Here is a 72,089-nt window from a genome sequence, read left to right as displayed (position 1 = left end):
CACACACCCGCCATTGCACCCCATGTCAAGCTCTATCTCTCCCTCTCCCTCTCACCCTCTCGCGCTAAATACATGCATTGCCTATCTAGCCCCCAACCTCTCATGCGCACGCACGCACGTTGTCTATCTAGGTCACTCCCTCGGGACTGTCTCACTCTTTCTTCCGCACGGCGGGCCACACTCGCTCAATCTCGCTCTCTTTATCTAAGTCTCATTTAACCTCATTTTCTTTCACACACAAATGATATATCTCCCTGTTCGGGCCTCGATCGACACACTCTACACTCTCTCACGCAGATTGTCTATCTATGGCAGTCCATCGAAGCCGCCCCCACTCTTTCGACCTCATGGCGGGCCACGCTCTCTCTCTCTCTCAATCTCTCTCTCTCTCTCTCTCTTTGTATGTCTCGATTGACCTCGCTCTTTCTCGGAAAAAAACGATATACCACCATGTTTGAGCCCAATTCGACTTATTCACATTGTATACTCTCTCACGCACATTGTCTATCTAGGTCACTCTCTCCAACCCGTCTCACTCTTTCGATCGCGCGACGACCCTATGTGATCGATTGACCTTGCTTCCTCCCACGCACAAAATATATCTACACGTCTGTGATTGGATCATCTCTCAAGCTCTATATTACAGCCCTCACCCTTGCCAAAAGCTCAATCGGACAATATCTCTCCAGAGCATATATATTTGTTCAATGAATGTCGGACCACACTCACTTTGTCTCTCTATCTATACGTCTCTCGATTGACCTTGCTTTCTCACGCCGTATCTTCCACACGTTGAAGCTACCTCTCCATCCCTCGCAAAGCCAGAGCTATTTACATTGCGAGGGGCACTGCAACCTTGGATTAATTTGTGTAGGAATTTATTCCGATCAGTTTAGATTATATTTTCATAGCATTCGGCCCACAACTACTCGAAACACCGTTGCAACCCCCACAACTCCCCTAGTTGATTTCCCTCTGGCTCGGTCATCGCTCTCTCGCACGTCCTTTCTCGCCTTCAACGTCGCACCATGGTATTATTGCAAAAAACTCTGTTGTTCTCTTTAATTATTATAAATAAGCTACAAAACTACACACCGATAGTCCACTTGGAATGGAACAAATTTGGACCCATGAATTAAAGTGCTACAAACTACATACCGAGGGGCCCACATGTCATGAAACAAATTTGGACCCATATACAAATTAAAAAATAAAGGACGAGGATCGAACAATGGACCAGGGCCTTCAAGCCGCACGTCAATAGGCAACATACGTAGAACATCAATGTTTGTTGTACCTCCCTTTGTTCACATAATGTTTTTATATTACCACAACCTATTTAATTGATAAAATGTAATATTATTTTTAGTACTATTCGCCTTCACTTACTGGTGGGTTCCATGTGTGCTCTCTCTCCTCCCCTTCTGCGTTTAGACGCACGGGCAAACATGAAGAACTCACGGGCGATGTTGCCGTTGACCATATCTGGACGCATTCATAACTTACGGCACCAGTTTCACGTGCTAGCAGCACTAGTCAGTGTGTACGTGCAATGCACTTTAATTTGGAAGTATATTAAGTGCATGCGGATATTAAGTAGGATATTATTTGCGTGTTATTCTGTGATTAACACTATTTTTGGCATGAAATTAACTGCACGCTAAACGGGTTGATCGCTCGACATTGAAGCAGTCTAGGTCGTTGGATGACAAGGAATACATGTGGCTTGATGATGTTTTATATTTAATTTGATACGGCTCTAGCAGAACATTCAATCGATCAAACCATAGATTTCGTTCAGTCTGACTCCAACTTTAAATTATACGACGATCGATCTAAAATAAACGGAAATGATAAATGTTCGGATTTTAAGCATGGCAATCCGAACATTTTTCATGGCAAATTTAGATTACGCGGCGGCGGGGGCGTCTTTCGGTGGGAAGCGGCTCCTCTACCGTGCTCTGTGTGTCGTCGGGCCACTGACCGACGGCGGCGGCGGCGCCTTGCGCCGTTGTTGGCGTACTCCTGGATGTAGGCCTAGCTTCAAGGAAGGTCAAAATGTTCTGGACTTCGGAGCGAATCAACTGGCGGGAGGAGGCGACTTGCGTTGGTGCAAGGAAGCGGTCAGACGGCGGCCATCCATGCCGCTGAGGGGGGCACTGGCACCCGCGCAGGGACAGGCGCTGTCAACGGCGCGGCGGAGACATTCGTGTGCACGGGCACGGCACGGGCGCGCACGTCAGTACACGCGCAGGCGCATGCGCTGGCAGGTGCACGGGCACCGGCACGGGCGTGCGCGTCAGTGCACGCGCAGGCGCATGTGCTGGCAGGTGCACGGGCGCGTGAAAGTCGGCGGGGACCTCGTGGAACCCTGTGGCATCAAGCTCAGAGACAATGTGTGGCTCCTAGCCCATCAATGCCACGGGGATGGGCGCTGGCGCAGTCGGGGCGACGGGAGCCAGAACGGGAGCGTTGACAGGCACGGTGTCTTCCCTCAAGGCCAGTTCAAGCTCGTCCCAAAGCGCCTTATGTTCTTGAGACTCTGGCTAGGTTTCTTCCTCAGGAAACTGGAAGACTAAGGGCAGACCATCGTGATGCAGCATGGCGTACGTTTAGGTCAGGCTGGTTGAGGGTAGACGACAGGAGAATCGGAGACCAAGAGAGAAGATTGTAGCGATACCGGGTAGTGCAGGGTTGATTTTAAACTGCGGCGCCGGTGACATTAAAAGTGGGAGCAGTTGGGACGAAGGTGGGCGGCGGAGCCTGGTCACAGGGCTCGCCTCCCGGTGAGCCAGCACAGTGGTCTGCTCGCACGCCTCCCTGTCAGCCGGCGTAGCGGTCTGCTCGCACGCCTCCCGTCGACTCACACGCTTGCTCGGACGGCACCTGCTAATGAGAAGCGGGACTCGTGGCGGCACGTAAATGCCCACGGTTTCAATAATGAAAGCGTTCGCCTTAACGTGACAGGTCTTTGTTCCAAAATACCTTGGCTCTTCATTTGTGCAACTTGTCATAAGCAGATTGTCTCAAATTGAAGAAAAAAATTACGAAGTAATATTTGTGCCATATCACGTGACCATGCTCAGTTTCAAGAATTTATGGTCACTTTTGGATTTTCTAAAATTTAAGATCCAGGATTCGAAACAATATCATAACCTACATCATGCAATAAATTTTCAAGCCATACATCTGTCCTGTTGTATTTCTTAAGAAAGGATTTGGTCAAACATTTTGCTTAGTTAGACTTCAGAAAAGTTATATATGCAGAGCAAAAGGATAATCCCTCCGTACCAGTGCATTGCCTGATATATTAACTCAAGTACTAGGCACGAACAAATGGGCTCAATTCTGTGCTCATCCTGGTGTAGTACTAGTAGTAGTACTAGGCAATGCAGTTGACGGGTGACCTTGGCTAGCGGCGACTGAGGGAATTGAACCGTGCTCGGCACGGTAGGTAACATTGTCTAGTTACTAAAGCATCCCTCCGTTGTTCATCAGTAGTCATTATGGACCGGGGACATGAGGGAATTTCCTAGGACTGGAATTTTGGCCGCCAGATATTTCGACTCGCAACGCGGAGGCTCGACTGGTTATGGTTGCCTAATGTGCGTACCACGCACGCAACTAGAAGGACACGAGCCCGGTTTTTTTATTTTTTATTTTTTTAGGATCAACACGAGCCAAGGTCTGGCTGGTACGCCGTTGGGTCCTACCGTTCGAGAATACAAAAGGAACCTTTTAAATTGCCAAACGAATCTATGTGTATTACAATGTCCGTATTTTCATTGCAAATACTAATCTCAACGTGGTAATTGATTTATGACGAGTTGTTGAATTAGAGTGAGTTTGTGATATAGTGATCTCAACGTGGATTTCACATTTCATGGTATCCCTGCTAAGTTTTTCAATGCAAATTCAAATTTAAAAGATGAACAATAAGGAGGTGAGAAAACTTTGTATGTATCAAGCATATGACCACACACACACACAGAGACACCCACACACAAACACAACAACAATCCAATAAGTATAGTGCATCTATTTTTCCAAACCATGCATGTATGACACAAATCAAAAATACTCATTATGTTCCTAAATATTAGTCTTTTGGAGATTTCAACAAGAGACTACATATGGAGCAAAATGAGTGAATCTACACTCTAAAATATGTCTATATACATCTGTATGTGCCAGTCCACTTGAAATTTCTAAAAAGACTAATATTTAGGAACGAAGGGAGTAAAATGTAAGACATGCATGGTCCTCAATTCAATATTTAAAGCGAACATGAAATTGTAACATGAATATTAAGTCTAGTACTACAGTACATGCAAATGTTGTGTTTAATTAGGCGGAGCTATGATAGTCGGGGGTCACCCCCTCGACCTTAGATAAAATTGTGAAGCTCTGTTTAGGGTTGTTTAGATTATATTTGTCCCTACCCTCCAAACCACCGATTGGTTGTGCACCCCCCACTGTCGGTGTCAAAACCGGCGGATCTCGGGTAGGGGGTCCCAAACTGTGTGTCTAAGGCGGATGGTAACAGGAGGCGGGGGACACAATGTTTACCCAGGTTCGGGCCCTCTCGATGGAGGTAATACCCTACTTCCTACTTGATTGATCTTGATGATATGAGTATTACAAGAGTTGATCTACCACGAGATCGTAGAGGCTAAACCCTAGAAGCTAGCCTATGATTATGATTGTTCTTGTCCTACGGACTAAACCCTCCGGTTTATATAGACACTGGAGGGGGCTAGGGTTACACAGAGTCGGTTACAAGGGAGGAGATCTACATATCCGAATTGCCAAGCTTTCCTTCCACGCAAAGGAGAGTCCCATCCGGACACGGGACAAAGTCATCAATCTTGTATCTTCATAGTCCAACAGTGCGGCCAAAGTATATAGTCCGGCAGTCCGAGGACCACCTAATCTAGGAGTCCCTCAGTAGCCCCTGAACCAGGGTTCAATGACGATGAGTCCGGCGCGCAGATTGTCTTTGGCATTGCAAGGCGGGTTCTTCCTCCGAATACTCCATAGAGGATTTTGAACACAAGGATCATGTCCGGCTCTGCAAAACAAATTCCACATACCACCGTAGAGAGTATAATATTTCCACAAATCTAATCTGCTGACAACGTGACATCACGCCGTGGTCCGGTCATTATTCGAACCGTTTTTCTCAACCAGCTACTGCACATATTGCGAGGCGGTTTTCTTCGCACGTCTTCTCGAAGTAGAGATCGTGTCCCCTTATCACGGGATTCTCATCAATACGGGTGTGGGTAACCCAACCGTGCCATTAATCACGGCGCTTGGGGAATAAGTGAGTTTACCAGGCAGGTGAGGAGGCACACAGTTTCCTCCGCCCTTATAAAGGGACAAGGACTTCTCTTTTTCACCCACGCCTTCTTCTTCCCTGCCTATCCATTCTCGCGCACTCAAGCTCTAGCGCCCAAGTTTGCATTTTCTCTGCAAAACCACTCCAAACATGTCCGGAGCGGGAGGCAAGTGGATGGTCTCCTCCGTTATGGAGGGGGACATTACGAAGCTCTGGGAAGCCGGATACCTAGCCGCAGATATCACGCACCGGTTCCCAGACGCGGGGCATATTGTCCCTACTCCAGAACCTCACGAGAGCGTCGTATTCCTTACCCACTTCGTCCGCGGACTGGGATTTTCCCTCCACCCATTCGTCCGCGGGCTCATGTTTTACTATGGGCTAGATTTCCATGATCTGGCCCCCAATTTCATCCTCAACATCTTGGCGTTTATCATCGTGTGCGAGGCCTTCCTTCGCATCAAGCCCCACTTCGGCCTATGGCTAAAGACCTTCAATGTGAAACCAAAGGTGGTGGTCGGACAGTAGGCAGAGTGCGGAGGCGCCATGGTGGGAAGAATGCCCAACGTCACCTGGCTCGAAGGCTCCTATGTGGAGACCGTGAAGGGGTGGCAATCGGGGTGGTTCTACATCACCGAGCCACGCGACACAAACTGGGTGGCGACCCCCGAATTCCGATCCGGCATCCCCATGCGGCTCACCTCCTGGAAAGAGAAGGGCCTATCCTGGGGTTGTGGAGCTGACCGGACTTCAAAAATGTGTCAAGAATATGATAAGCAAGAAAATCAAGCTTGTCAACGTGGTCCAGGTCATGCTCTTCCGCCGAATCCTCCCGTGCCAAAGACGGGCATTCAATATGTGGGAGTTTGACCCGGCCGAGCACCAGATGCTGCGAGAGCTTTTCGACACAACGCACAAGGACGTCTGGAAGGTGCTGTTCAAGGGCGCCGAGGTACCTCCTCCCCTTACCGAGGATCGCGGACTCAGCGCAAAGCGCCCTGCCAATCCGGTAAGTCTTTTATATCTCATAAGATGTTTCTTTCCCCCGTATAATCATGCGTGGGATCTAAGCCTCCACGCCATTTAACAGGACTGGGTAGCGACAGTGGAGCAGATCGATTGTCTAGCCCCCCTGCCCGAAGATCCAGCAGATGCTCTCCTAACGGAGATGCTGGTTCTAGCGCCTTATGAGGCGCCGGAGAAGAAGGCCAAGAAGAAGGCCACAGGGACCAGGAAAGGTCTCTGGCGCAAGGTTATATCGGACTCATCGTCTGAAAACTTAAGTACACGAAACACCTCATACATGCAGACACAACGCGCGGCTACTCGGCGCTCTCAGTCGGAGATGGTGACGATGTCCTTTCCCTTGCCGAGGGCAAGACTCAGCGGTGCAGGAGATTCAACCTCCACCTCCTCCCTAGCAGGCTCCAGGCGCGTAACACTGCGCTGAGGGGATGGCGCGGGAGCGACAGGCGGCAGTGCGGGTGCGGCAGGCGGTGCAGCTCTGACTGGAGTAGGAGCGATGACACGGTCGAACTCCTAAGTGGTAGGTAGACGGCGAGCAGTGGCCAAAATGGCCGGTGCATAAGATGCCGAGGACGAGACGAAAGTCAGAGGCGGTGCCATGTGGAGAAGCTCCTTCCTACAGGCAGGACCGCCCCGAACTAAGTCCATGCGGGCAGCCACAAGATCGTCCACGAGGTTGTCGAAAGACTCCTCCAGAGCCTTGAGATACACCACAACCATCTCAATGGCTTCATCTCGCTCTCCCCTATGGCAGGCGAATGCATAGTGACAAGTATATGGCACATGGCATGGGAGGTAGCGGTAGCGACGAGTCTTCGTCATAGGAAGAATGTCCCGAAGGCGAGCTATCGCCTCACGGGCAGCCATCTGCATGGCATGCCTCTCTGTAGGCATGGCCCTTCCCACAAAACGGAAGTGGGGAGACGCAGAACGTCCTCCCTTGAATTGCACCACGGCCTGGTGCATAGACACGTCGTCGCTGAGCTTGTGCTGCTAAATCGTGAACTCCGGACGAGTCGCTGGCCCGATCGCGAGCTTGGTGATGGAGACGAGGAGTTTGACAAACCCCTCGGGAACATTAGTGAACACCTGAGTCTCGCAGTTGCTGCCAGCCATCTACAAAAGTAGGCAAAAATTCTGAGTAGTCATGTCATAAATTTATGATGACCAACAGAAAATAGCTACATTTGCAAAATGCTGAAAAAAGCACTAAAAGACGCTAATAACCGATTAGCGATCGCACCTAGTGGCTTCCTAATGTCAGCCTGGCTCTGATACCAAGCTTGTCACGACCAGTTTTCCAATAAAAATATTTATTGAGAGACCGATCCCTTTTATGGACCAGTAAAGAAGAATTCCTTCTCACTGGTAGACAATATCTTGGTCACAGAAGAAAAATACCAGGATTACTGAATATAATACAAGGTTGAGCGGAGACTGCTCAACAATTTATTACAAGCGCGCCGATAAAACATAACGGCGGATAGGGTGGCATAACTACTAACTCACGATAAAAGCGGTGGTGGATATATCACATCGAAGTGGGTGATATGACTCCTGAGAACTAACAGCTCTTCGAGCGTCGGAGTGAGGCTCGAGGAGACTTATTGCGGGTGGCGGAAGCGTATATAATACAAGTGACCAAATCCAGTATCGCACGGGACTGACTGGGATTCCTCTAGGCGTCGGACTCACTATGAAACTCTTCATCCATGAGATCGCCTTCGTCAACATCTGGCCAACTCAACAAGCCAGGTGAGTACTATGAAAGTACTCGCAAGACAGTTCGGACATAAGATATAACAAATGTAAACATGATGCATATGAACAGATTAACAAGTGCACTCAGACATTGGGATAATAATGCGTGGGAAATAAAAGAGAAGTTGGGCGGTAGTCCTCCCGAAATCCCAAGTAAATACTGAGGGCCAAACGAGTGTCTGAATGACTCCTCGAGAGGAAAATACAAGAATAACAATGCCGCAGTCGGGCGTCAAGGCGACACCACATAAAGGGCTTATATTGAAAGTAAAAGACAAACATGCCACAGTCGGACGTCTGAGCGACATCACACAAAGGGCTTATATTGAAAGTAAAAAGACAAACATGCCACAGTCGGACGTCTGGGCGACATCACATAAAGGGCTTATATTGAAAGTAAAAGACAAACATGCCACGGTCGGACGTCTAAGCGACATCACATAAAGGGCTTATATTTCAAAATTTCATATCTCAGTAGCTCAAGAATTTAAATCATATTAAGCGAATAATCATGTATGAGATAAACAACAGGGGTTAGTCCATCCACAGGAATAACATTCAACCAAGTTTACCACTCAAGTTTGTTCACCGGGGAAAATACCACAAGAATTTGACGTAGATATGGATACACTGGTCACGGTCCTTGACCATGGATACGATGACTCGGAAGGATTTGACTCTGCAGAGTTTGTACTTTAACCACAGCCAACGGATTTCAGTAGTCACGGGGACTAGTTCCGTTTACGGTGTTTTGGAAGAAACACATCTAACCAGTACACACCCATTCAACATTCCGAAGCCAGGAATCACCCTCGGCAACGTTCAAGAAAAACCTTGAGACGAGGAGGCTACAACCTCGCGTAGCATGGGATCAAATTTATATACGCGCGCTCTAAGGGGTGCCCCCCTCTCGGTCCCAACCGGAAACACCCATGCCCCCTGACCGGATGACTGGCTTTAATCCAGGGCCATGGAACCCTCATCCCGGCCCCTCTATTTGGTGTGTACACGAAAGAGGTTAACAACTTACTAAACCGCATTCTGGCAGAAAACATGTGGTAGCACGAAAGGGGAAGAACGATAACGTGACTCCGTCCACGTTAACGTCGGAGTTTATGGGATGTCGTAAGGCTGGCATGCTACAACAGTACCACCTTACTGCCCTTCATGTCACCACATGACTAGGCCATCTCTCATCAGAGATCACAGTAACTTCGGAACACACGGGTAGTTGCCTTACATGCAACGAGATACTCACCGATGCTCATATGCCATGCACAAGCATTCAAGCAAACATGCAAAACACCTATCATATCAAAGGTTCAAACATGCTTGCCTGGTTCGGAGAAGTCGGAGTCTAGCCCGTCGAAGTTCGCGGCTCCGTCACCTATTCCGGAACCTACGGTATAGCGAAAACATATACTAACGTGAAAATCATCGCGTGCATAAAAGTTGTTCCATATTTTTTTCCAAATAAATACTATAAAAAACTAGACAAAAATATAAGACTGTCAGAAAAAGAATCACTCAAAAATCACCTTTTATTAAAAAGTTATAAGGGTTTTAGTCCAGGGACTAATCTGTGATGAAACAGAAAAGATCCAGGGACTTAACTGAGAAAACAGAAAACGGTTCGGAGGGAAACGCGCCAGCCCAAAGAGAAAATGTACTTGGCCGAAGGTGCCAACAGAAAATGGTTCGAGGGGGAAAGAGAATAGAGGCTGACAGGGGGGGTCCACATGTCAGGTTTGAAAACCTCGCCGGCGCCCGAAGACTGCCGTGGTCGCTGGCGTTGAACCACGGCGAGGCAGGGAGATCGGAGTGTACCAAGAGGATCAGCGTGTCCTTCCGCGTCGGTGGGTGGTGGACTTGGCCGTCGGAGAGCACCACGTCGACGGCAACACTTTCTCCGGCGGACGGCGGCTCGGGCGATGGTGGAGAACTCCGGTGGGGTGCTGCAAACTCCGAATTGAAGCGCGGGTCAAGAGAGTGGATGCATAAGGAAGCTACTGGCAAGAGCTGAGAGGTAGAGGTGCACGCATGGGAGCGAATCGAGCTGGATCCCGTGGCGGGTCACGGCGGCCGGAGTTGGGGAAGAAGGCTCCCTCGGGGCTCTTCCAGTGGCTAGGCGTGGTGTTGGAGGTGTGCAGAGGTGGTGTGGGTTCGAGTTGGAGCTTGGGGCCTCTATTTATAGGCGGTTCGAGGGGGTGGCCGTGAACGGGATCGCTCCGGCGAGCAATTACGGCGAGGCAATGGCTTGGCAGGGAGCTTAAGTGGCCAGGCAGCATCAGGGAGGTGTCCGGCGTCGTTCCCCCGCTAATCTTGGTCGGGCTTGGCGTAATGGCGCCGGTCCTCGACGGGGTGGCCGTACGGGCACGGCGGCGGCAGAGAGCGCGCTCCGCGCCTGGCAGTTCACGACGAGGGTGGTAGCGCGCACTGGGGAGTGGATGGCCACGCGGCGGCCTCCGGTGGCTTGGGCGGCGCTGGACGGCGCTGTCTGCGCTGCGCCTCTCTCTGGCGGCCGCAAAGCCGCCCCTGCCGTGGCTCACGGGGCGGCGCACCTCCTCCTGCTCGTCGCCGACGCCCGCAAGCCTCCAGGCGATCGTGCGGTGCAGAGGACAAGGAGGAAGCGCAGGGCGCACGGCGACACCGCGGCACTGGAGAGATCGACTACAGGTTCTGAAGAAAACGACAGTGCACTGAAACTGTTTTGTCTGAATTTTCTGAACATGTTAGCAACAGTGTCCAGCAGGTGTTCGATGAAATGATTTGGCAAGAAGAAAATTTTTCCTGGAGCTGGGACTTGGTGAGGTGACCTCTCAATGCACCCAGAGGCTGCCTGATTTTTCTCAGATTTTTAGGAGAAGAATTCAAATGAATTTCATCAAATTTGGCAAATCTGGTCCAAACTTGCAGCAAGAATAATTTGAAATATTTGAACTGAAGACCAGTGGATCTTCATGGATCTTGGTTGAGGGTTCAAAGGACTAGCTAGGGAAATTGGTTTGGGGACAAAAGTCAAAGCAGAAAGGGTAGTTCCTTTGTAAATCTCCAAGAGCTAGAATAGAAGGCAGAAATGATTTTTGATAAGAAATAAATGGAAATAATTATATGGAGAGGTTCAACTTGTTGGATTTGAAGTATATCATGATCCAAAGATGAGGAAAGGCTTTTGAGAGGTGGTTTCCACTTATGTCATGGCAAGAGGGATTTTTGAAAAGGGGAGAAGATCACCCAAAATGCCATAGGGCTATTTAAAGGAATTTCAAAAGAAATTTTTCCCAAGCGAAAAACATTTGGTTTTGAGTCCAAATAAGAAGGGAAAACCTCCAAGACCAAAATCAAGTCTTGGGTGAATCCAAAACAAAACACTAGTCATAAAAGAAAATATTTTGAGAGGGAGAGTTCTTTAGAAGAAAAATTTAAATCACCTCCCTCAAATCAAGTAAAAGTTTGAAAAAAACCAAATAAAATTTTGGGTGTCACAACACCTACCCCCTTAGGAAAAATCTCGTCCTCGAGATTTCAGTTGATCCTCAAATAGATATGGATACTCTGCCTGGAGAAAATCTTCCCTTTCCCATGTAGCTTCATCCTCGGTGTGGTTGCTCCACTGAACTTTGAAATTTTTTGTTGTTTTCTGACGGGTCCTTCTTTCAGACTCTTCCAAAATCTTTACTGGCCGCTCTCTGTAGGTGAGGTCTGGTTGCACATCAATGACTTCGTGAGATACATGCTTCTCCGGGTTACTTACACATTTTCTCAATTGTGAGACGTGGAACACGTCATGGACGTCTGACAGCTCCTTGGGTAGGTCTAGTTTGTAGGCCACTGTGCCTCTTCGTGCAACTATACAGAATGGTCCAATAAATCTCGGGGCTAGCTTCCCCTTAATTTTGAACCGTTGCAGGCCCCTCATAGGAGACACTCGTAGGTATACGAAATCACCGGGTTCAAAGCTGACCTCACGATGTTTTTGATCGTAGTAGCTCTTTTGTCGGCTTTGCGCTGTCTTGAGTCTGTCCCTGATCTGTTTAACTCTCTCCTCGGCCTCCTTGAGCATGTCTGGGCCGAAGATACGACTGTCACCTGTCTCTGACCAATTTAGCGGGGTACGACACCTCCGTCCGTACAATGCTTCAAATGGTGCCATTTGTAAGCTGGCTTGGTAACTGTTGTTGTAAGCAAACTCGGCATATGGCAAACTTTCTTCCCAACTGGATCCATAGGTGAGCACACAGGCTCTCAGCATGTCCTCTAGGATTTGGTTCACACGTTCCGTTTGTCCATCAGTTTGAGGGTGGCACGCTGTACTGAAAGCTAGTTGCGTGCCCAGAGCTTGTTACAGGTGCTCCCAAAATTTAGAGACAAATTGAGTGCCTCGGTCGGATATTATAGTCTTTGGGACTCCATGCAAACAAACTATACGTGAGAGATAAAGCTTGGCCAGCCTTTGTGTGGAGTAGGTCGTCTTCACGGGAATGAAATGTGCTACCTTAGTTAGCCTATCTGTGATGACCCATATGGCGTCATTTCCGCGTTGCGATCGAGGTAGTCCGACGATGAAGTCCATTCCAATTTCATCCCATTTCCACTCAGGTATCCTGTTTGGCTGGAGTAGCCCTGCTGGCTTTTGATGCTCGGCTTTAATGCGCTGACAGGAATCGCAACAAGCAATGAATGCTGCTATATCCCTTTTCATACCGTGCCACCAAAATCTTTCCTGAATGTCTTTGTACATTTTGGTTCCTCTAGGGTGGATCGAGTATGGAGCGGTGTGGCTCTCAGTTAGGATTTGTTGCTTGAGTTCCTCAATGTTAGGTACGCAAAGTCTGTCCCCGTACCATAATATTCCTTCATTGTCTGTGACGAAGTCTGAAGCTTTGCCAAGGCTCATCTTTCTCTTTATTCCTTCGATGCTGGGATGCCTTTGCTGAGCCTTCTTAATTTGTTCCATTACGGTGGGATGTATCTCCAGATTTGATACGGTGCCCTCCGAGACTAACACCATGTTCAGTCTAGCGAACTCCTGCTGAAACTCAGGCCTCAAGTTTTGTGGGCTGTCATTGCCCGGGCTGGGGTTCCGACTAAGGGCATCTGCCACTACATTTGCTTTCCCTGGATGGTAGTGAATGCCGACATCATAGTCCTTGACCAATTCCAACCAGCGTCGTTGGCGTAAATTTAGCTCTGGCTGTGTGAAAATATATTTAAGGCTCTTATCAACAGAAAGTGCCTCCACTCCTTGAGTGCATGGATGACCGCTGCTAGCTCCAAGTCATGAGTTGGATAATTCTCCTCATGCTTCCGTAGCTGCCTGGAAGCATACGCGACCACTTTGCCATCTTGCATCAGTACACATCCGAGGCCCTTCCGGGATGCGTCACAATACACTTCAAAACTCTTGTGTATGTCTAGCACAGTTAAGACCGGTGTGGTTGTTAGTTTCTTCTTGAGTTCTTGGAAGCTTTTCTCGCATGCTTCCGTCCATTCAAATTTCTTGTCTTTCTTGAGCAACTGTGTCATTGGTTTTGCCACAGTGGAGAATCCTTCAATAAACCTTTTGTAATATCCGGCCATTCCAAGGAAACTCCGCACATCTGTCACGTTGGCTGGTGGTTTCCAGTCAAGTATGGCTTTGACCTTTTCGGGGTCTACGGCCACGCCCTCTTGGGTTAATATATGGCCTAGGAAACCAACTTGCCTTAGCCAAAATTCACACTTGCTAAATTTGGCGTACAATTGATGTTTCCTTAATTCTCCCAAAACAATTCTGAGATGCTCAGCATGCTCTTCTGGTGTCCTTGAGTATACCAGAATATCGTCAATGAACACCACAACAAATTTGACCATAAATTTCATAAACACTTTGTTCATGAGGTGGACGAAATATGCGGGGGCGTTCGTTAGTCCAAAAGGCATCACTGTGAACTCATATAATCCGTATCTGGAGGTAAATGCTGTCTTAGGGATATCTTCTGTCCGTACTTTCAATTGATGATATCCGGATCTCAAATCAATTTTTGAGAACACCTTGGCTTGTGCGAGCTGGTCAAACAAATCATTTATCCGTGGCATCGGATATTTGTTTTTGATGGTGACCATATTGAGAGCTCGATAGTCTATACACAGTCTCAGTGTCCCATCCTTTTTCTTGGCGAATAATACTGGCGAACCCCATGGTGAGGAGCTGGCTCGAATAAATCCTTTGTCCAATAATTCCTTTATCTGCTTCTTCAACTCTACCAATTCTGAGGGTGCCATTCTATAAGGTTTCTTATAGACGGGAGCGGTGCCAGGTGCTAGTTCGATGCTGAATTCTATCTCTCGGTCTGGTGGCATGCCTGGTAGTTCTTCAGGGAATACGTCTGGAAACTCGCACACTACTGGAACTTTTCTTAGTTCTGAAATGTCCACTTTGTTCAGCTTTGGTTGCCGTGACCGTGGCCTTGCTTGAGCTGTAACCTTTATTGTCTTGCCGTGATGATGAGTGAGAATCACAGTCCGATTGAAACAGTCAATATATCTTTGTTGGTGGTCAACCAGTCCATCCCTAGGATGACATCCAGTCCTTTATCTTCCAACACGATGAGATTAGCTTGAAACTTTAATCCTTCGAACTCAATGATCACTCCTTGGCAGTAGCTCTGAGCGATCTTCTTATTTCCGGGGGACTTGATGATCATAGATTTTTCCAAGGGAAGTATCGGAAAACCATGTTGCAAAACAAAATTCTTCGAAACGAATGAATGGGAAGCTCGAGAATCAAACAAAACCGTGGCAGGTACTGTGTTGACAGGGAACGTACCGAGCACGATGTCTGGGGCATTCTGCGCTTCTTCCCTGGTCACATGGTTCAGGTGACCCTTCCTGTGGTTGTTGTTGGGATTGAAATTGTTGCGCTTGGGGGCTGGATTATTCCCACCATTGTTCGGCTTGGGGGCCAAGTTCCTTGGTTTTGGGCACTGTTTAGCATAGTGCCCTTCTTCACCACAAGCATAGCATGTGACCCCTGGACGGTACGTGAAGTCCTTGTCCCTGGAATGAAACTGTCTGGTTGGCCTTAGATCAGTAGTCGTGGATTTCCTTGCTTCAGTCCTCTGAACATCAGTCTTGCTTCGGTTGTTGCGAGCAAGTGTCGTCTTATCCCTCTTTCGCTTACGGATATCCTCCAGACTACGGCGCTCATTCTCCAAGGTAATGGCCTTGTCAACCAGAGTTTTAAAATCCGGGAAAGTGTGCACGACCAGTTGGCATCTTAATGCTGGCGCCAGGCCGTCCAAATTTTTTTCCATCCTCTTGTTCTCTGTCATGTGCTCGTCGTAGGCATAACGAGATAGCTGGGTAAACTGACCGTTGTATTCTGTCACTGACATGCCTCTTTGCTTGAGGTCATCAAATTCTCTCTTTTTGATTTTTATGATGCTCCTGGGGATGTGTGCCCCACGAAAGCCTTCCTTAAACTCTTCCCAGGTGATGTTGTGTTCACTGGGATGCATGTGTAGGAAGTTTTCCCACCATGCTGCAGTTGCTCCAGTAAGGTAGTGTGGTGCATAAAGCACCTTCTCATGATCTGAACACTGAGCAATAATCAGCTTCCTTTCGACGTCACGAAGCCAATCATCAGCTTCAAGTGGCCTATCGGTGTGAGCAAACGTTGAAGGGCGAGTCTTCTGTAATTCAGACAACCTGGAGTGTGGTTGATAGGGCTCACGGTGGTTTCCCATATTGATGACGTGATTCATCATCTCTTGGTGTTGCTGTTGGCTTTGCTCGAAAAGGCGGCATACTTGAGATAAGGCTGCTTCGCTGTCCTGTTGACTAGACTGTCCCTGAGTGAAGTTGTTGCTAGTTTGTGTCCCATAAACTTCTTCTGGTTGATTGGGCATGGAACGAGTCCACGGACGAGACATTTTCCACTCTGGGGTATTATTTAGCAAAACTCATGAGAAGAACTGTGTGGCACAAGGAAAATCTTGCAAAGGCAAAAATTTAAAAGACCTCAAGATTTTTCAAGGAAACATAAACGATTTCGCACGGAGGAGAACTGCTTAGCACATATCTTACACGCGAAATGCAAACATACGATACAACACTCAGGATGTGCGTGCACATTCCTGACATGTTATTTAGACTAGCACGCTCCTCCGGGATGCAGCGCATACAACTACTACAAACTTAAGTACACGAAACACCTCATACATGCAGACACAACGCGCGGCTACTCGGCGCTCTCAGTCGGAGATGGTGATGATGTCCTTTCCCTTGCCGAGGGCAAGACTCAGCGGTGCAGGAGATTCAACCTCCACCTCCTCCCTAGCAGGCTCCAGGCGCGTAACACTGCGCTGAGGGGATGGCGCGGGAGCGACAGGCGGTAGTGCGGGTGCGACAGGCGGTGCAGCTCTGACTGGAGTAGGAGCGATGACACGGTCGAACTCCTCAGTGGTAGGCAGACGGCGAGCAGTGGCCAAAATGGCCGGTGCATAAGATGCCGAGGACGAGACGAAAGTCAGAGGCGTGCCATGTGGAGAAGCTCCTTCCTGCAGGCAGGACCGCCCCGAACTAAGTCCATGCGGGCAGCCACAAGATCGTCCACGAGGTTGTCGAAAGAATCCTCCAGAGCCTTGAGATACTCCACAACCATCTCGATGGCTTCATCTCGCTCTCCCCTATGGCAGGCGAATGCATAGTGACAAGTATATGGCACATGGCATGGGAGGTAGCGGTAGCGACGAGTCTTCGTCATAGGAAGAATGTCCCGAAGGCGAGCTATCGCCTCACGGGCAGCCATCTGCATGGCATGCCTCTCTGTAGGCATGGCCCTTCCCACAAAAAGGAAGTGGCGAGAAGCAGAACGTCCTCCCTTGAATTGCACCACGGCCTGGTGCATAGACACGTCGTCGCTGAGCTTGTGCTGGTAAATCGTGAACTCCGGACGAGTCGCTGGCCCGATCGCGAGCTTGGTGATGGAGACGAGGAGTTTGACAAACCCCTCAGGCACATTAGTGAACACCCGAGTTTCGCAGTTGCTGCCAGCCATCTACAAAAGTAGGCAAAAATTCTGAGTAGTCATGTCATAAATTTATGATGACCAACAGAAAATAGCTACATTTGCAAAATGCTGAAAAATCACTAAAAGATGCTAATAACCGATTAGCGATCGCACCTAGTGGCTTCCTACAGTCAGCCTGGCTCTGATTCCAAGCTTGTCACGACCGGTTTTCCAATGAAAATATTTATTGAGAGACCGATCCCTTTTATGGACCAGTAAAGAAGAATTCCTTCTCACTGGTAGACAATATCTTGGTCACAGAAGAAAAATACCAGGAGTACTGAATATAATACAAGGTTGAGCGGAGACTGCTCAACAATTTATTACAAGCGCGCCGATAAAACATAACGGCAGATACGGTGGCATAACTACTAACTCACGATAAAAGCGGTGGTGGATATATCACAGCGAAGTGGGTGATATGACTCCTGAGAACTAACAGCTCTTCGAGCGTCGGAGTGAGGCTCGAGGAGACTTATTGCGGGTGGCGGAAGCGTATATAATACAAGTGACCAAATCCAGGATCGCACGGGACTGGCTGGGATTCCTCTAGGCGTCAGACTCACTATCAAGCTCTTCATCCATGAGATCGCCTTCGTCAACATCTGGCCAAATCAACAAGCCAGGTGAGTACTATGAAAGTACTCGCAAGACAGTTCGGACATAAGATATAACAAATGTAAACATGATGCATATGAACAGATTAACAAGTGCACTCAGACATAGGGATAATAATGCGTGGGAAATAAAAGAGAAGTCGGCGGTAGTCCTCCCGAAATCCCAAGTAAATACTGAGGGCCAAACGAGTGTCTGAACGACTCCTCGAGAGGAAAATACAAGAATAACAATGCCGCAGTCGGGCGTCAAGGCGACACCACATAAATGGCTTATATTGAAAGTAAAAGACAAACATGCCACAGTCGGACGTCTGAGCGACATCACATAAATGGCTTATATTGAAAGTAAAAAGACAAACATGCCACAGTCGGACATCTGGGCGACATCACATAAAGGGCTTATATTGAAAGTAAAAGACAAACATGCCACAGTCGGACGTCTAAGCGACATCACATAAAGGGCTTATATTTCAAAATTTCATATCTCAATAGCTCAAGAATTTAAATCATATTAAGCGAATAATCATGTATGAGATAAACAACAGGGGTTAGTCCATCCACAGGAATAACATTCAACCAAGTTTACCACTCAAGTTTGTTCACCGGGGAAAATACCACGAGAATTTGACATAGATATGGATACACTGGTCACGGTCCTTGACCATGGATACGATGACTCAGAAGGATTTGACTCTGCAGAGTTTGTACTTTAACCACAGCCAACGGATTTCAGTAGTCACGGGGACTAGTTCCGTTTACGGTGTTTTGGAAGAAACACATCTAACCAGTACACACCCATTCAACATTCCGAAGCCAGGAATCACCCTCGGCAACGTTCAAGAAAAACCTTGAGACGGGGAGGCTACAACCTCGCGTAGCATGGGATCAAATTTATATACGCGCGCTCTAAGGGGTGCCCCCTCTCGGTCCCAACCGGAAACACCCATGCCCCCTGACCGGATGACTGGCTTTAATCCAGGGCCATGGAACCCTCATCCCGGCCCCTCTATTTGGTGTGTACACGGAAAGAGGTTAACAACTTACTAAACCGCATTCTGGCAGAAAACATGTGGTAGCATGAAAGGGGAAGAATGATAACGTGACTCCGTCCATGTTAACGTCGAAGTTTATGGGATGTCGTAAGGCTGGCATGCTACAACAGTACCACCTTACTGCCCTTCATGTCACCACATGACTAGGCCATCTCTCATCAGAGATCACAGTAACTTCGGAACACACGGGTAGTTGCCTTACATGCAACGAGATACTCACCGATGCTCATATGCCATGCACAACCATTCAAGCAAACATGCAAAACACCTATCATATCAAAGGTTCAAACATGCTTGCCTGGTTCGGAGAAGTCGGAGTCTAGCCCGTCGAAGTTCGCGGCTCCGTCACCTATTCCGGAACCTACGGTATAGCGAAAACATATACTAACGTGAAAATCATCGCGTGCATAAAAGTTGTTCCAATTTTTTTTCCAAATAAATACTATAAAAAACTAGACAAAAATATAAGACTGTCGGAAAAAGAATCACTCAAAAATCACCTTTTATTGAAAAGTTATAAGGGTTTTAGTCCAGGGACTAATCTGTGATGAAACAGAAAAGATCCAAGGACTTAACTGAGAAAACAGAAAACGGTTCGGAGGGAAACGCGCTAGCCCAAAGAGAAAACGTACTTGGCCGAAGGCACCAACAGAAAATGGTTCGAGGGGGAAAGAGAATAGAGGCTGACAGGGGGGTCCACCTGTCAGGTTTGAAAACCTCGCCGGCGCCCGAAGACTGCGGTGGTCGCCGGCGTTGAACCACGGCGAGGCAGGGAGATCGGAGTGTACCAAGAGGATCAGCGTGTCCTTCCGCGTCGGTGGGTGGTGGACTTGGCCGTCGGAGAGCACCACGTCGACGGCAACACTTTCTCCGGCGGACGGCGGCTCGGGCGATGGTGGAGAACTCCGGTGGGGTGCTGCAAACTCCGAATTGAAGCGCGGGTCAAGAGAGTGGATGCATAAGGAAGCTACTGGCAAGAGCTGAGAGGTAGAGGTGCACGCATGGGAGCGAATCGAGCTGGATCCCGTGGCGGGTCACGGCGGCCGGAGTTGGGGAAGAAGGCTCCCTCGGGGCTCTTCCAGTGGCTAGGCGTGGTGTTGGAGGTGTGCAGAGGTGGTGTGGGTTCGAGTTGGAGCTCGGGGCCTCTATTTATAGGCGGTTCGAGGGGGTGGCCGTGAACGGGATCGCTCCGGCGAGCAATTACGGCGAGGCAATGGCTTGGCAGGGAGCTTAATTGGCCAGGCAGCATCAGGGAGGTGTACTGGTGCCGTTCCCCCGCTAATCTTGGTCGGGCTTGGCGTAATGGCGCCGGTCCTCGACGGGGTGGCCGTACGGGCACGGCGGCGGCAGAGAGCGCGCTCCGCGCCTGGCAGGTCACGACGAGGGTGGCAGCGCGCACGGGGGAGTGGATGGCCACGCGGCGGCCTCCGGTGGCTTGGGCGGCGCTGGACGGCGCCGTCTGCGCTGCGCCTCTCTCTGGCGGCCGCAAAGCTGCCGCTGCCGTGGCTCACGGGGCGGCGCACCTCCTCCTGCTCGTCGCCGACGCCCGCAAGCCTCCAGGCGATCGTGCGGTGCAGAGGACAAAGAGGAAGCGCAGGGCGCACGGCGATACCGCGGCACTGCCGAGATCGACTACAGGTTCTGAAGAAAACGACAGTGCACTGAAACTGTTTTGTCTGAATTTTCTGAACATGTTAGCAACAGTGTCCAGCAGGTGTTCGATGAAATGATTTGGCAAGAATAAAATTTTTCCTGGAGCTGGGACTTGGTGAGGTGACCTCTCAATGCACCCAGAGGCTGCCTGATTTTTCTCAGATTTTTAGGAGAAGAATTCAAATGAATTTCATCAAATTTGGCAAATCTGGTCCAAACTTGCAGCAAGAATAATTTGAAATATTTGAACTGAAGACCAGTGGTTCCTCATGGATCTTGGTTGAGGGTTCAAAGGACTAGCTAGGGAAATTGGTTTGGGGACAAAACTCAAAGTAGAAAGGGTAGTTCCTTTGTAAATCTCCAAGAGCTAGAATAGAAGGCAGAAATGATTTTTGATAAGAAATAAATGGAAATAATTATATGGAGAGGTTCAACTTGCTGGATTTGAAGTATATCATGATCCAAAGATGAGGAAAGGCTTTTGAGAGGTGGTTTCCACTTATGTCATGGCAAGAGGGATTTTTGAAAAGGGGAGAAGATCACCCCAAATGCCATAGGGCTATTTAAAGGAATTTCAAAAGAAATTTTTCCCAAGTGAAAAGCATTTGGTTTTGAGTCCAAATAAGAAGGGAAAACCTCCAAGACCAGAATCAAGTCTTGGGTGAATCCAAAACGAAACACTAGTCATAAAAGAAAATATTTTGAGAGGGACAGTTCTTTAGAAGAAAAATTTTAATCACCTCCCTCAAATCCAGTAAAAGTTTGAAAAAAACCAAATAAAATTTTGGGTGTCACAACACCTACCCCCTTAGGAAAAATCTCGTCCTCGAGATTTCAGTTGATCCTCAAATAGATATGGATACTCTGCCTGGAGAAAATCTTCCCTTTCCCATGTAGCTTCATCCTCAGTGTGGTTGCTCCACTGAACTTTGAAATTTTTTGTTGTTTTCTGACGGGTCCTTCTTTCAGACTCTTCCAAAATCTTTACTGGCCGCTCTCTGTAGGTGAGGTCTGGTTGCACATCAATGACTTCGTGAGATACATGCTTCTCCGGGTTACTTACACATTTTCTCAATTGTGAGACGTGGAACACGTCATGGACGTCTGACAGCTCCTTGGGTAGGTCTAGTTTGTAGGCCACTGTGCCTCTTCGTGCAACTATACAGAATGGTCCAATAAATCTCGGGGCTAGCTTCCCCTTAATTTTGAACCGTTGCAGGCCCCTCATAGGAGACACTCGTAGGTATACGAAATCACCGGGTTCAAAGCTGACCTCACGATGTTTTTGATCGTAGTAGCTCTTTTGTCGGCTTTGCACTGTCTTGAGTCTGTCCCTGATCTGTTTAACTCTCTCCTCGGCCTCCTTGAGCATGTCTGAGCCGAAGATACGACTGTCACCTGTCTCTGACCAATTTAGCGGGGTACGACACCTCCGTCCGTACAATGCTTCAAATGGTGCCATTTGTAAGCTGGCTTGGTAACTGTTGTTGTAAGCAAACTCGGCATATGGCAAACTTTCTTCCCAACTGGATCCATAGGTGAGCACACAGGCTCTCAGCATGTCCTCTAGGATTTGGTTCACACGTTCTGTTTGTCCATCAGTTTGAGGGTGGTACGCTGTACTGAAAGCTAGTTGCGTGCCCAGAGCTTGTTGCAGGTGCTCCCAAAATTTAGAGACAAATTGAATGCCTCGGTCGGATATTATAGTCTTTGGGACTCCATGCAAACAAACTATACGTGAGAGATAAAGCTTGGCCAGCCTTTGTGTGGAGTAGGTCGTCTTCACGGGAATGAAATGTGCTACCTTAGTTAGCCTATCTGTGATGACCCATATGGCGTCATTTCCGCGTTGCGATCGAGGTAGTCCGACGATGAAGTCCATTCCAATTTCATCCCATTTCCACTCAGGTATCCTGTTTGGCTGGAGTAGCCCTGCTGGCTTTTGATGCTCGGCTTTAATGCGCTGACAGGAATCGCAACAAGCAATGAATGCTGCTATATCCCTTTTCATACCGTGCCACCAAAATCTTTCCTGCATGTCTTTGTACATTTTGGTTCCTGCAGGGTGGATCGAGTATGGAGCGGTGTGGCTCTCGGTTAGGATTTGTTGCTTGAGTTCCTCAATGTTAGGTACGCAAAGTCTGTCCCCGTACCATAATATTCCTTCATTGTCTGTGACGAACTCTGAAGCTTTGCCAAGGCTCATCTTTCTCTTTATTCCTTCGATGCTGGGATGCCCTTGCTGAGCCTTCTTAATTTGTTCCATTACGGTGGGATGTATCTCCAGATTTGATACGGTGCCCTCCGAGACTAACACCATGTTGAGTCTAGCGAACTCCTGCTGAAACTCAGGCCTCAAGTTTTGTGGGCTGTCGTTGCCCGGGATGGGGTTCCGACTAAGGGCATCTGCCACTACATTTGCTTTCCCTGGATGGTAGTGAATGCCGACATCATAGTCCTTGACCAATTCCAACCAGCGTCGTTGGCGTAAATTTAGCTCTGGCTGTGTGAAAAATATATTTAAGGCTCTTATCAACAGAAAGTGCCTCCACTCCTTGAGTGCATGGATGACCGCTGCTAGCTCCAAGTCATGAGTTGGATAATTCTCCTCATGCTTCCGTAGCTGCCTGGAAGCATACGCGACCACTTTGCCATCTTGCATCAGTACACATCCGAGGCCCTTCCGGGATGCGTCACAATACACTTCAAAACTCTTGTGTATGTCTAGCACAGTTAAGACCGGTGTGGTTGTTAGTTTCTTCTTGAGTTCTTGGAAGCTTTTCTCGCATGCTTCCGTCCATTCAAATTTCTTGTCTTTCTTGAGCAACTGTGTCATTGGTTTTGCCACAGTGGAGAATCCTACAATAAACCTTCTGTAATATCCGGCCATTCCAAGGAAACTCCGCACATCTGTCACGTTGGCTGGTAGTTTCCAGTCAAGTATGGCTTTGACCTTTTCTGGGTCTACGGCCACGCCCTCTTGGGTTAATATATGGCCTAGGAAACCAACTTGCCTTAGCCAAAATTCACACTTGCTAAATTTGGCGTACAATTGATGTTTCCTTAATTCTCCCAAAACAATTCTGAGATGCTCAGCATGCTCTTCTGGTGTCCTTGAGTATACCAGAATATCGTCAATGAACACCACAACAAATTTGACCATAAATTTCATAAACACTTTGTTCATGAGGTGGACGAAATATGCGGGGGCGTTCGTTAGTCCAAAAGGCATCACTGTGAACTCATATAATCCGTATCTGGAGGTAAATGCTGTCTTAGGGATATCTTCTGTCCGTACTTTCAATTGATGATATCCCGATCTCAAATCAATTTTTGAGAACACCTTGGCTTGTGCGAGCTGGTCAAACAAATCATTTATCCGTGGCATCGGATATTTGTTTTTGATGGTGACCATATTGAGAGCTCGATAGTCTATACACAGTCTCAGTGTCCCATCCTTTTTCTTGGCGAATAATACTGGCGAACCCCATGGTGAGGAGCTGGCTCGAATAAATCCTTTGTCCAGTAATTCCTTTATCTGCTTCTTCAACTCTACCAATTCTGAGGGTGCCATTCTATAAGGTTTCTTATAGATGGGAGCGGTGCTAGGTGCTAGTTTGATGCTGAATTCTATCTCTCGGTCTGGTGGCATGCCTGGTAGTTCTTCAGGGAATACGTCTGGAAACTCGCACACTACTGGAACTTTTCTTAGTTCTGAAATGTCCACTTTGTTCAGCTTTGGTTGCCGTGACCGTGGCCTTGCTTGAGCTGTAACCTTTATTGTCTTGCCGTGATGATGAGTGAGAATCACAGTCCGATTGAAACAGTCAATATATCCTTTGTTGGTGATCAACCAGTCCATCCCTAGGATGACATCCAGTCCTTTATTTTCCAACACGATGAGATTAGCTTGAAACTTTAATCCTTCGAACTCAATGATCACTCCTTAGCAGTAGCTCTGAGCGATCTTCTTATTTCCGGGGGACTTGATGATCATAGATTTTTCCAAGGGAAGTATCGGAAAACCATGTTGCAAAACAAAATTCTTCGAAACGAACAAATGGGAAGCTCCAGAATCAAACAAAACCGTGGCAGGTACTGTGTTGACAGGGAACGTACCGAGCACGATGTCTGGGGCATTCTGCGCTTCTTCCCTGGTCACATGGTTCAGGTGACCCTTCCTGTGGTTGTTGTTGGGATTGAAATTGTTGCGCTTGCGGGCTGGATTATTCCCACCATTGTTCGGCTTGGGGGCCGAGTTCCTTGGTTTTGGGCACTGTTTAGCATAGTGCCCTTCTTCACCACAAGCATAGCATGTGACCCCTGGACGGTATGTGAAGTCCTTGTCCCTGGAATGAAACTGTCTGGTTGGCCTTAGATCAGTAGTCGTGGATTTCCTTGCTTCAGTCCTCTGAACATCAGTCTTGCTTCGGTTGTTGCGAGCAAGTGTCGTCTTATCCCTCTTTCGCTTACGGATATCCTCCAGACTACGGCGCTCATTCTCCAAGGTAATGGCCTTGTCAACCAGAGTTTTAAAATGCGGGAAAGTGTGCACGACCAGTTGGCATCTTAATGCTGGCGCCAGGCCGTCCAAATTTTTTTCCATCCTCTTGTTCTTTGTCATGTGCTCGTCATAGGCATAACGAGATAGCTGGGTAAACTGACCGTTGTATTCTGTCACTGACATGCCTCTTCGCTTGAGGCCATCAAATTCTCTCTTCTTGATTTTTATGATGCTCCTGGGGATGTGTGCCCCACGAAAGCCTTCCTTAAACTCTTCCCAGGTGATGTTGTGTTCACCGGGATGCATGTGTAGGAAGTTTTCCCACCATGCTGCAGCTGCTCCAGTAAGGTAGTGTGGTGCATAAAGCACCTTCTCATGATCTGAACACTGAGCAATAATCAGCTTCCTTTCGACGTCACGAAGCCAATCATCAGCTTCAAGTGGCCTATCGGTGTGAGCAAACGTTGAAGGGCGAGTCTTCTGTAATTCAGACAACCTGGAGTGTGGTTGATAGGGCTCACGGTGGTTTCCCATATTGATGACGTGATTCATCATCTCTTGGTGTTGCTGTTGGCTTTGCTCGAAAAGGCGGCATACTTGAGATAAGGCTGCTTCGCTGTCCTGTTGACTAGACTGTCCCTGAGTGAAGTTGTTGCTAGTTTGTGTCCCATAAACTTCTTCTGGTTGATTGGGCATGGAACGAGTCCACGGACGAGACATTTTCCACTCTGGGGTATTATTTAGCAAAACTCATGAGAAGAACTGTGTGGCACAAGGAAAATCTTGCAAAGGCAAAAATTTAAAAGACCTCAAGATTTTTCAAGGAAACATAAACGATTTCGCACGGAGGAGAACTGCTTAGCACATATCTTACACGCGAAACGCAAACATACGATACAACACTCAGGATGTGCGTGCACATTCCTGACATGTTATTTAGACTAGCACGCTCCTCCGGGATGCAGCGCATACAACTACTACAAACTTAAGTACACGAAACACCTCATACATGCAGACACAACGCGCGGCTACTCGGCGCTCTCAGTCGGAGATGGTGACGATGTCCTTTCCCTTGCCGAGGGCAAGACTCAGCGGTGCAGGAGATTCAACCTCCACCTCCTCCCTAGCAGGCTCCAGGCGCGTAACACTGCGCTGAGGGGATGGCGCGGGAGTGACAGGCGGTAGTGCGGGTGCGACAGGCGGTGCAGCTCTGACTGGAGTAGGAGCGATGACACGGTCGAACTCCTCAGTGGTAGGCAGACGGCGAGCAGTGGCCAAAATGGCCGGTGCATAAGATGCCGAGGACGAGACGAAAGTCAGAGGCGGTGCCATGTGGAGAAGCTCCTTCCTGCAGGCAGGACCGCCCCGAACTAAGTCCATGCGGGCAGCCACAAGATCGTCCACGAGGTTGTCGAAAGACTCCTCCAGAGCCTTGAGATACTCCACAACCATCTCGATGGCTTCATCTCGCTCTCCCCTATGGCAGGCGAATGCATAGTGACAAGTATATGGCACATGGCATGGGAGGTAGCGGTAGCGACGAGTCTTCGTCATAGGAAGAATGTCCCGAAGGCGAGCTATCGCCTCACGGGCAGCCATCTGCATGGCATGCCTCTCTGTAGGCATGGCCCTTCCCACAAAACGGAAGTGGCGAGACGCAGAACGTCCTCCCTTGAATTGCACCACGGCCTGGTGCATAGACACGTCGTCGCTGAGCTTGTGCTGGTAAATCGTGAACTCCGGACGAGTCGCTGGCCCGATCGCGAGCTTGGTGATGGAGACGAGGAGTTTGACAAACCCCTCGGGCACATTAGTGAACAACTGAGTCTCGCAGTTGCTGCCAGCCATCTACAAAAGTAGGCAAAAATTCTGAGTAGTCATGTCATAAATTTATGATGACCAACAGAAAATAGCTACATTTGCAAATCTCGTACATGATGGTCCTCAGTTCAAATCTTACAATGTACACCGAATTGAAACATCGATATTAAGTCTCGTACTATCTACATTCAAATGTTGTTTTTAGCCCCCCCCCCCGCACACACGCTACATACTTCCTGTATCGGTCAATCTTCCTCTCCTAACCACCTGAGGAAGCTATCAGTTTCCAACACACATCCATTCTTTCTCTCCATGTTTCGATCTCTAACTCTCTCAACTACACAACCCCCCTTTTCCACTCTGTTACGAAATGTATTTACCTCACACACCCGCCATTGCACCCCATGTCGAGCTCTCTCTCTCCCTCTCCCTCTCACCCTCTCGCGCTAAATACATGCATTGCCTATCTAGCCCCCAACCTCTCATGCGCACGCACGCACGTTGTCTATCTAGGTCACTCCCTCGGGACTGTCTCACTCTTTCTTCCGCACGGCGGGCCACACTCGCTCAATCTCGCTCTCTTTATCTAAGTCTCGTTTAACCTCATTTTCTTTCACACACAAATGATATATCTCCCTGTTCGGGCCTCGATCGACACACTCTACACTCTCTCACGCAGATTGTCTATCTATGGCAGTCCATCGAAGCCGCCCCCACTCTTTCGACCTCATGGCGGGCCACGCTCTCTCTCTCTCTCAATCTCTCTCTCTCTCTCTCTCTCTCTCTCTCTCTCTCTTTGTATGTCTCGATTGACCTCGCTCTTTCTCGGAAAAAAACGATATATCACCATGTTTGAGCCCAATTCGACTTATTCACATTGTATACTCTCTCACGCACATTGTCTATCTAGGTCACTCTCTCCAACCCGTCTCACTCTTTCGATCGCGCGACGACCCTATGTGATCGATTGACCTTGCTTCCTCCCACGCACAAAATATATCTACACGTCTGTGATTGGATCATCTCTCAAGCTCTATCTTACAGCCCTCACCCTTGCCAAAAGCTCAATCGGCCAATATCTCTCCAGAGCATATATATTTGTTCAATGAATGTCGGACCACACTCACTTTGTCTCTCTATCTATACGTCTCTCGATTGACCTTGCTTTCTCACGCCGTATCTTCCACACATTGAAGCTACCTCTCCATCCCTCGCAAAGCCAGAGCTATTTACATTGCGAGGGGCACTGCAACCTTGGATTAATTTGTGTAGGAATTTATTCCGATCAGTTTAGATTATATTTTCATAGCATTCGGCCCACAACTACTCGAAACACCGTTGCAACCCCCACAACTCCCCTAGTTGATTTCCCTCTGGCTCGGTCATCGCTCTCTCGCACGTCCTTTCTCGCCTTCAACGTCGCACCATGGTATTATTGCAAAAAACTCTGTTGTTCTCTTTAATTATTATAAATAAGCTACAAAACTACACACCGATAGTCCACTTGGAATGGAACAAATTTGGACCCATGAATTAAAGTGCTACAAACTACATACCGAGGGGCCCACATGTCATGAAACAAATTTGGACCCATATACAAATTAAAAAATAAAGGACGAGGATCGAACAATGGACCAGGGCCTTCAAGCCGCACGTCAATAGGCAACATACGTAGAACATCAATGTTTGTTGTACCTCCCTTTGTTCACATAATGTTTTTATATTACCACAACCTATTTAATTGATAAAATGTAATATTATTTTTAGTACTATTCGCCTTCACTTACTAGTGGGTTCCATGTGTGCTCTCTCTCCTCCCCTTCTGCGTTTAGACGCACGGGCAAACATGAAGAACTCACGGGCGATGTTGCCGTTGACCATATCTGGACGCATTCATAACTTACGGCACCAGTTTCACGTGCTAGCAGCACTAGTCAGTGTGTACGTGCAATGCACTTTAATTTGGAAGTATATTAAGTGCATGCGGATATTAAGTAGGATATTATTTGCGTGTTATTCTGTGATTAACACTATTTTTGGCATGAAATTAATTGCACGCTAAACGGGTTGATCGCTCGACATTGAAGCAGTCTAGGTCGTTGGATGACAAGGAATACATGTGGCTTGATGATGTTTTATATTTAATTTGATACGGCTCTAGCAGAACATTCAATCGATCAAACCATAGATTTCGTTCAGTCTGACTCCAACTTTAAATTATACGACGATCGATCTAAAATAAACGGAAATGATAAATGTTCGGATTTTAAGCATGGCAATCCGAACATTTTTCATGGCAAATTTAGATTACGCGGCGGCGGGGGCGTCTTTCGGTGGGAAGCGGCTCCTCTGCCGTGCTCTGTGTGTCGTCGGGCCACTGACCGACGGCGGCGGCGGCGCCTTGCGCCGTTGTTGGCGTACTCCTGGACGTAGGCCTAGCTTCAAGGAAGGTCAAAATGTTCTGGACTTCGGAGCGAATCAACTGGCGGGAGGAGGCGACTGGCGTTGGTGCAAGGAAGCGGTCAGACGGCGGCCATCCATGCCGCTGAGGGGGGCACTGGCACCCGCGCAGGGACAGGCGCTGTCAACGGCGCGGCGGAGACATTCGTGTGCACGGGCACGGCACGGGCGCGCACGTCAGTACACGCGCAGGCGCATGCGCTGGCAGGTGCACGGGCACCGGCACGGGCGTGCGCGTCAGTGCACGCGCAGGCGCATGTGCTGGCAGGTGCACGGGCGCGTGAAAGTCGGCGGGGACCTCGTGGAACCCTGTGGCATCAAGCTCAGAGACAATGTGTGGCTCCTAGCCCATCAATGCCACGGGGATGGGCGCTGGCGCAGTCGGGGCGACGGGAGCCAGAACGGGAGCGTTGACAGGCACGGTGTCTTCCCTCAAGGCCAGTTCAAACTCGTCCCAAAGCGCCTTATGTTCTTGAGACTCTGGCTAGGTGTCTTCCTCAGGAAACTGGAAGACTAAGGGCAGACCATCGTGATGCAGCATGGCGTACGTTTAGGTCAGGCTGGTTGAGGGTAGACGACAGGAGAATCGGAGACCAAGAGAGAAGATTGTAGCGATACCGGGTAGTGCAGGGTTGATTTTAAACTGCGGCGCCGGTGACATTAAAAGTGGGAGCAGTTGGGACGAAGGTGGGCGGCGGAGCCTGGTCACAGGGCTCGCCTCCCGGTGAGCCAGCACAGTGGTCTGCTCGCACGCCTCCCTGTCAGCCGGCGTAGCGGTCTGCTCGCACGCCTCCCGTCGACTCACACGCTTGCTCGGACAGCACCTGCTAATGAGAAGCGGGACTCGTGGCGGCACGTAAATGCCCACGGTTTCAATAATGAAAGCGTTCGCCTTAACGTGACAGGTCTTTGTTCCAAAATACCTTGGCTCTTCATTTGTGCAACTTGTCATAAGCAGATTGTCTCAAATTGAAGAAAAAAATTACGAAGTAATATTTGTGCCATATCACGTGACCATGCTCAGTTTCAAGAATTTATGGTCACTTTTGGATTTTCTAAAATTTAAGATCCAGGATTCGAAACAATATCATAACCTACATCATGCAATAAATTTTCAAGCCATACATCTGTCCTGTTGTATTTCTTAAGAAAGGATTTGGTCAAACATTTTGCTTAGTTAGACTTCAGAAAAGTTATATATGCAGAGCAAAAGGATAATCCCCCCGTACCAGTGCATTGCCTGATATATTAACTCAAGTACTAGGCACGAACAAATGGGCTCAATTCTGTGCTCATCCTGGTGTAGTACTAGTAGTAGTACTAGGCAATGCAGTTGACGGGTGACCTTGGCTAGCGGCGACTGAGGGAATTGAACCGTGCTCGGCACGGTAGGTAACATTGTCTAGTTACTAAAGCATCCCTCCGTTGTTCATCAGTAGTCATTATGGACCGGGGACATGAGGGAATTTCCTAGGACTGGAATTTTGGCCGCCAGATATTTCGACTCGCAACGCGGAGGCTCGACTGGTTATGGTTGCCTAATGTGCGTACCACGCACGCAACTAGAAGGACACGAGCCCGGTTTTTTTATTTTTTATTTTTTTAGGATCAACACGAGCCAAGGTCTGGCTGGTACGCCGTTGGGTCCTACCGTTCGAGAATACAAAAGGAACCTTTTAAATTGCCAAACGAATCTATGTGTATTACAATGTCCGTATTTTCATTGCAAATACTAATCTCAACGTGGTAATTGATTTATGACGAGTTGTTGAATTAGAGTGAGTTTGTGATATAGTGATCTCAACGTGGATTTCACATTTCATGGTATCCCTGCTAAGTTTTTCAATGCAAATTCAAATTTAAAAGATGAACAATAAGGAGGTGAGAAAACTTTGTATGTATCAAGCATATGACCACACACACACACAGAGACACCCACACACAAACACAACAACAATCCAATAAGTATAGTGCATCTATTTTTCCAAACCATGCATGTATGACACAAATCAAAAATACTCATTATGTTCCTAAATATTAGTCTTTTGGAGATTTCAACAAGAGACTACATATGGAGCAAAATGAGTGAATCTACACTCTAAAATATGTCTATATACATCCGTATGTGCCAGTCCACTTGAAATTTCTAAAAAGACTAATATTTAGGAACGAAGGGAGTAAAATGTAAGACATGCATGGTCCTCAATTCAATATTTAAAGCGAACATGAAATTGTAACATGAATATTAAGTCTAGTACTACAGTACATGCAAATGTTGTGTTTAATTAGGCGGAGCTATGATAGTCGGGGGTCACCCCCTCGACCTTAGATAAAATTGTGAAGCTCTGTTTAGGGTTGTTTAGATTATATTTGTCCCTACCCTCCCAACCACCGATTGGTTGTGCACCCCCCACTGTCGGTGTCAAAACCGGCGGATCTCGGGTAGGGGGTCCCAAACTGTGTGTCTAAGGCGGATGGTAACAGGAGGCGGGGGACACAATGTTTACCCAGGTTCGGGCCCTCTCGATGGAGGTAATACCCTACTTCCTACTTGATTGATCTTGATGATATGAGTATTACAAGAGTTGATCTACCACGAGATCGTAGAGGCTAAACCCTAGAAGCTAGCCTATGATTATGATTGTTCTTGTCCTACGGACTAAACCCTCCGGTTTATATAGACACTGGAGGGGGCTAGGGTTACACAGAGTCGGTTACAAGGGAGGAGATCTACATATCCGAATTGCCAAGCTTTCCTTCCACGCAAAGGAGAGTCCCATCCGGACACGGGACAAAGTCATCAATCTTGTATCTTCATAGTCCAACAGTGCGGCCAAAGTATATAGTCCGGCAGTCCGAGGACCACCTAATCTAGGAGTCCCTCAGTAGCCCCTGAACCAGGGTTCAATGACGATGAGTCCGGCGCGCAGATTGTCTTTGGCATTGCAAGGCGGGTTCTTCCTCCGAATACTCCATAGAGGATTTTGAACACAAGGATCATGTCCGGCTCTGCAAAACAAATTCCACATACCACCGTAGAGAGTATAATATTTCCACAAATCTAATCTGCTGACAACGTGACATCACGCCGTGGTCCGGTCATTATTCGAACCGTTTTTCTCAACCAGCTACTGCACATATTGCGAGGCGGTTTTCTTCGCACGTCTTCTCGAAGTAGAGATCGTGTCCCCTTATCACGGGATTCTCATCAATACGGGTGTGGGTAACCCAACCGTGCCATTAATCACGGCGCTTGGGGAATAAGTGAGTTTACCAGGCAGGTGAGGAGGCACACAGTTTCCTCCGCCCTTATAAAGGGACAAGGACTTCTCTTTTTCACCCACGCCTTCTTCTTCCCTGCCTATCCATTCTCGCGCACTCAAGCTCTAGCGCCCAACTTTGCATTTTCTCTGCAAAACCACTCCAAACATGTCCGGAGCGGGAGGCAAGTGGATGGTCTCCTCCGTTATGGAGGGGGACATTACGAAGCTCTGGGAAGCCGGATACCTAGCCGCAGATATCACGCACCGGTTCCCAGACGCGGGGCATATTGTCCCTACTCCAGAACCTCACGAGAGGGTCGTATTCCTTACCCACTTCGTCCGCGGACTGGGATTTCCCCTCCACCCATTCGTCCGCGGGCTCATGTTTTACTATGGGCTAGATTTCCATGATTTGGCCCCAAATTTCATCCTCAACATCTTGGCGTTTATCATCGTGTGCGAGGCCTTCCTTCGCATCAAGCCCCACTTCGGCCTATGGCTGAAGACCTTCAATGTGAAACCAAAGGTGGTGGTCGGACAGTAGGCAGAGTGCGGAGGCGCCATGGTGGGAAGAATGCCCAACGTCACCTGGCTCGAAGGCTCCTATGTGGAGACCGTGAAGGGGTGGCAATCGGGGTGGTTCTACATCACCGAGCCACGCGACACAAACTGGGTGGCGACCCCCGAATTCCGATCCGGCATCCCCATGCGGCTCACCTCCTGGAAAGAGAAGGGCCTATCCTGGGGTTGTGGAGCTGACCGGACTTCAAAAATGTGTCAAGAATATGATAAGCAAGAAAATCAAGCTTGTCAACGTGGTCCAGGTCATGCTCTTCCGCCGAATCCTCCCGTGCCAAAGACGGGCATTCAATATGTGGGAGTTTGACCCGGCCGAGCACCAGATGCTGCGAGAGCTTTTCGACACAACGCACAAGGACGTCTGGAAGGTGCTGTTCAAGGGCGCCGAGGTACCTCCTCCCCTTACCGAGGATCGCGGACTCAGCGCAAAGCGCCCTGCCAATCCGGTAAGTCTTTTATATCTCATAAGATGTTTCTTTCCCCCGTATAATCATGCGTGGGATCTAAGCCTCCACGCCATTTAACAGGACTGGGTAGCGACAGTGGAGCAGATCGATTGTCTAGCCCCCCTGCCCGAAGATCCAGCAGATGCTCTCCTAACGGAGATGCTGGTTCTAGCGCCTTATGAGGCGCCGGAGAAGAAGGCCAAGAAGAAGGCCACAGGGACCAGGAAAGGTCTCTGGCGCAAGGTTATATCGGACTCATCGTCTGAAAACTTAAGTACACGAAACACCTCATACATGCAGACACAACGCGCGGCTACTCGGCGCTCTCAGTCGGAGATGGTGACGATGTCCTTTCCCTTGCCGAGGGCAAGACTCAGCGGTGCAGGAGATTCAACCTCCACCTCCTCCCTAGCAGGCTCCAGGCGCGTAACACTGCGCTGAGGGGATGGCGCGGGAGCGACAGGCGGCAGTGCGGGTGCGGCAGGCGGTGCAGCTCTGACTGGAGTAGGAGCGATGACACGGTCGAACTCCTCAGTGGTAGGTAGACGGCGAGCAGTGGCCAAAATGGCCAGTGCATAAGATGCCGAGGACGAGACGAAAGTCAGAGGCGGTGCCATGTGGAGAAGCTCCTTCCTACAGGCAGGACCGCCCCGAACTAAGTCCATGCGGGCAGCCACAAGATCGTCCACGAGGTTGTCGAAAGACTCCTCCAGAGCCTTGAGATACACCACAACCATCTCAATGGCTTCATCTCGCTCTCCCCTATGGCAGGCGAATGCATAGTGACAAGTATATGGCACATGGCATGGGAGGTAGCGGTAGCGACGAGTCTTCGTCATAGGAAGAATGTCCCGAAGGCGAGCTATCGCCTCACGGGCAGCCATCTGCATGGCATGCCTCTCTGTAGGCATGGCCCTTCCCACAAAACGGAAGTGGGGAGACGCAGAACGTCCTCCCTTGAATTGCACCACGGCCTGGTGCATAGACACGTCGTCGCTGAGCTTGTGCTGCTAAATCGTGAACTCCGGACGAGTCGCTGGCCCGATCGCGAGCTTGGTGATGGAGACGAGGAGTTTGACAAACCCCTCGGGCACATTAGTGAACACCCGAGTCTCGCAGTTGCTGCCAGCCATCTACAAAAGTAGGCAAAAATTCTGAGTAGTCATGTCATAAATTTATGATGACCAACAGAAAATAGCTACATTTGCAAAATGCTGAAAAAAGCACTAAAAGACGCTAATAACCGATTAGCGATCGCACCTAGTGGCTTCCTAATGTCAGCCTGGCTCTGATACCAAGCTTGTCACGACCGGTTTTCCAATAAAAATATATATTGAGAGACCGATCCCTTTTATGGACCAGTAAAGAAGAATTCCTTTTCACTGGTAGACAATATCTTGGTCACAGAAGAAAAATACCAGGAGTACTGAATATAATACAAGGTTGAGCGGAGACTGCTCAACAATTTATTACAAGCGCGCCGATAAAACATAACGGCGGATAGGGTGGCATAACTACCAACTCACGATAAAAGCGGTGGTGGATATATCACAGCGAAGTGGGTGATATGACTCCTGAGAACTAACAGCTCTTCGAGCGTCGGAGTGAGGCTCGAGGAGACTTATTGCGGGTGGCGGAAGCGTATATAATACAAGTGACCAAATCCAGTATCGCACGGGACTGACTGGGATTCCTCTAGGCGTCGGACTCACTATCAAACTCTTCATCCATGAGATCGCCTTCGTCAACATCTGGCCAAATCAACAAGCCAGGTGAGTACTATGAAAGTACTCGCAAGACAGTTCGGACATAAGATATAACAAATGTAAATATGATGCATATGAACAGATTAACAAGTGCACTCAGACATAGGGATAATAATGCGTGGGAAATAAAAGAGAAGTCGGGCGGTAGTCCTCCCGAAATCCCAAGTAAATACTGAGGGCCAAACGAGTGTCTGAATGACTCCTCGAGAGGAAAATACAAGAATAACAATGCCGCAGTCGGGCGTCAAGGCGACACCACATAAAGGGCTTATATTGAAAGTAAAAGACAAACATGCCACAGTCGGACGTCTGAGCGACATCACATAAAGGGCTTATATTGAAAGTAAAAAGACAAACATGCCACAGTCAGACGTCTGGGCGACATCACATAAAGGGCTTATATTGAAAGTAAAAGACAAACATGCCACAGTCGGACGTCTAAGCGACATCACATAAAGGGCTTATATTTCAAAATTTCATATCCCAGTAGCTCAAGAATTTAAATCATATTAAGCGAATAATCATGTATGAGATAAACAACAGGGGTTAGTCCATCCACGGGAATAACATTCAACCAAGTTTACCACTCAAGTTTGTTCACCGGGGAAAATACCACGAGAATTTGACATAGATATGGATACACTGGTCACGGTCCTTGACCATGGATACGATGACTCGGAAGGATTTGACTCTGTAGAGTTTGTACTTTAACCACAGCCAACGGATTTCAGTAGTCACGGGGACTAGTTTCGTTTATGGTGTTTTGGAAGAAACACATCTAACCAGTACACACCCATTCAACATTCCGAAGCCAGGAATCACCCTCGGCAACGTTCAAGAAAAACCTTGAGACGGGGAGGCTACAACCTCGCGTAGCATGGGATCAAATTTATATACGCGCGCTCTAAGGGGTGCCCCCCTCTCGGTCCCAACCGGAAACACCCATGCCCCCTGACCAAATGACTGGCTTTAATCCAGGGCCATGGAACCCTCATCCCGGCCCCTCTATTTGGTGTGTACACGGAAAGAGGTTAACAACTTACTAAACCGCATTCTGGCAGAAAACATGTGGTAGCACGAAAGGGGAAGAACGATAACGTGACTCCGTCCACGTTAACGTCGGAGTTTATCGGATGTCGTAAGGCTGGCATGCTACAACAGTACCACCTTACTGCCCTTCATGTCACCACATGACTAGGCCATCTCTCATCAGAGATCACAGTAACTTCGGAACACACGGGTACTTGCCTGACATGCAACGAGATACTCACCGATGCTCATATGCCATGCACAACCATTTAAGCAAACATGCAAAACACCTATCATATCAAAGGTTCAAACATGCTTGCCTGGTTCGGAGAAGTCGGAGTCTAGCTCGGCGAAGTTCGCGGCTCCGTCACCTCTTCCGGAACCTACGGTATAGCGAAAACGTATACTAACGTGAAAATCATCGCGTGCATAAAAGTTGTTCCAAATATTTTCCAAATAAATACTATAAAAAACTAGACAAAAATATAAGACTGTCAGAAAAAGAATCACTCAAAAATCACCTTTTATTAAAAAGTTATAAGGGTTTTAGTCCAGGGACTAATCTGTGATGAAACAGAAAAGATCCAGGGACTTAACTGAGAAAACAGAAAACGGTTCGGAGGGAAACGCGCCAGCCCAAAGAGAAAACGTACTTGGCTGAAGGCGCCAACAGAAAATGGTTCGAGGGGGAAAGAGAATAGAGGCTGACAGGGGGGGTCCACATGTCAGGTTTGAAAACCTCGCCGGCGCCCGAAGACTGCGGTGGTCGCCGGCGTTGAACCACGGCGAGGCAGGGAGATCGGAGTGTACCAAGAGGATCAGCGTGTCCTTCCACGTCGGTGGGTGGTGGACTTGGCCGTCAGAGAGCACCACGTCGACGGCGACACTTTCTCCGGCGGACGGCGGCTCGGGCGATGGTGGAGAACTCCGGTGGGGTGCTGCAAACTCCGAATTGAAGCGCGGGTCAGGAGAGTGGATGCATAAGGAAGCTACTGGCAAGAGCTGAGAGGTAGAGGTGCACGCACGGGAGCGAATCGAGCTGGATCCCGTGGCGGGTCACGGCGGCCGGAGTTGGGGAAGAAGGCTCCCTCGGGGCTCTTCCAGTGGCTAGGCGTGGTGTTGGAGGTGTGCAGAGGTGGTGTGGGTTCGAGTTGGAGCTCGGGGCCTCTATTTATAGGCGGTTCGAGAGGGTGGCCGTGAACGGGATCGCTCCGGCGAGCAATTACGGCGAGGCAATGGCTTGGCAGGGAGCTTAAGTGGCCAGGTAGCATCAAGGGGGTGTACTGGTGCCGTTCCCCCGCTAATCTTGGTCGGGCTTGGCGTAATGGCGCCGGTCCTCGACGGGGTGGCCGTACGGGCACGGCGGCGGCAGAGAGCGCGCTCCGCGCCTGGTAGTTCACGACGAGGGTGGCAGCGCGCACTGGGGAGTGGATGGCCACGCGGCGGCCTCCGGTGGCTTGGGCGGCGCTGGACGGCGCTGTCTGTGCTGCGCCTCTCTCTGGCGGCCGCAAAGCCGCCGCTGCCGTGGCTCACGGGGTGGCGCACCTCCTCCTGCTTGTCGCCGACGCCCGCAAGCCTCCAGGCGATCGTGCGGTGCAGAGGACAAGGAGGAAGCGCAGGGCGCACGGCGACACCGCGGCACTGGCGAGATCGACTACAGGTTCTGAAGAAAACGACAGTGCACTGAAACTGTTCTGTCTGAATTTTCTGAACATATTAGCAACAGTGTCCAGCAGGTGTTCGATGAAATGATTTGGCAAGAAGAAAAATTTTCCTGGAGCTGGGACTTGGTGAGGTGACCTCTCAATGCACCCAGAGGCTGCCTGATTTTTCTCAGATTTTTAGGAGAAGAATTCAAATGAATTTCATCAAATTTGGCAAATCTGGTCCAAACTTGCAGCAAGAATAATTTGAAATATTTGAACTGAAGACCAGTGGATCTTCATGGATCTTGGTTGAGGGTTCAAAGGACTAGCTAGGGAAATTGGTTTGGGGACAAAACTCAAAGCAGAAAGGGTAGTTCCTTTGTAAATCTCCAAGAGCTAGAATAGAAGGCAGAAATGATTTTTGATAAGAAATAAATGGAAATAATTATATGGAGAGGTCCAACTTGCTGGATTTGAAGTATATAATGATCCAAAGATGAGGAAAGGCTTTTGAGAGGTGGTTTCCACTTATGTCATGGCAAGAGGGATTTTTGAAAAAGGGAGAAGATCACCCCAAATGCCATAGGGCTATTTAAAGGAATTTCAAAAGAAATTTTTCCCAAGTGAAAAGCATTTGGTTTTGAGTCCAAATAAGAAGGGAAAACCTCCAAGACCAAAATCAAGTCTTGGGTGAATCCAAAACAAAACACTATTCATAAAAGAAAATATTTTGAGAGGGAGAGTTCTTTAGAAGAAAAATTTAAATCACCTCCCTCAAATCAAGTAAAAGTTTGAAAAAAACCAAATAAAATTTTGGGTGTCACAAAGAAGCTTTGTGAAGGAGGTGCAAGCTAGGCATATCCAAATGAGTTGCCATTTTGCATGATCCCTCAGATCATCATATCATAGCCCTCCACCAAAGTATGCTCATGTCATGCCTCCATGTGAGCTCACCTTCAATTCTTAGTTTCTGCCCAAATTTTCAGTCTGTGAAGCAAGTATATTTTATCTTGCTCCATTATGGCTGCCAATTTTTCTAGGCGTTCTATTATCCATATAACCTACCTCCACCCATTTTGGGCATGTTTCATCAAGCCATTTGTCCTCTAGAATTTTTGCAAGTTTCTGTCCAGAGGAGATGTTTGTGAAGCAAGTACCAGTTTGGCTAGGCCAATTGGTATGAGACTTTTTGAGTATCTTCATAGGACCAAATGACTCTGCCTTGCCCAATTTGAGCTCAAGTTGATGCTTCATCAGAGTGCATCATCCTAATCTAGTTTCTGGACCAGTTTATGTGGTTGCTAAGCAACTACATTAAATCTTGATCCTAATCCTCTCCAAGTTACCAGGGTGAAAGTCCTTACCCTAAACCTACCAGACAACTCCATTTCTACCAATCACCTTCTTGTTGATCACTAGTGCTCACCCAAGTTTACTGCAGTAAACTTCAGAGCTTGATTACCATTTAACCAGAGCGATTTTAACCAAACTACCACCGCAGTAGGAACCTACCATGGATGAACTTGCCACTAGACAACACGCTCCAGCTCATCTCCCCCGCTACATGCCAGTGCATGTGGTGACCGCGTTAATGGCAAGTCTGTGCACGCGCTATGCTGCTGTTGGCCGAGCCGAGGATGGATTCTTGCTCGGGCCCCTCTCCCCCCCGTCGTCTTATAGCGCGCGTGAGCATGTCCTTTGTCTTCCTCCCGTCGTCGCTGATCACCTGCACCCCGCTCCCCTCCGGCAGCTTCCTCACCGACGCAAGCCGCCGCACGTCCACGAGCACATAGTGCCGACCGGGAATTTATGGCGTTCGACTTCTTCTCCTCTTGTCCACAAGCTCGGCCTCATCTCCGTGAGCCCTGCCCTCGTCCGTTCCCTGCGTCTCCCCGTCGCCTTCCCGACGAGCCCATGCGCGTGCACACGCGTCCGCGGCGACGACAGCGCGACACCTCGCCCCTCTGCCTATAGAAGGCCACCCGAGCCTCTCCCGAGAACTCCATCGCCTTTGCCTCATCTCCAGCAACCTCCCTGGCCTCTCCCTCGAGCTCCAGAGCCCCTCCCGACCTCTCTCTGCCACCATGGCCGCCGTCGGGCTCCGCTCGAATCCGAGCAGCCCCGGGCTCCTCCCCTCTTTCTTCCACCTCCACTAGACCACCTGGAGTACCCTGAGCCTCCCCAACTCTTCGCTTTCTCTTCTGGTGGCCCGGAGCGCCGTGCCCGCATCTGCCCGCCGCCGCCGTCCAAAACTGCGGTCGCCTCGTCCATCTCCGGCGACTGCTGTGCCCATGGCCGTCTCCGTCTTGTTTCCCTGCATCCGTGGGTAGGCCGGGCACCACCTGCGGTGGACTGTGCCGCCGGCGAGTGCCGTCGGGGCCGGCTCCACCTCGGCCTGGCGCGGGCGAGAGCGAGGAGAAGACCCCCTCCCTGCCAGCTGGCTGCGGGCCCCGCGTGTCAGCGAGACTAGGCCGGGCCCCGCCCCTGCTGACTGGATTAAGTGGAGGCGTAAACTCGAGAGTACGTTTTCATTTCCAGAAAGCGTATTTTCCCTCTGCTTCGGACAAAGTACGTTTTCCTTTCCTGAAAGCGTATTTTCTCTCTGTTGCAGCGAGGAATACGTTTTCCAGAGAAGAAGGCGTATTTCTCCGTAGTACACGTTCTGTTTTTCCAGCCGAGGGCCTGTTTGTGATGATTTCTTTATAGATTGGTCCCTGGAAAGAAAACATTCATATCTGTTCAACCACAACTCCAAATGAGGTGAATCCAATGCCCACGTCTTCGTTTCGTCGAGGCCGTTCTGTTGGTTTCATTTTCACTACAGTTTGACACTATGAAAATGACCTTTTTGCCCTTGCACGTAAACAGCCCCTCCGGGAGAAAACTGTTTCTGGCAAATCTTTCCGCGGCTTCACCGCACTTCTCCCGGGTGCCTTCTTCACCCCCAGGCAAGCCACAATACCCACTTGCATGATAGTCATGCAATAGCCATGGTTTTCAACTTGAATATTTTTAATGTTTGCTTGTTTAAAATATGGTTATCGTTGTTTCGGTAATGCTTCTGGGTTAGTGCTTACTTGCTTGTTATGTTGTTATGCACCTGGTTATCATGCCCTGCTAGTTACTAATATTACTTTCATATTACGATGCTTGATAGTAGTACATGTTGGGTTGGTCATGTTCTTCGGTGCATGACTAACGTCAGTTACCGAGTACTGTTAATATGCGTTGTTCCTTTGTTGTTAGTTGATTAAGTGTTACTCGGTAATGTTATTGATGAGTTCTCGCATGGTATTTATGGATGATGCTAGTGGTCATGTTATGCTATGAGTAGTGTTGCACTTGTAATATTTATGCTCGTCATTATGCCATGTTCGGTTGGAGATTATTCATAGTTGATATGGTGGATAGTTATGTTGCATCCCGTGCTTATGTTGATATCATGCTCATGCTTTGTATATGCATCATGTTATTTTATCATGGCTCAGCATATTGCATTCAAGTTTAACCGGATTAAATCGAACTTGAACAACTGTTGGCTGAGTCATGGTGCCACCATATCAAAACTGGCCAGTGCAACCACGCTTACCTTTATGGGAAGGTCCTAACTGGGTCTATTGTCATGCCTCTCGCCGGTGCCTCCAACTAGGGAAGGTTATGGGCGTGCGTACCCTGATCAGGTAAGCAGACATAACCTTGTGTGCCTGTTGTTGTTATTTTTATGGATCCGGTCCCTGCGAGGGACGTTTGGCCACGACGGTGGTCGTTGTGTCTTTGGTAGACACGGGGCCACCCAGGACTAGCCTAGTTGGGAGTGGGTCGGAGTGGCCGGGAGAGTGTCATGGCAGTAGATCGGTTTTGTCGGAACGCCGTTGGTCGACCCGAATGGGAGTGCGAGGCCATGGGTTCCGTAGTGTGGGTACAGTGTACTAACCTCTGCAGAGTGTATATTAAATCTATCGGTAGCCGCGCCCGCGGATAAGGGCCCAGTTCGTGTCGGTCACACCGTGAGTCAACAGTATTAATAATAACTTGGTTAATGACAACCCCGGTTCGATGATGAGATTAGTTGGTTGTGATCGCCGGAAAGATCACCGTTTAAGACCAAGTGTTGGTCATGGTTGTGATCGCCGGAATGATCACCGTGGTATCGAGGATACCGAGTTGTTGGATATTCGTGATGTTGTGCGAGAATCATGGGTAAAGATCAAGCTCCTTGTGGTCATTTAATGATTACTACGGTATTTTTTATACCAAGCTTGATTTGATCCTGAGATGACCGTGTAATGTCCGAGGTTGGTAACTGATGCATGTGATGGTTACGAGGTAACCCGAACAGAATAAATGGTGCATGTAGTGTCATCATGTTGCATGCTAGTATCATCAGATTTATATGTTCCTGCCATGATCATATATTGTCCTAGCGATGTTATGTTCATATTGTTCATGCCATGTTATCCTGATGATCTCATGATAATTCCTGCTTAACCTGTAATTGCCATGCTGATGTTTGTGTTGAATGCTTCTGGTTATTGTGAGCATGCAAGTACATTCAAGGTACTGACCTGGCGTGTCATGCCAGCTTGCAGGTCGTCCCTGGATTTCTTGCTTATTTGGTGTTGTTCCTGTGTTCGCGAGCTAGGATAAGCGTTCCAGCCAGAGTCCCTGCGGAGTGGAGTTCACCACTGTTGTCGTTGTTCCGCTGCCAGAAGTTTTTCTGCTGCTTCGATGTTGTTCTGCTGCTTGCATAAAGCAACTGAGGATGGCGTAGTGTCGCCGTGCCGATGTTATTTATTGTAATATCGGAGACCTTGTATGCACATTTGTGTAATAATAGAAAGCTGGTTTGTTCTATGCTAAGCAGTGCCGTATTCCAGAAGACTTCTCGATCTCTGGGCTGGAATACGGGGCGTTCCGGTTTCTCTGAGCCGGGGTGCCACAGGCTTGGTATCAGAGCAGGTCTTGCTATAGGATACCCTAGCCCGCGCGAACGTTAGAAAGCGGTAGTATAGACCCCAGTTGGTTTGTTGCATTTGTTTGTCGCATAGCATGCATATAGATTATTATTTTGTCACTAACGGTTGATCTTGTGAGTGTAGGCGGCATCGTTTTTGGTCCACCGCCTGCACCCTCCTTCTTGGCATGCCTGCTCTTCGGTGTGATTTGACCACATCATGATCCATTGCTCTCCATCTCATTCTTTTGGCAACCCTTGCTGATCTTTGTTATCAGAAAAGGGCAATGCCATTAAACCCAGTCTTCCACTGTTATCTTGCCTTGTCATTTCATTCTTTGGACGGGTACGATTCCCTTCGTGCGCTTGATGATGAGGTGGTCGTGACTTTTGTGTCTCGCTACTTGATCGTCAAGTCCGTCCTCACCTGTGTATCCATCCAGATCCAGCCACTGTTCAGCCAGTGCTTGGTGTAGCTTCGGTTACGCCAAATCCTTCCACATATGGATATAATTTTCGTGCACACCGCCACAACATATTAGACCATAATACCGAAGTTTCCGCGCGATTTGTGTGCTTAGGTGTGCATGCATATTATGGTGTGAGTAGCAGTAATATGTGATGATTGCTTGATTAATTATATTAGTGGTATGCTTGTGTGCTTTTGTTTTAGTCGTTTCTTTTGTTTGTTTCTTTGGGCCTTCGGTGTTACAAAATTTCCCCTATTAAAGTTGCTCGTCAGCCGACACCGGACCTGAAGAGTCAGCAAGAAATGCATATATTTGGAAACTCAGCTAAACAGAATGGAATTGTCAGCAGACTGCAGTGAAATTGGAAATAGCTCGTCTGAATACAAAAGAAATCCTGGATGGAATGTCAGTATAAAGTTTGCATTAACGTGCACTCCTCACAATAGTATGGAATTCTCAGCCGACTACATTCAGATTGGGGGATATCTGATCATGTTACTGAGTGTCAAGTCTCTCTCAGCGTGCACTCTTCATATCAGAAATGATCAAATTGTGTGCAAGGTTGATAAAATATTATCAAAGGTATGGCTCAGATACAAGTTTAATTTTTTGTTGAGGATGATTTTGGAACCCGATGTACCTGGAAGCAGGCAAAAATATGGCATGTACTCAGAAAGGAGGATAGTCATGCAAAACCCCGTTTCATACAAGAAATCAAGAACAAAAATATTAAGATGGTTATATATGTGGAAATCGGTCCGCATATCACAATAAGAAGCTTCTGGTGTAAGCAACCCAATCTTCCCTCGCAAGATACCCGAGAAGCTTCCAAGGCAAGATTCATCTATCTTCCTCAGTATGATACCTGGATGATTTCCCGTACAAGGTACTCTGCCTTCTTCTGTAGGCAACCAGAAAAGCTTCCGGCATAAGGTACTGAGTCTTTCCCCAGCAAAGTCTTTAAGGGGGTAAGCTTCTGAAGCACGATACCAGTCTTCTTCAGCAAGCTGTCCGATGAAAGTTTCGAGCACAAACCAGCCAATCTTCCTCAGTAAGACATTGGTACAAGGTACTACGCTGTGAATTGATAGCATATGGCAGTGAATCCCAAGAATCAGATCCGCAACATTTTGGTCTGAAGCAAGAATCAGTCAGAATACACGTCTGTCTCGGGAATCAGATTCTCATATATATGCGGTGAGCATACCACCAAGATCTTACAAGTCACTCGGATGAGGATCTGACAACCACGTGAGGATGGTTAAGAGAACAAAGCCAGTATACGCCGCAGTGTGACAAAGGATTATGAGGATTACCGACATCAATGAGCTCAATGCAAGTACCTGTGAACCTGGAAAATGATCCTGATGAGCCCTTGTCCCCTTTTTCTCCAATGACGGCACCACGCCTGTGATCTAAGCTGTTTTTAGCTATCCGGGGTGGATGCCGATTTTTATTTCTCTCTTCAACGACTGTCACGAGTTCTGAGCTGCTTTTCGGCCGTCTCGTACAGCTGTTGAGTTTCTTTTTGTGACAGTAGCCCTATAGCTGCTTTTTGGCTATTTTAGGGAGCTGGCACCTTCTTCTTATCAACCCGGTCTCATGTTCTGAGCTGCTTTTCGGCCGTCCTGAGCCGTGGTTGAGTTATTTCAATAATGTCCCAGATCTGAGTTGTAAAGACCGTTCTGGTGGCTACTGATTTATTTGCCGATTTCTTGCAAAGGTTCGGATGATCATTTTCCTGCGGTCAGAACTTGAGGGGTGTTGAACCTGCCATTTAATGGGGTACCCTGTCAGAAAAATGAGGATAAGCTACGATTGCCGAAAAATTGCACCAACAGTACCTATGGTGATACGAAGAAGCAATATGACCCAGCTCTTTCAGCCAAGGATCCAGACCAAGAAAACAATAATGAAGGAGCAAGACCAGTGATGCAGGCGACAATCAAATATTTGGTACGGATCCGATACTCAAGACAGTGGAACCAGTTAAGATGATTCAGAAACTTCCGCGATAAGCCAGAATCTGTCAGGAAAGCGGTTATGACCCAACTCACTGTTTGGAACCCGAAGGACCTGCATTTAGTGGAGAAACCCAATGCAAGGAGTTAGAGCTTGGGTGTCCACTAGAAAAATCTGATCACCACTTCATGAAAGATTGTCAGTGCCGGATGACACACCCAGCGGAAATCACTCTTGGATTTGTGAGACCGACATATATTTCAGTCGTGAGAATCAATCACAGTCAGCTAAGTCAGCAGATCTAAAAAGAAATTGGAGCCTGTATAAGCATGAACAAGCAAGGTAAGATCTGTCAGAATATGGATATATTAAAGCAAACCACCCCAGGGCCAGTCAGATAAAAATTTAGTGGGAACAAAAATAAGAAAAAGGATACCCGAGTTGGAAACGGTTTCCTTAAGTCAGTATCTTCATACTTGTTCCCTGAGCAACCAAATCTCGAGGACGAGATTTCTTTAAGGGGGTAAGGTTTGTGACAGCCTGATTTTTGGCCCTTTCTTTTTCTTTTGTTTTTCTGAGGTTTTTGCTTGAGTTTCCTTTTTCCGTGGCTATGTGGTCTGGAAACTGAAGAAGATGCCTTCTTCTTTGCTTCCAGAGTGGCTTGTCATTCCCAAATGCTTCCCTAGACCTTGTCATTTTCATCCTAGCCCAAATCCCAATATTCTTTTTATTGGGAATATTCCTTTTCTATTAAAGGAATAACTCAAATTGCCCTAGGTTGTGAAGAAACCTTTATTTACATCACTCCTAAAATTCCCAAATAATTCTCATAAATTTTTTGGGTCATATCTTTATCAAATATGGCAAAAATATTTCATTTGTCATGTTTATCATCATGCTCAAATAATTCATTTCCTATTCTGCCCTAAATGGCACATTGTGAAGCAAGTGCTATTTTCCTTTTCCCAATTGACCTCAAACTCCTTGGACACCTTTTCCTGTTCATATCATTGCCACATGCCAAAATGCAACCTCATTTGCCTAGTAATTATTTAATTATGATTTGCCAAAGTTTCTATCCAGAAAGAAGCTTTGTGAAGGAGGTGCAAGCTAGGCATATCCAAATGAGTTGCCATTTTGCATGATCCCTCATATCATCATATCATAGCCCTCCACCAAAGTAGAGCTCAGGTCATGCCTCCATGTGAGCTCACCTTTAATTCTTAGTTTCTGCCCAAATTTTCAGTCTGTGAAGCAAGTATATTTTATCTTGCTCCATTATGGCTGCCAATTTTTCTAAGCTTTCTATTATCCATATAACCTACCTCCACCCATTTTGGGAATGTTTCATCAAGCCATTTGTCCTCTAGAATTTTTGCAAGTTTCTGTCCAGAGGAGATGTTTGTGAAGCAAGTACCAGTTTGGCTAGGCCAATTGGTATGAGACTTTTTGAGTATCTTCATAGGACCAAATGACTCTGCCTTGCCCAATTTGAGCTCAAGTTGATGCTTCATCAGAGTGCATCATCCTAATCTAGTTTTTGGACCAGTTTATGTGGTTGTTAAGCAACTACATTAAATCTTGATCCTAATCCTCTCCAAGATACCAAGGGAAAGTCCTTCTTACCCTAAACCTACCAGACAACTCCATTTCTACCAATCACCTTCCTGTTGATCACCAGTGCTCACCCAAGTTTACTGCAGTAAACTTCAGAGCTTGATAACCATTTAACCAGAGTGATTTTAACCAAACTACCACCGCAATAGGAACCTACCCCGGATGAAATTGCCACTAGACAACACGCTCCAGCTCATCTCCCCCGCTACATGCCAGTGCACGCGGTGACCGCGTTAATGGCAAGCCTGTGCGCGCGCTCTACTGCCGTTGGCCGCGCCCAGGATGGATTCTTGCTCGGGCCCCTCTCCCCCTCGTCGTCTTAGCGCGCGTGAGCATGTCCTTTGTCTTCCTCTCGTCGTCGCCGATCACCTGGACCCCGCTCCCCCTCCGGCAGCTTCCTCACCGACGCAAGCCGCCGCGCGTCCATGAGCACACAGTGCTAACTGGGCATTTATGGCGTTCGGCTTCTTCTCCTCTTGTCCACGAGCTCGGCCTCGTCTCCGTGAGCCCTGCCCTCGTCCGTTCCCCGCGTCTCCCCGTCGCCTTCCCGACGAGCCCATGCGCGTGCACACGCGTCCGCGGCGCCGGTCGCGTGTCCGCGGCGATGACAGCGTGACACCTCACCTCTCTGCCTATATAAGGCCACCCGAGCCTCTCCCGAGCACTCCATCGCCTTTGCCTCATCTCCAGCAACCTCCCTGGCCTCTCCCTCGAGCTCCAGAGCCCCTCCCCACCTCTCTCTGCTGCCATGGCCGCCGTCGGGCTCCGCTCGAATCCGAGCAGCCTCGGGCTCCTCCCCTCTTTCTTCCACCTCCACTAGACCACTTGGAGTACCCTGAGCCTCCCCAACTCTTCGCTTTCTCTTCTAGTGGCCCGGAGCGCCATGCCCGCATTTGCCCGACGCCGCCGTCCAAAACTGCGGTCGCCTCATCCATCTCCGGCGACTGCTATCCCCAAGGTCGTCTCCATCTCGTTCCCCTGCATCCATGGGTAGGCCGGGCACCACCTGCGGTGGACTATGCCGCCGGCGAGTGCCGTCGGGGCCGGCTCCGCCTCGGCCAGGCGCGGGCGAGAGCGAGGAGAAGAAGGAGACGACCCCCTCCCTGCCAGCTGGCCGCGGGCCCAGCATGTCAGCGAGACTAGGCCGGGCCCCGCCCCTGCTGACTGGATTAAGTGGAGGCGTAAACTCATGAGTACGTTTTCGTTTCCAGAAAGCGTATTTTCCCTCTACTTCGGACAAAGTACGTTTTCCTTTCCTGAAAGCGTATTTTCTCTCTGTTGCAGTGAGAATACGTTTTCCAGAGAAGAAGGCGTATTTCTCCGTAGTACAATTTCTGTTTTTCCAGCCGAGGGCCTGTTTGTGATGATTTCTTTACAGATAGGTCCCTGGCAGGAAAACATTCATATCTTTTCAACCGCAACTCCAAATGAGGTGAATCCAACGCCCACGTCTTCGTTTCGTCGAGCCCGTTCTATTTGTTTCATTTTCACTATGGTTTGACAATGTGAAAATGACCTTTTTTCCCTTGCACATAAACAGCCCCTCCGAGAGAGAAATGTTTCCTTCAAATCTTTCCGCGGCTTCACCGCACTTCTCCCCGGTGTCTTCTTCACCCCGAGGCAAGCCACAATACACACTTGCATGATAGTCATGCAGTAACCACAGTTTTCAACTTGAATATTTTTAATGTTTGCTTGTTTAAAATATGGTTATCGTTGTTTCGGTAATGCTTCTGGGTTAGTGCTTACTTGCTTGTTATGTTGTTATGCACCTGGTTATCATGCCCTGCTAGTTACTAATATTACTTTCATATTACCATGCTTGATAGTAGTACATGTTGGGTTGGTCATGTTCTTCGGTGCATGACTAACGTCGGTTCCTGAGTACTGTTAATATGCGTTGTTCCTTTGCTGTTAGAGTATTAAGTGTTACTCGGTAATGTTATTGATGAGTTCTCGCATGGTATTTATGGTTGATGCTAGTGGTCATGTTATGCTATGAGTAGTGTTGCACTTGTAATATTTATGCTCGTCATTATGCCATGTTCGGTTGGAGATTATTCATAGTTGATATGGTGGATAGTTATGTTGCATCCCGTGCTTATGTTGATATCATGCTCATGCTTTGTATATGCATCATGTTATTTTATCATGGCTCAGCATATTGCATTCAAGTTTAACCGGATTAAATTGAACTTGAACAACTGTTGGCTGAGTCATGGTGCCACCATATCGAAACTGACCAGTGCAACCACGCTTACCTTTATGGGAAGGTCCTAACTGGGTCTATTGTCGTGCCTCTCGCCGGTGCCTCCAACTAGGGAAGGTTATGGGCGTGCGTACCCTGATCAGGTAAGAAGACATAACCTTGTGTGCCTGTTATTGTTATTTTTATGGATCCGGTCCCCGCGAGGGACGTTTGGCCACGACGGTGGTCGTTGTGTCTTTGGTAGGCACGGGGCCACCCAGGACTAGCCCAGTTGGGAGTGGGTCGGTATGGCCAGGAGAGTGTCATGGCAGTAGATCAGTTTTGTCGGAACGCCGTTGGTCCACCTGAATGGGAGTGCGGGGCCATGGGTTCCGTAGTGTTGGTACAGTGTACTAACCTCTGCAGAGTGTATATTAAATCCATCGATAGCCGCGCCCGTGGATAAGGGCCCAGTTCATGTCGGTCACACCGTGAGTCAACAATATTAATAATAACTTGATTAATTACAACCCCGGTTCGATGATGAGAAAAGTTGGTTGTGATCGCCGGAAAGATCACCGTTTAAGACCAAGTGTTGGTCATGGTTGTGATCGCCGGAATGATCACCGTGGTATCGAGGATACCGAGTTGTTGGATATTCGTGATGTTGTGCGAGAATCATGGCTAAAGATCAAGCTCCTTGTGGTCATTTAATGATTACTACGGTATTGTTTATACCAAGCTTGATTTGATCCTGCGATGATCGTGTATGTCCGAGGTTGGTAAGTGATGCATGTGATGGTTACGAGGTAACCCAAACAGAATAAATGATGCATGTAGTGTCATCATGTTGCATGCTAGTATCATCAGATTTATATGTTCCTACCATGATCATATATTGTCCTAGAGATGTTATGTTCATATTGTTCATGCCATCTTATCCTGATGATCTCATGATAATTCCTGCTTAACCTGTAATTCCCATGCTGATGTTTGTCTTGAATGCTTCTGGTTATTGTGAGCTTGCAAGTACATTCAATGTACTGACCTTGCGTGTCATGCCAGCTGGCAGGTCGTGCCTGGATTGCTTGCTTGTTTGGTGTTGTTCCTGTGTTCTTGAGCTAGGATAAGCGTTCCAGCCAGAGTCCCTGCGGAGTGGAGTTCACCACTGTCGTCGTTGTTCCGCTGCTAGAAGTTTTTCCACTGCTTCGATGTTGTTCTGCTGCTTGCATAGAGCAACTGAGGATGGCGTAGTGTCGTCGTGCCGATGTTATTTATTGTAATATCGGAGTCCTTGTATGCACATTCGTGTAATAATAAAAAGCTGGTTTGTTCTATGCTACGCAGTGCCGTATTCTAGAAGACTTCTCCTCGATGTCTGGGCTAGAATACGGGGCATTCCGGTTTCTCTGAGCCGGGGTGCCACAGCACTCCTCCCACGAAAACGAGGAGGAGGAAGAGGAAAGTTCTCCCCCCCAGCCGGGGGCGGGGGGAGAGACTGGAAAAGGAAGGCCGCCCCATCATGGGAGGCCGAAGGGTCCAAGAAGGGAAGGACCCTCCGTACGGATTGCTCCACGACGGCCGCTTTCAGCGACGAGGAATGGTTACCCAGGGACAAGCCCCTAGCGAAGTCGTGAGTATCTGGCTACCATAATAGTTCTTGGTACATTTTATTTTATTGCTTCTTATCACGCCGAACATGATTATGCAGTCCATCCAGAGCCCATATCGACGTATCTTCTTCGGATGATTCTTTGGGCCTGTCGGATACGAACAGCGATTCACTCCCGACCGCCTCCTCCCCCTGCCCTACGGACGACACCGAGGTGTTGTCTCAAAGGGCATTGAACCAAGGGGAGACAGTTCCAGAGGCACCCCAAGGCGACATTCTAGGCGTTGGGCGCATGAGGGGCAAGACTCCCCTGGGACCTAACGCCGGGGGCAGCAAGTCTAGCCCCTAGCCGAATACTGCGCCGGAACCTCCAGTGGTTCCGGATTCTGTCAGGCAACCCCTCGCTAAGGAGGGCAAGCCGTCTGTGCCGATGGCCTCTATCCATCCAGAAGCATCGGACAACTTGCTGGAAGCGCTTCCGGCGCTTCCATTGACGAAGAGCACCGCACTGTTATGAGTGCGGTGGTCAAGAAGGTTCAGTCCGCCAAGAGCGGACTGACTGAAGCCTGTGCCAGCCTCCTAACAAGCTTTGAGGTAAGTAATCAAATTATAAGAAAATGTTACAGCATAGAGAGTAGCCCCTGATGCTCTGTTTGGCGTTCGCGAAAAAGACCAAATAGAGGATCAAATAATAATCGCAGGAGTCTAATGAGAAGGCATCTATGTGAATAAGCAGGCTTCACTGCTGGCCGCTGCCGCTCGTACTGCGGAGGTCGCTGCCCTGAAGCGGGACCTTGAGCGGTCCAAGGAAGAGCTCGGCCTTACCAAGAGGCAGCTCGAAGAGAACAAAGGTAAGTGATACCCCGTCTGTATATTGATAAAGAAAAATGTGGTTGTTGAATAATAGGATCATCATGAATTTTACTAGGGGCCACGAACGAAGTGGCGGCCCTGAAGAAGGCGCTGTCCGAGGCCGAAGACAAAGCGGCCAAGGAGCGCATCGAGCGAGAGAAGCCAGAGGCCCGAGTTGGCGAGGTGCAGCAAGAGCTCCAGGATTTTGTCAAGAAGTACGAGTCCTTGGAGCGTCACTCGAAGACGCAAGGGTCCGAGCTTGCGAAGGCCCTCGAGAACACACAAAATGCCAAGGCCGAAGCCCAAAAGGCCCTCTAGGAAATTGAGGCGGTTAAGAAGATAGCGGCGGGTAAGGCATTCATTATGCAAAGCAAGCATGTGAAGGAAACTTTCCTTTTACTTACCCGAGTTCGGAGCTCTCCAGGAGCGTTCGCAGATCTACCCCGCAGTGTGTCGGATGCCACGGAGTTCTACCGGGCCAAGGAGGGGAGCTCGACGGGGAAGTTGTTCTGGTCTTAGTATACTGGGACCGAACATCCGATGCCCTTGAGCGACCAGTTGAAGCAACTGGTCGAGCTTCACAAGGCGGCCGAACAGGCCATGAAGGGTCTTATAGTCCGGATGTGGCCTGGCGAGCCCCTGCCTGGTAGCTACTTCGGTCTGGTAAGGCAGCTTGTGAATGCCTGCCCACGGTTTGAAGTCATAAAGCGGTCCGTCTGCATTGAGGGTGCGCGCAGGGCCTTTGCCCGGGCGAAAGTGCACTGGGCAAAGTTTGACACCGAAAAGCTGGTGAAGGAAGGGCTGTCGGAGGGCAAGGAGCATCGCCACCCCGAAAAGTATTATGGCAGTGTCCTGAAGGGTGCTCGCCTTGTGGTGGAGGAATGTGCTAAGGATATAATATTTGAATGAATGTACTCATGTGATCCTGTAATATGAAACGAGTTCATCTGCGCTATGCAACGCTTGTTAATTTAAAATATTACCTTCTGTGCTGCCGTTTATAAAATCTAAGAGTTGTCCAGTCGTTGGCTTCGGCCCCCATGTAACTAGTAGTGAGGTGTTCAGGATAAACCTGATCACTCTTTATCCCAATTTTGGGTCCTTTGAAGGAGGTGTTCAGCACAACGAACCAGGCAATCAGACTATAAAGCTTTATCACTCTCACTTTGCCATAGAAGTCTACAATTTTAAATTTTGGCGAAGCCCCTAGTATTCGGAAGGCCGAACTTGGGGCGCTATATACGCCTAAATCAGACAAGGCCAACTCCTCGCCCGAAGCGGAAGAAATCTTTAAGGATTTGAAACCTCTCGAACAGCGACCAGCTCTCGCCTCATCATGATAGTCAGTTTTCGGCTTTCTCTACTGAGGTATTCGTCCGGAAGAACCGGGACATAATCGCAGTAGTTCTCCCAGCGCTACCTTAGCCGATATAGCGGAACGTAAGGTACCAAAACATGGGAGCCGGGCAAACCCAACTATTGACCCAAGACATGATTCGGAGCTGATGCATATAATGCTATAAGTTCGGGGTGCCGCACTGTCGAAAGTGTTCGGACTTTTCACGCCGCGTGATGGGGTACACTGAAGCCCCTGGCGCACTGGTCGTACCAGAATGTACGGGTGCAATTTGTCGTAAATAAGCAGGCAAGGGAAAAAGGAAATGCAATAATAGGCTAACGCTATGCATTGTTATTTAAATAATGCGTCAAAGCGTACGGATACAAGTTGTGCAATAAGCAAAAAATAGGACTATTTGACATGTCCTATCCAAGGGCAAGCTGCGTATGGGTATGTAAAACAGGTATATCGATCATTATCAGAGACCACCTGGGGATTTCCTTGTACGTCAGAGCATCTTGCTTCCTTGGTATTTCCTTCCCGTAATGGGTCCAATGATCAGGCTGTTGGAAAGAGCTTCCAGAGAGTAGGGTCCTGAAAGAGAGAAAATGATAAAGATGTACGGGCCCTGAGGCGGTTGAGCCGCATTGTGGGCCGTGCCTCCACTAGTGCCCATGGTATCTTGAGTGCGTAATTATGTACGCGCGGCACAAATTTCGCCGTTTGACTGGGACTAGGACGGAGGCCGAATTGCTCGGCAAGCTCGGAACATGCCTGGCGATCCTGTTGCAGGGTACTCCGGATTTTCTTGAAGGTTTCCAGTGGCTTCTTCGCCGAATTGGTGGTTGTCCTCGGAAGGCTGCTTTGTACTTCCGCTGTGAGGGCCGCAGTGTGCTCCTCTGTGCGGAGCGAGCGTTATGTGTTTCCATTAACTATTATAACCCCGCGAGGTCCTGGCATTTTGAGCTTGAGGTATGCATAATGCGGTACTGCATTGAATCTAGCAAATGCGGTTCGTCCGAGCAGTGCGTGATAGCCACTACGGAAGGGGACGTTATCGAAGATTAATTCCTCGCTTCGGAAGTTGTCCGGAGATCCAAAGACCACTTCCAGTGCGATTGAGCCCGTGTAACAGGCCTCTACACCTAGTATGACACCTTTAAAGGTGGTTTTTGTGGGTTTGATCCTTGAGGGGTCTATACCCATTTTGCGCACTATATCCTGATAGAGCAGGTTCAGGTTGCTGCCACCGTCCATAAGGACTCGAGTGAGGTGAAATCCGTCAATGATGGGATCAAGGACCAATGCGGCAGAACCGCCATGATGGATACTAGTGGGATGGTCCCTGCGATCGGAAGTGATCGGACAAGAGGACCATGTGTTGAACTTTGGGGCGACTGGCTCCATCGCATAGACATCCCTTAGTGCACGCTTCCGTTCTCGCTTGGGAATATGGGTCGCGTATATTATGTTCACCGTTTTCACTTGTGGAGGAAACTTCTTCTGTCCTCCTGTCTTCGGCGGCCGGGGCTCCTCCTCGTCGTCGCTATGCAGCCCCTTTTCCTTCTTTTCGGCATTCACCTTGCCGGCCTGCTTTAACACCCAGCATTCTCTGTTGGTGTGATTGGCTGGCTTATCGGGGGTGCCGTGAATTTGACACGACCGATCGAGTATGCGGTCCAAACTGGACGGGCCGGGATTGCTTCTTTTGAACGGCTTTTTCCCTTGACCGGATTTAGAGCTACTGAATACGGTATTGACTGCCGTCTCTGCGGCGTTGTCGCTGTTGTTGTGGCGCTTGTGTCTGTTGCGACGTGGTCTGCCGTTGCTATCTTTGGCATCTGAATCGCCGGGATTTCTTGATGTGTTGTTGCTGCGAGCCAGCCAACTGTTCTCGCCCGTGCAAAAGCGGGTTATGTGTGTCGTGAGGGCTGCCACAGACTTCGACTTCTCTTGGCCGAGGTGCCGGGCGAGCCACTCATCACGGATTTTATGCTTGAATGCCGCTAAGGCCTCTGCATCTGGGCAGTCAACAATTTGGTTCTTTTTAGTTAGGAACCGGGTCCAGAATTTCCTGGCCAATTCCCCTGGCTGCTGGGTTACGTGACTCAAGTCATCAGCATCCGGTGGTCGCACATAAGTGCCCTAGGAGTTGTCAAGGAATGCATCTTCCAGTTTGTGGCAGCCTGGTTTTTGCCCTTTCTTATTTGCTTGAAATTTCATTTGAAAGTTTTTGAAACTTGGAGTTTCTGAATCTTTTCATTTGGACTTAAACACTTGGGCATCCTTGGCTTTCACCCAAGTGTTCACTTCTCTCCCAAACCATCACTTCACTTCTGATCCACCACAAAATAACCTTTGGAATATTTTTCTTAAATGAAAAATATTCATTTTCTCTCAAAAACCCTAAGCCAGATCTTTTTGCTTCAAGGCAACCCAAATTTTTATGGCTCAGACAATTCTAATATAATTCACAAATATTCTAGGGACCCTAGGGCACCTCCCTGAGCAAAAATATTTCATCACTTTTTGGAATATTTTTGCTACAGAAAATCTTTTCTGTTCTGGACAGAAATGGTGGTTTCTACAGCAACTACCGTTTTACTTGCTCCATTTGACCTGAACTTTCTTGTGCATCTTTACCTTAGTAACTTATAACTAGCCTCCAAAGCACAGCCCCAAACTCCCAGCCATTTCACCATAGTAACATCACAAAGTTACTGACCAGAAACTTACCTGGCTTGTAAAATCTTCTCTACTGCACCTGGCTCCAAACCAAACCGTGGTAAACTTCAAAACTACCACAAACAACATGCCGGACATGATTTTTGGACGAAGGCTGGCCTAAGGAGAGAGTTCGCGCGGTGACCACGCGTGTCCATGATGCCAGGCATGCGTGTCGACGTGCTCTGGGTGACGCCGAGCGCTCTGTTCGAGCGTGCTCGCTTCCCCCGCCTGCCCAACCATGCCAAACCCCGCCACCATCATCGTCTCGACGTCCTTAACTCCTCCCTGGCGCTCGCAGACACCGAAGCTAGCCGCAGCGAGCACGGGCAAGGTCCGGCCAGCCCAACAGTGCAGAGCGCACTGTGCTCGTCGCCATCCCCTTGATCCTGTGCTTGTTTCCGCTCGCCCACAGTGGCCGCGTGACCTCTGTCGCCTTCTCCCCCTCTCACTGATGCCGCTCGTCGCCGGGCGCCGTGGACAGGTGTCCACCGGCGGAGCCCGAAGCACCCTCGCCGCTCGCCTATAAATAGAGCCACCCCCAGCCTCCTCGAGCACCATCCAGCACTCACACACACCCCACGATCGAGTATGAAGACGTAGCCCGGCCGGGCAGGCCTCGGGCTGCCGTCCCCGAGCTCGAGCTCACCGGCGATCCCCTCTGGTCGCCGCGGTAGCTCCAGCCCCTCCCAGGCCTGGGCGACCCCTCCAAGGCCTCCGCCTCTCTCCGGTGAGGCCATCTCGCCCACTTGGAGCCTCTGGAGTGACCTCTGCTCGCCGTCTTCCTCAACTCCGGCGACCTCCACATTCTGCCTCCGCTTACGAGCTAGTTTTCGATGCCGTCCGATCACCCCTAGCCACGCTACGGGGATGGACAGGTGTGCCATCGTCCCCTCTCTCAATCCCTCCCTCTCGTTTGGGCCAAGGAGCCCTCGTCGCCGGCGAGAGCTCCGGCGAAGCCGCGGCCCTCTCTGTTTCTCTCTCCCTCTTCCCCCACCTGACTAGCGGGGCCCGCTAGTCAGCCACTCAGTACACGCGCGAAGCGGTACGAGTGGTGGTGCCCCTAGGCTTTACGCCTTCTACGTCACCACCCAGCTATTTCTTTTTATTCATATTCATTTATATTCCAGAGAGATTCAAACAATTTTAACTTTTTAACCATAAGTCCAAATGAGATGATTCTTTTTGCACTGTGTTCTTTGAAAGGAAATCTAACAGCTCACCAAAGATGAGATTTTTCTGAGCTGTTTAGAATTTCTAGTGAATTTCAGAAGTGTTCTTGATATTTTCTTTTTGTGTTTAAAATTATTTTCAGAAGGTGAGGCTTGTCTTGAGGATCACCAGGAGGCTTGTGAACTTCATCTGCACTAAGGCAAGCCACAACAACATTTTTATGATGCCATTTCAATATTTGTGATTTTTTCCCTTAAATGAAATGATTAACCCATGCATTTAAATAATTATTGAATTATTTGTATTCTGTTAAGTATTGGTCAGTTGTTATGCTTGATTTACAGAATAGTTGAAACTAGTTTAAGTGGTTAAAGCAAGTTAAAATTTATTTGAGGTGATGTTACAAATAATTTTGTTATGCATGTTAGTAATTATTTAAAGCTTTATGTTTGCATTATTAAATTGATAAAAATTTGTTAGAAAATATTCTGTTAAATACTTGTTTAATCATATTACTTGTCTTACAGAATGTTTGAACCCAACTTAGTGATAAAGAAATTAAGAGTTGTTGATAATGATATCTTTTGGTCAAGCATATGAAAAATTTATCGGAGTTACTTTCTTGCGTAGGAAATTAATAAAACTTGCTGCAAAATATTTTGGTTAAGTTGTGAGTCATTTTGAGCAAGTAGAGTAATATGAGTTGTTGACGTTTATGCTTGGTGTGCATATGGATGGCGTCGGTCATTTTTATCAATATGTGATGCATGTGTTGTTTTGCATTTCATGGCATGCTATGACACCGGTCATTTTTAGTTTAAAGTTAATCCTGAATATAACTCAATTTGAATATACCGTTGACTGGGTCATGGTGCCACTGAATCGAGTTTCTTTCCAGTGCAACCACATTTTCCTTGTGGGAAGGCCTTGATTCGGTCCATTGACACGGCCTCTGGTTGGTGCCTCCATCTAGGGAAGATTATGTCGTGTTTGCCATGGCCCGGTAAGCACAGATAATCTTGTGTGCTCGTTGATGAGATTATGGTACCGAGTCCCCGAATGGGAGTGTTTTGACCACGACGGTGGTCGGGGTGTCTTTGGTAGACACGGGGCCACCCAGGACCAGCCCGTTGGGGATTTGGGTCGGAGTGGCAGGGAGAGTGTTGTGGCAATGGAGGGGTTTTGTCGGAATGCCATTGGTCGACCCGAATGGGAATGCGAGGCCATGGGTTCCGTGGTGTGGGTACAGTGTGCTACCTCTGCAGAGTGTATAATCTATCGATAGCCGCGTCCACGGTCACGGACACCTCATACTAGGTCCCACCATGAGTCAACGTTTAATAAAAATTGCACACTAAGCTATGAACTTTGCATTGTCAATGGATGGCAGAAAGGCCATGGAGGTATTTGGGACCAAATGATGGTCGTGGTTGTGATCACCGTAAGGAGCACGAGTTGTTCTTGAGAAAGACCACTATGGTGGTGTGTTTGTGGTCCAGAGATGATCACAGTTGGTAAGCTGTCCTGAGGGATGTTCGGGCTTGATCACAGCATGTTGACATATAATGTTGCATTATTAATAATTGGTTAAATATCATGATATTGTTTGTCATTATGATTATGCTTGTTGTGAGCTTGCAAGTACATTCAATGTACTGACCTGGCGTGTCATGCCAGATTTCAGGAAAGTCTCGTTGGAAAGGAGCGCTGTTCGAGTCTGATCGTGTCCACATCAGTGTCCCTGTGATATGGAGCTTCCGCTATGACGTTATTCCACTGCCACGTAGTTGTTCGAGTCAAGGCCCCTTTATGTTCACTAAATAATGTACATATTGTTCCGCCACACCGAGTGTGCCGCTTGGCCTCGACCACTGTTGTAATATGAACTCTGTTCCGCTAGCATCAATAAAGCGGTTGTTTTCTGTACCAATATGTTGTGTGTTGCCAGAAGACATGATCTCTGGGCTGGCAATGCAGGGTAAACCGGTCGCTCTGAGCCGAGGTGCCACAACGGTTGGTACGAGAGCCGCGCTGACTGTAGGCCACGCTAGACTATGACGTGTTAACTGGACGCTAGACACGAGTAAATGTGAGTGTCGGTAGCAGTTATAGCTGGTTGTTGCATTGTAGTCATTTGATTATTATTTTTATGCTAACCTGTTAATGGTTGTGAGTGTAGATGGCTCCGGTGCCGTATCCGTGCCAGTTGCAGTTGATGCCGTACACGTCACCGCACCTTCTCCGCAACATGTGGTGTCGGTTGTACTCTCACGGAGATGAACCAGTCTACCGTGTGTACCGGGAGCGTCTAGCAGACTCAGTGTATGAGTATCACGCAATGGTTACTCTGCACACCAGTTCCGATTCCGGCTCTTACACTCGCACTTCTCAGAGCGGTTACGCCTCCACCGCTTCTTAGGTTGTCCAGTTTGCTGCATTTGAGGTCCTTGTCAAGCTTCGTTATACCGAGGTTCAAATGTAGCATCACCCAGGATTCTATTACTACCCATCTCTGCACGACAACGGTCGTGTCCGTTTTCCCCTCGTTAACCCGGAGTCTGATAGTGTTGCTAGCCATCTTGCTCGCTATATCACTGCTAGCTATCTGATGATCCACGAGCTGGCTCGAGAGCTGACTCGTGCCCGTACTGCTTTAGCCGCTACCTTGGTCACTACTAGATCCACCACTACTCCATCCTCACTGGGATTTACCCCTTATGTCCCAGTTAGCTCTAGCTCCCCTATTTCGCCGGTTACTCCCCCGAGTAGCACAGGCATTCCGGCCGTGAACCCTCTCAGTACTCCTGCCGAGTGGGTCTCACTTCTTGATACTCCTACAGCCCCGATGCTTCATCCTACCCCTGCCCTTGAGGGAGAGCCCTCGAGGCAGCGTCGTCGTGTTACCTTAAACCCGGAGGTTTCCGTTAACCACGTCAGTTCGGCATCTGAGACCGCTTCAGGGGAGGACACCGCAGCACCAGCAGAGCAGTAGTGTCTTTGAGTATTCGCAGTCGTCTAGATGGTGTACGGATGTAGTTGTACGAGTCATGATGCTTCATGTATGAGAGTAGTGGAACCAGTCAGGTTGTTGAATTTTCATGTATGAGTCTATGTATAATTATGATGGGACTTTAATTTCGTTGCCTTGGGAAAAATACTCAATAGGATGACGCGGGGAGGCGGCAGTAGCAACGTTCGTGAGGGAACTCCTGTTCGTCGTTCCGCACGACATGCAGGATATTCTCCCGTGCCGTACGTTCAGCCACCACCTCCTCCGCCTGATCCTCCCTCCACCGAGCAAGTTCTGCGTATGTTTGAAGAAAAAAGGAACAATGATCTGATTGAAATATTGAGAAGTGTGCAAGCTATAATTGGACAAAATGGAAATCAAAATGGTCATCACTCAAAGCTGTCAGATTTTTAGAGGACCAATCCACCCAATTTCAGTCAGGTTGTTGACCCATTGGATGCAGACGATTGGTTGCGCACCATGGAGAAAAAGCTTGAGATCGCCCGTACTGAAGGAAATGGTAAAGTCCCATTTGCAACCCATTACCTTGAAGGCGCAGCTGCCATATGGTGGGAAAATACAAAAGCCATGTGGCCGATTGATGAGGAAGTCACCTAGGAAAAATTCAAGGATAAGTTCCGCAAATATCACATCCCTACTAGAGTTATGAAGCCCAAGTAGCGTGAATTTCTCGCGCTTGTCCAAGGAAATCAATCTGTGGCTGAGTATCTGCAAAACTTCAATCATCTGGCCCGTTACTCTCTGTATGACGTAGCCACCGAAGAAAGGAAGATGGACAGATTTCTTGGAGGTTTAAATCCGCAACTTCGGTGTGCTCTCAGTATGTTTGATTTCACGGATTTCCAAACTCTGGTAGACAAGGCATTCATTGCTGAATGGGAACACAAGCTTATATCAGATAATAGGCCTGTTAACGACAACAAGCGCATGTTTGAGCCAAAGAAGGATGGGCAACCTATGCAAAAGCCTCGTACCTGGCAGCAGACTCAGGTGGAATACCGGCCAAATTGGCAGCAGAATGTTAACAAGACCACCACTCAAGTCAAGAATGTTGGGGCCAATCCAATGCATGAGGAGCGGCAGCGCAATAATTCTTGTTTCACTTGCGGGCAGCCTGGACATTATGCCAAACAGTGCCCCAAGAACCACAAGGTGAATGCGCTGAGCAGGCCACAAGTCAACTTTATGGAGTCAGGGCCAACCCAGCAAAACTTCACTGGGCACGTGAATCATATCTCCGCCGATGAATCCCAAGAGAAGCCAGAAGTCGTCATTGGTATGTTTTCTGTTAATGACATACCTGCAGTAATTTTATTTGACTCTGGGGCTTCCCATTCTTTTATTTCTCGGAGTTTTGCCGCCCAAAACAATTTTCCTTGCACAATTTTGGGCAAAATTATGCTGGTACAAACCCCGGGATCTATAATCAAGAGCAATCTAGTCTGCCGTGATCTGGAGAGCAATATCAACGGGGTCCACTTTCCAACATCTTCTGATAATCATTGAGTCTGAACAGTTGGATATTATATTGGGAATGAATTGGCTGACCAAATATCAAGTTTGTATAAACTGCGCAACCCGAGAAGTCAATTTAACCAGTCTGAATGGGCAGCTCACCAAATTCTATGCTCGCAAGCATATACCCAAGCCAGAACTAGTGTGCACTGCTGTGGTCGAATTGGAATTTATTCCTATGGTCAGTGAGTACCCTGATGTGTTTCGGGAAGAACTGCCAGGCATGCCACCAGATCGGGAACTGGAATTTGCCATAGATCTTGTGCCTGGAACCGCACCATTATACAAGAAGTATTACCGGATGCCCTCATCAGAATTAGTGGAACTAAAGAAACAGCTTGATGAATTACTCCGGAAAGGTTATATTCGTCCCAGCTCTTCACCGTGGGGGTCACCTGCATGGGTAAAAAGGATAGCAGTCTCCGTATGTGCATAGATTATCGCCAGCTGAATGAGGTCACCATCAAAAATAAATACCCACTGCCAAGGATTGATGATCTGTTCGATCAGCTCAGTGGGGCTAAAGTATTCTCAAAAATTGATTTATGGACCGGGTATCATCAGCTCAAGATTAAAAGGGAAGATATTCCTAAGACCGCATTCACTACACGATACTGTCTTTACGAATATACTGTGATGTCCTTTGGTCTCACCAATGCCCCTGCCTTCTTCATGCATATGATGAACAAGGTGTTCATGGACTTCCTCGACAAATTTGTGGTAGTCTTTATTGACGACATCCTCATTTACTCCAAGAGTGAAGAAGAGCATAAGGATCACCTCCGGGCAGTGGTACAATGGCTCCGCAACCATCAGCTATACGCCAAGTTCAGTAAGTGCGAATTTTGGCTCAAGCAAGTTGGGTTTCTCGGGCATGTACTATCCGCCGAAGGCATAGCCGTGGACCCGAGCAAAGTAAAGGATGTGCTCGATTGGGTACCGCCCACGACTGTAACACAGATCCGGAGTTTCCTTGGATTAGCTGGATACTATCGTTGTTTCATTGAAGGGTTTTCCAAAATTACTAAACCTATGACGGAACTGCTCAAAAAGGATACAAAGTTTGAGTGGACCAAGGACTATGAGAAGAGTTTTTATGAGCTAAAGACGCATCTGACAACCGCACCCATATTGACTCTTCCAGACATTTATCGCAGCTTCGACGTATACTGCGATGCCTCCAGACAAGGTATTGGTTGTGTATTGATGCAAGACGGCAAGGTAGTAGCCTATGCATCACGACAACTATGACCACATGAGGGAAATTATCCTACTCATGATTTGGAATTGGCTGCAGTGGTTCATGCATTAAAAATTTGGAGACACTATCTCATTGGAAAAAGGTGCCAAATTTTTACCGACCACAAAAGCCTCAAGTACATCTTCACTCAGCCAGATTTAAATCTCCGTCAGCGAAGATGGTTAGAGTTGGTCAAGGATTATGACCTTGGAATAAATTACCATCCAGGCAAGGCCAACGTCGTTGCCGATGCGCTCAGTCGAAAGCCCGTCAGCTTAAATGTCATGTTAAAATCATTGCCTACCGAACTTCAGGAGGAGATCGCTCAGCTCAACTTGGTCATCGTGGATGCTGGCCTCACTAATATTTTGGAAGTTACCCCCACACTTGAGATGGAAATCCGCAAGGCCCAGCCAGATGACGCCAAGCTACAAAAACATGCAAGGCAGCCCCCAGATTTGTTCAAGGACAACTTCGGTACCCTCCGATTGCGTGGACGAATTTGTGTACCAAATCAACCGGACTTGAAGAGGAAAATCTTGTCAGAAGCACACGAATCCTCGTATTCCATTCATCCGGGAAGTATGAAAATGTATGAAGACCTTAAACAAATATTCTGGTGGAATGGGATGAAGAAAGACATTGCCTATTTTGTAGCCTGTTGCGACATATGCAACAAGGTGAAAGCAGAGCATCCGAAGCCAGCCGGACTTCTCCAACCACCGCCAGTTTCACAATGGAAATGGGATGATGTTTGCATGGACTTCATCACCGGATTGCCTAGGACTCAGTGAGGCAAAGACGCAATCTGGTTTATAGTGGACACCCTAACCAAGGTTGCTCATTTCATCCCGGTCAGCACCAGATACAGAGCAAATGAACTGGCGCAACTGTATGTAGCCAGAATCGTCAGTCTGCATGGGGTACCCCGGACTATCACTTCCGACCGAGGTTCTTTGTTTACCTCCGCATTCTGGTCCCGCCTCCATCAAGCCTTGGGGACATCACTAAAATATAGTACTGCTTATCACCGCCAGACGGACGGTCAGACAGAGCGAGTAAATCAAATACTCGAAGATATGTTGCGAGCCTGTGTGCTAGCCAACGGGGTGAACTGGGAAGATTGCTTGCCATACGCCGAGTTCTCGTATAACAACAGTTTCCAGACCAGTCTAAAGATGTCACCCTACGAAGCTCTATATGCTCATAAGTGCCGCACTCCTCTAAATTGGTCTCAAGCTGGAGATAGCCATACCTTCGGAACCGATCTCATGATGGAAGCCGAGAAACAAGTCAGGGAAATCAGAGACCGACTGCAATTGGCCAAATCCCGTCAGAAGAGTTATTATGATGCAAAGCACCGGCAGGTCAGTTTTGAACCCGGAGAACATGTGTACCTCCGAGTCACTCCTATGAAAGGAGTTAAGCGATTTCAGACTCGTGGAAAGCTGGCACCCAGATTCATTGGTCCATTCTCAATTATGTCTCGAGTGGGTACGGTTGCATACCAACTAGAACTACCCCCGGAGTTGTCAGAAATTCACAATGTGTTCCATGTTTCGCAATTGAGACGCTGCATATCCCCGCCTGAGAAAAGGACTGCAATGGCTGAGATAGAATTGGCAAAGGATTTAACTTATGAAGAAAGAACTGACCAAAATTTTGGATCAAGTGGAAAGGGTCACTCGCAGCAAAGTCAGAAATTTTTTAAAAGTTCAGTGGGAGCATCACACCGAGTCAAAAGCAACTTGGGAGCAGCAAGAGTTCCTTAAGAGTCAGTATCCAGAGTGGTTTTCCCAAGCAGCCGAATCTCAAGGACGAGATTCATTCTAAGTAGGGGGGGGGTTGTGACAGCCTGATTTTTGCCCTTTCTTATTTGCTAGAAATTTCATTTGAAAGTTTTTGAAACTTGGAGTTTCTGAATCTTTTCATTTGGACTTAAACACTTGGGCTTCCTTGGCTTTCACCCAAGTGTTCACTTCTCTCCGAAACCATCACTTCACTTCTGATCCACCACAAAATAACCTTTGGAATATTTTTCTTAAATGAAAAATATTCATTTTCTCTCAAAAACCCTAAGCCAGATCTGTTTGCTTCAAGGCAACCCTAATTTTTATGGCTCAGACAATTCTAAGATAATTCACAAATATTCTAGGGACCCTAGGGCACCTCCCTGAGCAAAAATATTTCATCACTTTTTGGAATATTTTTGCTACAGAAAATCTTTTCTGTTCTGGACAGAAATGGTGGTTTCTACAGCAACTACCATTTTACTTGCTCCATTTGACCTGAACTTTCTTGTGCATCTTTACCTTAGTAACTTATAACTAGCCTCCAGAGCACAGCCCCAAACTCCCAGCCATTTGACCATAGTAACATCACAAAGTTACTGACCAGAAACTTACCTGGCTTGTAAAATCTTCTCTACTGCACCTGGATCCAAACCAAACCGTGGTAAACTTCAAAACTACCATGAACAACATGCCAGACATGATTTTTGGACGAAGGCTGGCCTGAGGAGAGAGTTCGTGCGGTGACCACGCGTGTCCATGATGCCAGGCATGCGTGTCGAAGCGCTCTGGGTGACGCCGAGCGCTCTGTTCGGGCGTGCTCGCTTCCCCCGCCTGCCCAACCATGCCAAACCCCGCCACCATCATCGTCTCGACGTCCTTAACTCCTCCCTGGCACTCGCAGACGCCGGAGCTCGCCGCAGCAAGCACGGGCAAGGTCCGGCCAGCCCAACAGTGCGGAGCGCACTGTGCTCGTCGCCATCCCCTTGATCCTGTGCTTGTTTCCGCTCGCCCACAGTGGCCGGGTGACCTCCGTCGCCTTCTCCCCCTCTCACTGATGCCGCTCGTCGCCGGGCGCCATGGACAGGTGTCCACCGGTGGAGCCCGAAGCACCCTCGCCGCTCGCCTATAAATAGAGCCACCCCCAGCCTCCTCAAGCACCATCCAGCACTCACACACACCCCACGATCGACTAGGAAGCCGTAGCCCGGCCGGGCAGGCCTCGGGCCGCCGATCCCCTCTGGTCACCGCGGTAGCTCCAGCCCCTCCCAGGCCTGGGCGACCCCTCCAAGGCCTCCGCCTCTCTCCGGTGAGGCCATCTCGCCCACTTGGAGCCTCTGGAGTGACCTCTGCTCGCCGTCTTCCTCAACTCCGGCGACCTCCACGTTCTGCCTCCGCTTGCGAGCTAGTTTCCGACGCCGTCCGATCACCCTAGCCATGCTACGGTTACGGGCAGGTGCACCATCGTCCCCTCTCTCAATCCCTCCCTCTCGTTTGGGCTAAGGAGCCCTCGTCGCCGGCGAGAGCTCCGGCGAAGCCGCGGCCCTCTCTGTTTCTCTCTCCCTCTTCCCCCACCTGACTAGCGGGGCCCACTAGTCAGCCACTCAGTACACGCGCGAAGCGGTACGAGTGGTGGCGCCCCTAGGCTTTACGCCTTCGACGTCAGCCCCCCAACTGTTTCTTTTTACTCAAATTCATATATATTCCAGAGAGCTTCAAACAATTTTAACTTTTTAACCATAAGTCCAAATGAGATGATTCTTTTTGCATTGTGTTCTTTGAAAGGAAATCTAACAGCTCACCAAAGATGAGATTTTTCTGAGCTGTTTAGAATTTCTGGTGAATTTCAGAAGTGTTCTTGATATTTTCTTTTTGTGTTTAAAATTATTTTCAAAAGGTGAGGCTTGTCTTGAGGATCACCAGGAAGCTTGTCTTGAGGATCACCAGGAGGCTTGTGAACCTCATCTGCACTAAGGCAAGCCACATCAACATTTTTATGATGCCATTTCAATATTTGTGATTTTCTCACTTAAATGAAATGATTAACCCATGTATTTAAATAATTATTGAATTATTTATATTCTGTTAAGTATTGGTCAGTTGTTATGCTTGATTTACAGAATAGTTGAAACTATTTTAAGTGGGTAAAGCAAGTTAAAATTTATTTGAGGTGATGTTAGAAATAATTTTGTTATGCATGTTAGTAATTATTTAAAGCTTTGTGTTTGCATTCTTAAAATGATAAAAATTTGTTAGAAAATATTCTGTTAAATAATTGTTTAATCATATTACTTGTCTTACAGAATGTTTGAACCCAACTTAGTGATAAAGAAATTAAGAGTTGTTGATAATGATATCTTTTGGTCAAGCATATGAAAAATTTATCGGAGTTACTTTCTTGCGTAGGAAATTAATAAAACTTGTTGCAAAATATTTTGGTTAAGTTGTGAGTCATTTTGAGCAAGTAGAGTAATATGAGTTGTTGACGTTTATGCTTGGTGTGCATATGGATGACATCGGTCATTTTTATCAATATGTGATGCATGTGTTGTTTTGCATTTCGTGGCATGCTATGACACCGGTCATTTTTAGTTTAAAGTTAATCCTGAATATAACTCAACTTGAATATACCGTTGACTGGGTCATGGTGCCGCTGAATCGAGTTTCTTTCCAGTGCAACCACATTTGCCTTTGTGGCAAGGCCTTGATTCGGTCCATTGACACGGCCTCTGGTCGGTGCCTCCATCTAGGGAAGATTATGTCGTGTTTGCCCTGGCCCGGTAAGCACACATAATCTTGTGTGCTTGTTGATGAGATTATGGTACTGAGTCCCCGAGTGGGAGTGTTTTGACCACGACGGTGGTCGGGGTGTCTTTGGTAGACACGGGGCCACCCAGGACCAGCCCGTTGGGGATTTGGGTCGGAGTGGCCGGGAGAGTGCTGTGGCAATGGAGGGGTTTTGTCGGAATGCCGTTGGTCCACCCGAATGGGAATGCGAGGCCATGGGTTCCGTGGTGTGGGTACAGTGTGCTACCTCTGCAGAGTGTATAATCTATTGATAGCCGCGTCCATGGTCACGGACACCTCATACTAGGTCCCACCATGAGTCAATGTTTAATAAAAATTGCACACTAAGCTATGAACTTTGCATTGTCAATGGATAGCAGAAAGGCCATGGAGGTATTTGGGACCAAATGATGGTCGTGGTTGTGATCACCGTAAGGATCACGAGTTCTTCTTGAGAAACACCACTATGGTGGTGTGTTTGTGGTCCAGAGATGATCACAGTTGGTAAGCTGTCCTGAGGGACGTTCGGGCTTGATCACAGCATGTTGACATATAATGTTGCATTATTAATAATTGGTTAAATATCATGATATTGTTTGTCATTATGATTATGCTTGTTGTGAGCTTGCAAGTACATTCAATGTACTGACCTGGCATGTCATGCCAGATTTCAGGAAAGTCTCGTTGGAAAGGAGCGCTGTTCGAGTCTAGATTGTGTCCACATCAGTGTCCCTGTGATATGGAGCTTCCTCTACGACGTTATTCCGCTGCCACGTAGTTGTTCGAGTCGAGGCCCCTTTATGTTCACTAAATAATGTACATATTGTTCCGCCGCATCGAGTGTGCCGCTTGGCGTCGACCACTATTGTAATATGAACTCTGTTCCGCTAGCATCAATAAAGCGGTTGTTTTCTGTACCAATATGTTGTGTGTTGCCAGAAGACATGATCTCTGGGCTGGCAATGTAGGGTAAACCGGTCGCTCTGAGCCGGGGTGCCACACAGGTTCTCCCAACTGCCAATGCAGTTTGCTGGCAAGCTATTCAGCCAATGTCGAGCCAGTCCTTTGAGTTTTAGTGGGAGGTACTTGATGCCATGTAGATCGTCGCCGCGGGCCATGTGGATGTGGAGGAGGAAATCTTCAATCCATACCGTAGTGTCTATTGTACCGTCATATGATTCAATGTTCATGGGTTTAAATCCCTCTGGGAATTCATGATCCATTACTTCATCAGTGAAGCATAGGGGGTGTGCGGCACCTCTGTGCTAGGCTATGTCACGACGCAGTTCATACGAGTCTTGTCTGCTGTATTCAGCCCGGCCGGATTTGCTTTTAGTATATCCGGCGTGACGATCATCGTCACGCGTTAGGGCGCGCCCCCGTGATCCGTAGATCGATCTTGTATGTCCTACTTTGTTTTCCAATACGTGTCGCAGGTCCTGCGTGTTGCCCCAGGCCTTGGTGTTTTTGTTTGACTGGCGACGGGGTGTGGGCTGGACTTCGGGTTGATATGCCGTTCTGTCTTGGCCACGGGGTGGCCGATCAGCCGCATCATACACTGCTAGTGTGGGGTTTAATGCTTCCTCCTCGAGTTGGGGTAGCAACCTACACTTTGGGTAACTCTTGGTTGGGCGCTCGAGTTCGTATTCCTCGGCCGCCAGGACCTCAGTCCATCTATCCGCTAGCAGATCTTGATCAGCTCGAAGTTGTTGTTGCTTTTTCTTCAGGCTATTTGCTGTGGCTATAAGCCGGCGCTTGAAGCGCTCCTGCTCGACGGGATCCTCAGGCACGATAAATTCTTCGTCGCCGAGGCTCACCTCGTCTACGGAGAGAGGCATGTAATTGTCATCCTCCGATTCTCCGTCTGCTGCCTATTCCTGAGGGCTAGCTTGTCCATCCTCCCGCTCGAGGCCTGGCTGGAGGGGATTGTCTTCGTCTTCGGCACTATCCGGAGCGTTATTGTCTCTTGTGCCGGTATCGCTGCTTTTGCTATGGTGGGACTTAGAGCGGCGCCGCTGACGCCGGTGCTTGGATTGCTTCTTGGAGGGATTATCCTCCGTTGCCTTATCGCCATCGCCTTGTTTGGGGGTGTCCACCATGTGTATATCATATGATGAGGTGGCAGTCCAGCGCCCTGTGGGCAGTGGTTCCTGTTCGTCTCCTACATCGTCGTCCATACCGTCGATGTCTTCGGAGCCGAAATCGAGCATGTCGGTTAAATCGTCAACAGTGGCTATTAAGTGGGTGGTGGGTGGGGAGCGAATTTCTTCGTCGTCCGCATCCCACTCCAGCCGGACATAGTTTGGCCAAGGGTCTCCTGACAAGGAGAGAGACCTTAATGAGTTTAGCACGTCGCCTAGTGGTGAGTGCTGAAAGATATCCGCGAACGAAAACTCCATGATCGGTGCCCAATCAGATTCGATAGGCACGGACGCAGGCGGTTCGGAGCCCGTGGCCGGGGACGAATCCAAGTGTCCGGCAACACGGGTCTCATAGGAGGTGAAGTCAGTATTCGGCTCTATCGCCACTGAGTGTGCGGCCTCCGTGGTGGGGTCCATCCACCCGCCCTCGGACGGCGCAATCTGCTCCGGATTGAGGGCCGGAGTAGCTACAGGTGTGATCTCCCCGTCCGATGACAGAGCTAAGTCGTGCTCATCGTGACTGTGCGGCGCACCTGACATGGGTTCAAATCCGTCGAAGATCAAGTCTCCGCGGATGTCAGCAGTATAGTTCAAGCTTCCAAACCTAACCTGATGGCCAGGGGCGTAGCTCTCGATCGGCTCCAGATGGCCAAGCGAGTTGGCCCGCAGTACGAAGCCGCCGAATACGAAGAGCTGTCCGGGGAGGAAAACCTCGCCCTGGATCGCATCATTGCCGATGATCGAAGGAGCCATCAAGCCTTTATCGTGACGGCACAGTGGAACTCTCAATGAAAGCACCAATGTCGGTGTCAAAACCGGCGGATCTCTGGTAGGGGGTCCCGAACTGTGTGTCTAAGGCGGATGGTAACAGGAGGCGGGGGACACAATGTTTACCCAGGTTCGGGCCCTCTCGATGGAGGTAATACCCTACTTCCTGCTTGATTGATCTTGATGATATGAGTATTACAAGAGTTGATCTACCACGAGATCGTAGAGGCTAAACCCTAGAAGCTAGCCTATGATTATGATTGTTCTTGTCCTACGGACTAAACCCTCCGGTTTATATAGACACTGGAGGGGGCTAGGCTTACACAGAGTCGGTTACAAGGGAGGAGATCTACATATCCGAATTGCCAAGCTTGCCTTCCACGCAAAGGAGAGTCCCATCCGGGCACGGGACGAAGTCTTCAATCTTGTATCTTCATAGTCCAACAGTCCGACCAAAGTATATAGTCTGGCAGTCCGAGGACCCCCTAATCTAGGACTCCCTCACCCACCCCTCCTCCCCGGGAGAATATCATGTGCCCCCATACCTTAGATGCTATATGCCGATACGAGTTGCTTGGAGCTTGTAGATCTGAGATATAGCAGCTCACATGATGTCTTAGTATTTTTACAGGAAACCTTGATGAGTTTGAGAATTGCACACAATTTGTACAAAAACTACTCAGATGCCCTTGGATCCCATATCCAACGACCTCGAAGCTCGTATCGCCGTAGCATCTAAGATGAAGGAGGACATCATATTCTCCTGTATGTAAGAATATCATGTGCTACCACACCTTAGATGCTTTGGTGATACAAGCTCTTCGGAGCCGTTGGATTTGTGACCCAACACCTCCTCGGTGGTTCGAATGGTTTTTCGCAGAAAAGCCCCCAAAGAGTTCGGCCACTGCTTACAAGCACAAAGACTACTCAGATGCCATTGGATCTCAGATCAAACGACCTCGAAGCTCGTATCACTATAGCATCCAAGCTGCGAAAGCACCTTATGTTTTTTTCCACGGGAGAATATGAGGTGCTCCCACACCGTAGATTCTATGGTGATACGAGTTCACGAAGATCTAACGGCCCACAGTAGGAGGTTTGAATGTTTTTGCAATATACGGCTGAGAGAGTTTGGGAATTGCGCAGAAAGTACAACTACTATGCATGTGCCATCTGATCACTGATCATACGACCTAGATGCTCATATCACCGTAGCGGGTAATTAAGCTACGGGGAGCACCTAATATGAGCAACGGGGAGCCGTTGGATCCAAGATGCAGGCACACACGAGGCCTGAATGTTTTAATTGCAAAAAACCTTTGGAGAGTTTGGAAATTCCGCATAATTACAAAGACTACTCCCAAGCCATTGGACCTCACTTCCAACGATGTAAAAACTCGTATCACCATAGCATCTAAGCTGCGGGGTGGATGCGATATTCTATGCCGCAGTCATTTTTGTTCGTAAACTTGCAAAATACGTGTAACTTGTGCCGTTACTTGTCTAACCGCGCAAAGTGTTTGTTCAAAAAAAAACATCCTACACTGAATATCGGAACAACACACGGGGGTCCCACTTGTCATTAATCAAATTTGGACCTAAAACTAACAAATCTGAAAGACGAGATTCGAACTGGCAACCTGGACTACAAAGCGTAAGTCGATAGCCTGAAACAACAACGGTTGTTGGCTTTGTCCCATAACTTGATTTTATACAGTATTACGTTGAGTAGAGTAGAGGGAGTGCCTCGTCAACACGTGCATGACCGTTGACTCACTTACTGGTGGGTCCCAGGTCTGCGATCTCTCTCTTCTCTCCATCGTCTAACCTTTGCACGGGCACACACGAAGAGTGGCACTAGCTTGCTGTGGTGTTATTACAACTAAAAAAAGCTTGGAAAATAGGAGAAT

The sequence above is a fragment of the Triticum aestivum genome, chromosome 2D, assembly GCF_018294505.1.
Source record: "Triticum aestivum cultivar Chinese Spring chromosome 2D, IWGSC CS RefSeq v2.1, whole genome shotgun sequence".
Taxonomy (NCBI): Eukaryota; Viridiplantae; Streptophyta; class Magnoliopsida; order Poales; family Poaceae; genus Triticum; species Triticum aestivum.
The sequence above is the reverse complement of the archived record's forward strand: the minus strand, read 5'-3'. Positions refer to the sequence as shown.